The sequence below is a fragment of the Muntiacus reevesi genome, chromosome 5, assembly GCF_963930625.1.
Source record: "Muntiacus reevesi chromosome 5, mMunRee1.1, whole genome shotgun sequence".
Classification (NCBI taxonomy): domain Eukaryota; kingdom Metazoa; phylum Chordata; class Mammalia; order Artiodactyla; family Cervidae; genus Muntiacus; species Muntiacus reevesi.
In genome coordinates this window covers 40,867,209-40,934,638 of record NC_089253.1, presented here as the reverse complement: position 1 = coordinate 40,934,638, position 67,430 = coordinate 40,867,209, and the positions used below count along the sequence as shown (strand labels likewise).

General features: G+C 58.4%; 3 protein-coding genes across 10 annotated transcripts in view; all 3 read left to right on the top strand.

Annotated features, from left to right (window-relative positions):
- ATG2A (autophagy related 2A) overlaps nucleotides 1–5,566 on the top strand; it is a 20,705-nt gene extending 15,139 nt beyond the window's left edge. Inside the window, exons 31-41 of the mRNA XM_065937675.1 lie at nucleotides 229–364; nucleotides 1,806–2,006; nucleotides 2,221–2,322; nucleotides 2,410–2,494; nucleotides 2,591–2,726; nucleotides 2,812–2,884; nucleotides 3,035–3,117; nucleotides 3,355–3,476; nucleotides 3,610–3,764; nucleotides 4,697–4,849; nucleotides 4,939–5,566. Of these exons, the coding sequence (XP_065793747.1) occupies nucleotides 229–364; nucleotides 1,806–2,006; nucleotides 2,221–2,322; nucleotides 2,410–2,494; nucleotides 2,591–2,726; nucleotides 2,812–2,884; nucleotides 3,035–3,117; nucleotides 3,355–3,476; nucleotides 3,610–3,764; nucleotides 4,697–4,849; nucleotides 4,939–5,175 (1,483 nt within the window). The 3' untranslated portion in view covers nucleotides 5,176–5,566. The remainder of the gene's footprint in view (nucleotides 1–228; nucleotides 365–1,805; nucleotides 2,007–2,220; nucleotides 2,323–2,409; nucleotides 2,495–2,590; nucleotides 2,727–2,811; nucleotides 2,885–3,034; nucleotides 3,118–3,354; nucleotides 3,477–3,609; nucleotides 3,765–4,696; nucleotides 4,850–4,938) is intronic.
- Nucleotides 5,567–19,361: 13,795 nt separating this feature from the next.
- Nucleotides 19,362–41,740, top strand: EHD1 (EH domain containing 1). Its single transcript, XM_065937674.1, has 5 exons — nucleotides 19,362–19,986; nucleotides 23,531–23,628; nucleotides 34,569–34,981; nucleotides 40,396–40,560; nucleotides 41,012–41,740. Exons 1-5 carry the CDS (start codon nucleotides 19,583–19,585, stop codon nucleotides 41,534–41,536), a joined length of 1,605 nt encoding a protein of 534 aa, XP_065793746.1. The 5' UTR covers nucleotides 19,362–19,582; the 3' UTR covers nucleotides 41,537–41,740.
- A 6,922-nt stretch (nucleotides 41,741–48,662) lies between these two features.
- On the top strand, nucleotides 48,663–67,189 carry CDC42BPG (CDC42 binding protein kinase gamma). 8 transcript variants are annotated; one of them, XM_065937670.1, is made up of 38 exons: nucleotides 48,663–48,921; nucleotides 51,505–51,596; nucleotides 51,685–51,768; nucleotides 52,112–52,207; nucleotides 52,637–52,785; nucleotides 53,280–53,373; nucleotides 53,598–53,798; nucleotides 53,923–54,171; nucleotides 54,531–54,610; nucleotides 55,448–55,545; nucleotides 55,643–55,723; nucleotides 56,025–56,116; nucleotides 56,217–56,396; nucleotides 56,814–56,909; nucleotides 57,045–57,169; nucleotides 57,248–57,320; nucleotides 57,537–57,643; nucleotides 57,730–57,844; nucleotides 58,063–58,211; nucleotides 58,311–58,399; nucleotides 58,684–58,736; nucleotides 58,823–58,903; nucleotides 58,994–59,053; nucleotides 59,348–59,453; nucleotides 59,736–59,869; nucleotides 59,954–60,093; nucleotides 60,195–60,276; nucleotides 60,603–60,656; nucleotides 60,920–61,136; nucleotides 61,959–62,021; nucleotides 62,142–62,741; nucleotides 63,740–63,837; nucleotides 64,049–64,133; nucleotides 64,239–64,359; nucleotides 64,476–64,596; nucleotides 64,723–64,846; nucleotides 64,968–65,053; nucleotides 65,982–67,189. In XM_065937670.1, the coding sequence occupies exons 1-38, from the start codon at nucleotides 48,762–48,764 to the stop codon at nucleotides 66,036–66,038; spliced, it is 4,692 nt and encodes a 1,563-aa protein (XP_065793742.1). In that variant the 5' UTR covers nucleotides 48,663–48,761; the 3' UTR covers nucleotides 66,039–67,189. The 8 variants fall into 8 exon arrangements, with proteins under 8 accessions (XP_065793742.1, XP_065793744.1, XP_065793738.1 ...); XM_065937672.1 differs by lacking the exon at nucleotides 60,603–60,656 and having other exon boundaries at nucleotides 56,814–56,906; XM_065937666.1 differs by having other exon boundaries at nucleotides 56,814–56,906; nucleotides 64,723–65,053.
- Nucleotides 67,190–67,430: the final 241 nt, after the last annotated feature.

Sequence of the window (67,430 nt, the reverse complement as noted above, 5' to 3'; positions counted from 1 at the left end):
TGTGGGTGGCAGCAGGGCCCCCAGGAAATGGGGCCTGGGCTGGGGTCCAGTTCTGACCTTTGGCAGCTGGTGACCTTGAACCCAAGCCTCATCTTCTGACCTTCAGGCTTCCTCTTCCCATGCCCCGCCTACCTCCCCGGGGGAGGGTCTCTGGCCCCAACTCTGACCAGAGGGAGTGTGGGAAGGGGATTCTCCCTGAATCAACTCGTCCCTTGTTCCTCTGCCCAGGGCAAGGGTCGGCCTCTCAGGCCCCCGGAGTTCCCCTTCTCGCAGCTCCGGCCCCAACCGGCCCCAGAACTCCTGGCGTGCGCAGGGGGGCAGTGGGAGGCAGCACCACGTCCTTATGGAGATCCAGCTTAGCAAGGTGAGCGGGGAGCTCAGGCAGAGGAGGCAGGGGTGGGGGACCAGAACAGGCCCTCCCCTGCCTGCTGCCCAGCTAGCGCTTCACTCCCTGGAACCCGCGGGTCGTGCACTTGGTCAGCTGCTGTGCTGTTCTAAGTGCTGGATACAGCGATGAGCAAAACAGACAGAAACCTGCCTTCCTGCCCCTTGCGTCACAGTACAGGGAGCCTGATAGGACCAATGTGTGTGCTCAGTCACTTCAGTTCTGTCCAACTCTATGGACAGGCTCCTCTGTCCATCGGATTCTCCAGGTGACAATACTGGAGTGGGTTGCCATGCCCGCCTCCAAAGACTATATACACATATACTCAAATGTGATGAGTGCTTGGGGAACGTGAGCAGCGAGAGGCCTCAGGGAGCACGGGGAAGGGCTGGAAAGTCCTCGTGGAAATGTGCCGTTTTGCACAAAGTTGTGAGGAAAGGAGCCCAGAGGAGGTTTTCAGGCACAGGGCACGGCGTGAGGGCTACAAACCAGGAGCATCCCTTGCATGTTCTGGGACCAGCAAGGAGGCCAGCGAGACTGCCACTGAGAAGGAAGGAGAGCAGTAGGAGATGAGGCCAGTGATCCGACCCTGGGCAGGCTCCATAGGCCCTGAGGACCACGGGCGATTTTGGGTTTTACCAGAGGGACGGTGGAAAGAACCACAGGATGGGCTGCTGGACTGAGTGTCCGTGAGGGAGAGAGCGAGCCAGGCTGGCCTGAGAAATGGTGCAGGTCAAGGGCCGCTTACTGAGAGCAAGCCCGCACAGACCCACTCCCCGAGCTCACAAGGGCGCAGATGCTGAGAGAACTCCGGGGGAAGTGCTTCAGAGGGGTGGCGAGGGTGCCTTGGACTCCAGACAGGCCAGGGGGCTGGTGATAGCGCGGAGCGATGGGGAGAGAAGGCCGGGGCAAGGGCCTGCGGCTGAGGGAGGCTTTGACCTGTCAAGGGCAGAGAGGCCAGGGTGCCGCACATCAAGGGCAAGGGCCAAGGGCGGACTTGGAGGGAGAGCGCAACCTTTCCAGGCCATGGGGAGGAGTCTGCAGGCGTGGGGTGGGCAGGCGAACACTTTACAAAGGTGGACGGAGAAGGGGCTGGAGGGGATGAGCAGGGGGGTGTTCAGGGGAGGGGAAGCGGCAGCCCCGAGGCCAGGGGCGGCTGCAGAGGTGACAGACGTGCGGGGGGACTGGACGGATGTGTAGAGGAGGCAGGACTGACAGCCGTGGTGATGGAGAGATGCCAGGGAGGACCACACCCTCAAGAGTGACAGGGGCGCAAGTGCCACTCGGGGGATGGGAGGGCTGTGAGAACGGGGCCTGCGGGTTCACCAGAGGCTGTGCGGAGCGGGGCTGAGACTGGGGGGGCCGGGGGAGGGCTGAGAGTGCAAGGAGCTGCCCGCTCAAGCAGCTGTGTGCCCCACAGGTGAGCTTCCAACACGAGGTGTACCCGGCGGAGCCAGGCCCGGTCGCCCCCGGCCGGGAGCTGGAGGAGCAGCCGCTGTCCCGCCAGGTGTTCATCGTGCAGGAGCTGGAGGTCCGCGACCGGCTGGCCTCCTCCCAGATCAACAAGTTCCTGTACCTCCACACGAGCGAGCGCATGCCGCGGCGCACCCACTCCAACATGGTACGGGCTCCGCCTGGGGCCACACACATCCACGCACGAGCCCGCAGGCACACACACACACACACACACACACACAGAACTGTGAGTCCAGGAGGGTGGGGCCTCACAGGCGGGCTTCACTGAGGGAGCGGCCTCTGCAGGACCAGCTGGGTGAGCAGTGGGGGGGTGGGGGCCTGAGGCCCAGCAGGGCCCAGAGCTCACCTCCTGCCTTCAGCTCAAGGTCAAAGCGCTGCACGTGGCCCCCGTGACCAACCTGGGGGGCCCTGAGTGCTGCCTCCGCGTCTCGCTGTTGCCCCTGCGGCTCAACGTGGATCAGGTGAGCAGGCCACGTGGGGACGGAGCCTGAGCTGAGCCCGCTGCCCCCGCCCCCGGCCTCTGAATCTGACCCCCTCGCTCCCCGCAGGACGCCCTGCTCTTCCTCAGGGACTTCTTCACCACCTTGGCAGCCAGCATCAACCCCATGGTCTCAGCAGAGACCTCCGCCGAAGGTGAGCAACTGGGCCGGCAAGGGGAGGGTCCGGGCCTCCCGCCTCACCACCATGCCTGGGCCCACTCCTGGTCTGTCCCCACCATCTCCCCTCCAGCTTGCCCTGAGACCCCGGTCCCACCCAGCGGCCCCCAGGAAGGGCAGCCCGAGAGTGTGGAGACCACCAGCTCCCAGGAAGCCGCAGGCGGTAGGCACGGCGCCCCCTCTGCCGAGCAGCAGCCCATCTACTTCAGGTAGGGTGTTGGGCCGGGGACCCCGGGCCAGGCCGCAGGGGGCCAGGCCAGTGACCTCAGGATCCTCTCCCCACTCCCCATCCAGGGAGTTCCGCTTCACGTCTGAGGTGCCCATTTGGCTGGATTACCATGGCAAGCACGTCACCATGGACCAGGTGGTGAGTGGGCTTTCAGGTCCCCATCCTGCTGTGGCCTTGGGAGGCCAGGGGGCAGGCAGCACTGGCCGCTGTCAGCCTCTAGAGGCTCCAGGGGGCTGGGCCAGTCCCTGGGTCCCAGGGTGTAAACTCCAGCTCTTCTCCCCTCCCCAGGGCACTTTCGCAGGCCTCCTCATCGGCCTGGCCCAGCTCAACTGCTCCGAGCTGAAGCTAAAGCGGCTCTGCTGCCGGCATGGGTGAGCCTCTAGGTCTCTCACAGGGCCCTATCTCTGTTCCTGACTCGGGCCTTGGCCAAGACCTCACCCTTCTGGCGCCTCAGTTTTGTCCTCTGTGAAATGGGCTCAGTCAATCCCTCCATACAGGGCTGGGTGGAGCTGTGGGGCATGTTGGGGTGCTTTGGGTCCCTCTGGCCCTGTGACCCCTCAGTGAGTGGGTCTGCTTCGCCCTGCCCTCCTCTCCCCACCCCATCCCAGGCTCCTGGGCGTAGACAAGGTGCTGGGCTACGCACTCAATGAGTGGCTGCAGGACATCCGCAAGAACCAGCTGCCTGGCTTGCTGGGGGGCGTGGGCCCCATGCACTCAGTCGTCCAGCTCTGTGAGTATCTGGCTTTGGGGGCTCTGGAAACTGCCACACTCGGGCAGCCTAGAAGCCGCTCTGGGGAGTTAAGTTCCCGCAGCAGGGTAGGTGGGGGCAGCCTCGGGCATCTCTGACCACCCCGTCCCCCTAGTCCAAGGGTTCCGGGACCTGCTGTGGCTGCCCATCGAGCAGTACAGGAAGGACGGCCGCCTCATGCGGGGGCTGCAGCGGGGCGCTGCCTCCTTCGGCTCGTCCACAGCCTCGGCCGCCTTGGAACTCAGCAACCGGCTGGTGCAAGCTATCCAGGTGAGCGGACCCTCGGCGTCCAGGGCAGGGAGGCTTTGCTCCACGGTGCCTGGCTCCCTCCTCATAGCTCTGCCGAGCGTGGGCAGTCTGGACGTGTGAGATCTGGGAGGAGGAGTCACGGAGACAGCAGGCCAAGTGACCAGCCTGGAGCCCCCATGGCTGCCGTGTGGGGGCGTCAGGCCCCCAGCTCTAGAGCCCGCTAGGTGTCCATTCATGGCTCTGCCCTGACGGGGAGGGAAGGGGCTGGTTCCCTTGAATGAACCAGAGATTGACCGTCGCGCTTCACCAGGCCCGGGGGGGGGGACGTCCGGGGATTGCCCTGTGAGCAGCTGTAGATGAGTGCCCCGGGTTCTGGAGTAGAGGGGTGTTGTGTCCAATCTTAGAAGTGAGGGGGAGCGTGCAGATCCTCGGGGCAGTTGGGGAGGGGCAGGCAGGATCTCTCGAGAGGAGGCTGGAGGGATACGCAGGTATCTGAGGCCCTCCCAGGGCAATGAGCTGGGGTGTGGCCCGGCCAGGTGAGGAGGTTGGGTGAGGGGAATGACGCTGGGGGTGAGAGAACAGAGGAGCCAGCAGACAGTCACCTCGGTGATAGCTCGGTGATCTGTGGGGGTGGGAGAGGGGAACCCAGGTCTCTGTCAGGGCCGCCCCTGGAGCTCCCAAGGAGCAGGTGGGGAGGACAAGGTGCTGGACTCAGGCTGCATCTGTAGCACCCCAGACGGGCAGGAGGAGGGATATGGGTCCAGAGGACATTCGGGGAGTCCCCTCAGGAGGCATGAGGTCACCCGAAAGCCCCCTGACCTGGGGGTTGGGATCTTGGCAGGACTCCAGAAGCAGCACATACAGTGTGGCTGCTGGGGAGGCAGGGGTTGGGGGGGCGGTGGTGGGCTCCCTCCCGGCCCTGTGTCCTCATCTGGTGTCCCCCACGCACCCAGGCCACAGCTGAGACCGTGTATGACATCCTGTCCCCAGCGGCGCCCGTCTCGCGCTCCCTGCAGGACAAGCGCTCTGTGCGGAGGCTGCGGAAGGGCCAGCAGCCCGCCGACCTCCGGGAGGGCGTGGCCAAGGCCTACGACACGGTTCGAGAGGTAAGGAGGCCCAGCCCCGCTCCCAGTTGTCCCACGTCCACACCCACACCCCCACCACGGACCCCCGCGCTGACCGCCGGCCTCCACAGGGCATTCTGGACACAGCTCAGACCATCTGCGAGGTGGCGTCTCGGGGCCACGAACAGAAGGGGCTGACCGGCGCCGTGGGGGGCGTGATCCGCCAGCTGCCCCCGACCGTGGTGAAGCCCCTCATCCTGGCCACCGAGGCCACGTCCAACCTGCTGGGGGGGATGCGCAACCAGATCCTCCCCGATGCGCATAAGGACCACGCTCTGAAGTGGCGTCTGGACGAGGCCCGGGACTGAGCACGGGCCCGGGACCCCACCTCGCACGGCCAGCCCAGGGGCACCTACAGAGCGCTGCAGCCCCCTGCTGGTTGGGCCAGGCCTTCAGAAATGGACCAGGAAGGACCCTGATGGGCCTACCCGCTGCCAACCGCTGTGAGAGTGGACCTTCCCTGCCTGGGGCCTCAGCCCCGTCTCTGCACTTTTCCTCCCGGGAGAAAGGACACCGCGCCCCCCCACCACCTGGGCCCACACTGCTGCCTTGTTCCAGAATGGAGGCTCTCACTCAGCCAAGTGTCTTTCTGTGTCTCGGCGGGAGATGGGGGCACGGACACCGTGTGGCTCAATGTATTTTTAAGCTCCTTGAGCGTGTGGGTCAGTGTCTGCATGACGTGGAATAAACTGCCCACCGCCAGCCCCTCCTGTGTCCCTGCAGTGCCCCCGCCTCGACCTGCACCGCCCCGTCCCCAGCTCTGTACCCAGCACCGCCCAGCTCACCACCAAGGGTGCCACACCCTCTCCACCCACCGGGCAGGTGAACAGCCCACCGCCCCGGCCTCGAACCCAGCCACCTGCCCGCCTCTGTGCTCCTCCCCTCCGCTGCCCTTTGCTGCACTGGGCCCCTCGCCCCTCTCCTGGGGGACTGCCACCCTGGCACCACTTGTGACCTGGCAGGCACTGGGTGGAGAGGAGAGGAGGAATGGTCCTTGGAGCCCACCTCACCCAGACCACATTTCTTGGTGCCTCCCCCAGAAAGCCCAATACAGCCCTCCCTGGGGCGCTGGGAGGGCGCTAGACCAGAGCAAAGGGTAGGACTGTGCAGGACCCCAGGGGGGCTCAGGCCCCGACCCTGTGACCCGAGGCCTCGCCCTCCGTCTCCAAGCCTCAGGCCCCTCCCAGTCATCTCTGCCCAGCTGACCCAGAGGCCACGAGGGTCAGTCAAGGCCGTTCCTGGAAGGCTGGGCCCTCTGGGGCCGCGCCTGCTTTCCTTAGCAGGTGTTCAGGTGACTGGAACCTCTGCCCTGGGGTCCCAGCTGCACCCTGGAGGGGGAAGGGGGCCTGACAGTGAGTTTTGCAGAGAAACACTCGGGGTCGGGGAAGTGGCTGTCGCCTGCCCCCTCTCAACACCTCTCACCTTGTTTCTGGTGAACAAGGAAGAAGGGGCCGCTCTATTGGGCCCCTCCCCACCCGTTCTCCAGGAGCACTGCGCTGAGATGTGAGGGCCTGTGGGGAAACTGAGGCCCAGGTTAAGAGGCTCACCCTTCTGTGGCGTCAGTAAAGCCCCCCAGCCCGCTTTGTGCCCTGTGGCCCCTCCTCGGTGAGGGCCTGGGCACCTAGTGAGCAGGCAGAAGTTTTGTCCTAGGGGCACCCCTGGTCCTCGCTGCCCGCGGTCGCATGGGCCGGTGGGCCACACCATGACGGGAGTGGGGTTTTGATGGCTGGGATCCTGATGCCACCAGGAGAGGCAGGTGGGGCCCAGGCTGATGCTTCCTGGAACTGCCCCACCCTGCCCGAGCACAGTCCAGGGTTTGATGCCCTTCGAACTGCACTTGTGATCGGTATTGACAGGCGGCGGGGTAATCATTAACTGCGGCCAGGGGCTGGGCCAACGGCTCAAAAGGCGCTGGGCCCAGAGTGGCCCCACTTCCTCCTCATGCCCCGAGGGCCAGCCCAGCACCCAGGTAAGAGCCTTCCCTGAGGGATTAGGTCCCTGCAGCCCCTCTGCCCTCCCACCCCGGATGCTCCCGAGCCCAGCCCTTCTAAGAAGAAAAGAAGGGACCCGAGGCCACTCCTGGGTGACCCAAGCGAGTCCCTTCTGCCCCTGGGCCTCGGTTTCCACCAATGGGACAAGGGTCAGGACTCCTGAGTGCATGGTGGGCGGCATCTCTGCCGCTGTTCCTGCCTCTGCCAGACCAGGTACTTGGTCTTGCCTGTGGGTCGTCGAAAGAGCCTGCTCTGTGACCTTGGGTAGCCTCCTCTGCCCGCCAGGGCCGGTTTCCACTGCTGGGAAAGGGGTCCATGGCCTAGGTCCACTCTAAGAGCTCCAAGTCCCAGGTCCTCTTTCTCCCCAGAAGCTTTGGGGTCTCCAAAGAATGCCCTAGGCCTCACAGGACCGGCATTGTAAGGGGCCACAGCCTGTTTGATGGGGCTGAGAACACACTGCAGGAGGGAGGCTGTTCCCCGGGGCCCTGGGCCAGCTCAGGGACCCCAACCAATACCAGCTTCTCCCCACTGGGGGAGCAGACCCAAAGGTGGAAGGGAAGGTGGAGTCCCAATAGCGCCGGCCAGGGTGACCTCACACGCCCTGGTATGAGAACCAGCAGCGGCTCAGAGAGGTTAAGCCACTTGCTCAAGGTCACCCAGCTCCCAGGACCCTGCTGGCAGTCAGGCCACTGAGGTGCTGAGCACTCTCCCAGAAGGCAGCGGCTCATAGCCCTGTGCTTAGCACAGGGGGTGATGTCTCAAGCGCCTTCTCCGGTTCCCTGTGCTCCCCGCCCCCAGCTCTGTCCCTTTCCCGTTCTCTGCCTGCCCCTCTCTTCGCCCTCTCTTGGCCCCCGGCCTCACTCTCCCACTCTCTGTCTCCCCTTCTCTGTCCCCCCGCCCATTCTCTCTGTCTCATCTCCAGCTTCGTGTCTGGCGCCCTCCTCAGGGTGCTGGGCATTCAGAGGTCCCTGGAGATCGCAGATGCCCAGTGTTCCCTGACTGTTCCTCCGCCCTGTGGCTGCAGCAGGAAGGGTGGGCAAAGGGCAGAGAGAGGAGGCCACAGCGGCAAACCTGAACCTGGGGCCCAGCTCTCGTTGGGAAAGAAATGAGGAAACAAGGAACTTGGGGAGAGGGTGTGGGGGTGTCAGTGGGCAAAGGCTGCCCGGGAGCTGTAAACGGGAGCCACTCCCGGCTTTATGAGCAGATCTGGGGTTGAGCCTGGACTTCGCCCAGAAGGAGTGCTGGCATCAGACTCCAGGTGTGGGCCCCAGATGATAAGAAGCCTCCATAAAAAGACTGGACCAGGGGCCGTGAGGACAGGGCCCAGGCCTCCAACTGGCTCCCACCCCCTGTAACAGCAACTCCATGTGGAAGTACCACTAATTCCAGTGGGGCTGCTGTTATCTGGGGTGGGAGTCACACCCACGGAGGAGGCGAAGCGGCAACTGCCCAGCACACCAGCAGGGACCCCCACCCCATGGCCACACTCCCAGCACCAGGGTGGCGACAGGCGGTGGGCTGTCAGCAGGCTGCCGAGACCGAGTGCACAGGGCTCTGACCTATGAATTGACAGCCAGTGCTCTTGTGTCCCCTCTGGCTGCCAATTCCATAGGTCACAGGTATGTTCACCTCAGTGCCAGCCACCAGGACCTGCGGGGGAAGGGGCGGGCTGGGGGTGCCTGGTGGGCCGTGAAGCCTGTCGACCACAGTCCTGCCCCCTTCCGCCCTTTCCATTTTCCTTGTACGGGGAAGATGAATGAATGACTTTAGGGCTCCACCTCCACTGGCTATGCTGTGTCTGTGCTCAGTCCCTGCAGTTCCCTCTGAGCACCCTTCCCAGCCTTTTTGTCAGGCTTACTTACTATTAATAACTGTTCCAAGCTTTGCTGGATCATTTGCTGCCTCTAGGAAGCCTTCTTAAAGCCCACTTGACCAGAAGTGCCCAGCGAGCACCCCCAGCACCCCATGCTTCCTGCAAGCACTGCATTCTCCCCGTGTTTCTGTTCTCCCCACCACCTATGGCTCAGCCTCCAGCCCAAGCCAAGCCCAGGTGTGTGCCCAATAAACTTCTGGACCGACCCTGGGCCTCCACCTTGCACCCTGAGGAAGCACCACCAACGGTCCAATGTGGCCAAGAGGAGCCAAGGACTCTGGGTTGCAGTTTGGGCTGGAACCCCCCAGGAGCCAGGCCCCCGCTCCGCCCACCCCTTCTGCCCTCTTGGCTGCCCAGGCCCCGCCGTGGACAGAAGCACGGCCCCCACCCCTGCTCCGGCTCCCATAGTAGCCTCACTCCTGCCTGATTTTTATAACATGGGGTTCTGGGAACATTTTCATTTGAATAAAAAGGTTTCTGCTGCTAAAAAATTAGTATTTAAACATTGGAAACACAGACCAAGGGATAAAGTCCAAATTGCTTAGTAAGTGGAATGTTCTTAAGCCCTTTCTGTGTGCTGGGAGCTTGCCTACATCAATCATCTGGAATCACCCCAGCAGCCTTGTGAGGTAACTGCTGTAAGACTGGTCTGGGAGACGAGAAGATGGACTCAGAAAGGGTGAGCATCTTGCTAAAGTCACAGAGCAAGTCGACCTTCTCCCTCTAAGGACTTCGCGCGGCTGGGAAAGGATCGGCCCCCTTTCTCTCGCTCCTTCCCACATGCAGCTTTGCTCTCAGTGTCTGTCAGCTCCAGATCCCCGGGGCCCCATCCCCTCTACTGGGGGCCCTCCGGGATGACCCTCCTATGACTGAACAGTCTGCTCCCCCAACCTGTATCAGCTCCTTGGGCCCCTCTCTCTGCCTCCTTATCTCATTCTGTGTGGGGCTGAGCGCTCTAAGAGCTTATCTTATCCTTGTGTTGATCCCAGACTCCTCGAGGGCAAAGTCCGGGACTCATTCATCTTCCCTGGCCTGGCAGCCCAACACAGTAGGTGTTCAACATACTCTGACTGGGGTGAGGATCTGAACTCTGATCCTCTCGGGGCTGTCAGGCCCCAGGCCTAGAGTGCTGGCTTCTGGGGGAAGGGGTAGCAGGCAGCCTCCTGTTCTGGGTTTCCTCCTCCACCTGCCTCTACAGAGCCCTCTGAAGGCTCTCAGAGGCCAGAGGCAGACCCAGCTCCCTCTCCTGGGCTCCTCCATCACCACTGACTTATGGCCTTTCCCCAGCAGGCGCCGGCCCTGTGCACATCTCACCTAGCCTGGAGATCTCCAGGATGCCTCCCAGCTCACACTAGAACCAGCTTTGCCCTCTCCCCCACTCACTGGTCCCCAGGGTGCTCTGTGGCCTGTCTTAGATCTCCCCTTACCCCCCATCACCAACACTCAGCTGTTCTGCCTCCAGACTGAACCCCGAGGAGCAGCGGCCACTGACTTTGTTTCCTGAAGCCTCAGAGAGTGGCACAGAGTAGGTGTTTGAATAAATGTACACGCTGAAGGAGCAGGTCTGTGAATGAAGATGCTTGGGGGAGGGGCGGCAGAAGCCTGGAGCAGTCAGCACAGTGCCCGCGGGGAGGGGGCCCTCAGTAAATGCCAGTCAGCCGCTTCCTCACCATTTCCACACATCCATGGACCAAGGCGATGCTGACTAGGGTGGCTGAGAGTACACACAAATTAACTGTCCACCCTCAAAGAAAGGACGTCAGGGAAGGAGTGGTCAGAGTTGGGTGGCCTTGATCGGGACAGGTTCCCTGAGGAAGGTGAGTTGAGTTCAGCTTTTGTTGAGGTGAAGCCCAGCAAGAGGTCGTGAGCACTGGAGGGGCAGAAAGAGTGACAGGGGCAACGGTGGGTGCTGAAAGAGGAAGCCGGCATTCATGCGGTCGGCCCGGGAGCCCCTCTTCTGCAAGCCGTACTCCCAGCGGCCACCAGCAGGGGGCGCGCCGGACCGCCTCCCCGCCCAACCCTGGTCCCAGCGGCCATACCCCGGCCCCGCCCCGCCCGGACCCCTCCCGGTCCGCTGGACACAGCGCCCAGCACGCAGCGGCGGGTCCCAGGTGTTCAGCGCGCATCTCACACTAAGTGAGGTTTCTGGTGGGACGTTTATTGTTGCTTGTGTATAAAACAAATGCATAGTATATATTCAATGAGTATAAAATGAGTCCATGTGTAACACCATTGAAGATAAGAAAATCTGCCTTGCAGAGCTTCCTTGCAGGTGTCCTTGAAGGTGGCCCCTCCCCAGGTAAGCAGAATGCTGACCTTTACCATAACCATTTCCTTGCCTTTCTCTGCGGTCTATCACCCAGGTACCTAGCCCAGAAGAGTGTGTGTTGATTTGGCCTGGGGTCGTTTATTGAATCAGTGGAACCTTGCGGCTGGGTGGATGCCATGTGGTTCCTGGAGCCGTAGTTTGTTCCCATTCGTTCACTGCCCACAGTGCCCCATTGCATGAGTAGAGTCCAGTTGATTCATCCAGTGGACTGTAAAGGGACCTTGGTACTACTTGGTAATGAAGGAGCAGATACCGGAGAAGGCCACATGGTGCCTGAGAGAGGGGTACCTTGTTATAGCGCATCGTGGCTGGCTTTCGGGAGTTTTGGATCTTCGTTCTCCGACCAGGGATCAAACCTGTGCCTGACTTCCAGGGAATTTCCTTCTTTTTGTTTTTAACAGTCGAGAAACTTTCAGAAAAGCTGTGAGAGAAGTACAATGACCATCCATATACCCTTTGCTCAGATTCATGGTAATTATCATTTTGCCACATTTGCTTTCTGTCTCATACACATTATTTTTCTGAACCATTTGGCAGGAAGTTACGTAGGTCATGACCTTTCACTCAAGTATTTCAACATGTATCTCCTAAGAAAACTGACATGTCTTACACAACCACGGTAGTTACCAACTTGGGCCTGGCAACCGTGATGCAACACTGATGCAACCCTGGGATGTGATATGCCAGCCCCTCTCCGGAGTCTCTGATTGTCCCAGTGAACTGGGTTCACGCCTCACGTTTGGTTGTTAGGTCTCTTTAGTCTTTAATCTGGAACAATCCACAGCCTTACTTTGTTTTTCAAGACTTTAACGTTTGTGAAGAACAGAAGAGCTGTGGTCCACGGGGTCGTAAAGAGTCAGAAAAGACAGTGACCAAACAACAACAACATTTTTGAAGAGTACAGGGCAGTTGCTTTGTAGAATGTCCCTCGATTTTTTTTCCTCTTCTCCCCTCCCATTAAGAAAATCAAATTAAAACAAAAGAAGAAGAAAATCAAATATATCCGTCATATAAAATTTGGACAATATAGGGAAGTAAACTAAAAGAAATAAACCAAGGGGGTCAAACCAATTGATCCTAAAGGAAATTAACCCTGAATATTCATTAGAAAGACTGATGCTGAAGCTGAAGCTCCAATAGTTTGGCCACCTAATGCAAAGAGCTGTCTCATTAGAAAAGACCCTGAAGCTGGGAAAGACTGAAGGTGGGAGGAGAAGGAGACGACAGAGGATGAGATGATTAGATGGCATCACCGATTCAGTGGACAGGAGTTTAACTCCAGGAGATAGTGAAGGACAGAGGAGCCTGGTGTGCTGCAGTCCATGGGGTCACAAAGAGTTGGATGCGGCTTAGTGACTAAACAACAACGGCAACAACAAAACCAAAATTGCCCCAGCTCCTCTGACGCAAGAATAACCCTGTAGATATTTGCTGTGAGCACTCGGGTTAGTTGCCTTTGCGGTCCTGTGCACTCTGTACACTAACATTTACTTCTAAGAGGTGGGTGCTTTCCTTAGCTCTATTTTACAGCCTGTCCCAGAGACTCTGAGTCTTGCTAAAGATCAAGTTCAAGGTAGGACTCTAACCTGATGGTGCACTTAGCCCTTCAGTTCAGTTCAGTTCAGTAGCTCAGTTGTGTCCTACTCTTTGTGACCCCATGAATCGCAGCACGCCAAGCCTCCCTGTCCATCACCAACTCCCGGAGTTTACTCAAACTCATGTCCATCGAGTCAGTGATGCCATCCAGCCATCTCATCCTCTGTCGTCCCCTTCTCCTCCTGTCCCCAATCCCTCCCAGCATCAGGGTCTTTTCCAATGAGTCAACTCTTTGCGTGAGGTGGCCAAAGTATTGGAGTTTCAGCTTCGACATCAGTCCTTCCAATGAACACCCAGGACTGATCTCCTTTAGGATGGACTGGTTGGATCTCCTTGCAGTCCAAGGGACTCTCAAGAGTCTTCTGCAACACCACAGCTCAAAAGCATCAATTTTTTGGCGCTTATGGTGCACTATCTCTCCATATTGGCTGGTTTTGTGTATGTGTGTGTGTGAACCTCCACCCTACTGACATTTTGGGTCAGGACCAGGTATTTCTTGGCTGTGGGGGGCTATCCTGTGCCTTATAAGATCTTAGCAGCATCTCTAGACTCCACCCATTTGATGCCAGCAGATCCCTCAAATTGTGACATTCAAGAATGTCTCCAGACATTGCCAAGGGTGTCCCCAGGGGAGAAGAGTCACCTCCAGTTGAGAGTCCCTTTGTGTGTGTGTGTGTGTGTGTGTGTGTGTGTGTGTGTGTGTGAGAGAGAGAGAGAGAGAGTGAAACCAGGTGACTTTATATTCAGTTTGATATCTTCCTGAATGGCTACCCACTCCAGTACTCTTGCTTGGAAAATTCCATGGACAGGGGAGCCTGGCGGGCTAGAGTCCATGGGGTCACAGAGTCAGACACAACTGAGTGACTAACACTTTCACGTTTTCACTTTTCCCAGTTACCTGTACTCCACGATCACTCTAGGTTCCTTTCATTTTCTTCTCATGTCCTGTTGCCAGGAGTTAGTTGCCAGTCCAATAAACGGTTGACAAAAAAACAAATCCATCGCAGTAGGAGTCTTCTGTTGCCGCACAGCAAATAACCACAAACTAAGTGGCTTAAAACAGTAGTCACTTATTAGCTCACGAGTCTGTAGGTCAGAAGTCCAGTCTCGAAAGCTGACATCAGGTGTTGGCAGGGCTGAGTTCTCTGGGGGCTCTGGGAGGCATCCGCTTCCACGCCTGTTCTTGTTGGCTGGCAGGGATGGACAGGATTCTGTCCTTGTGACTCCAGAAGTAAGATCCCCGTTTCCTTGCTGGTTGTCAGCTGAGGGCTGCTCTAGACTCCTAGAGCACCAACGTTCTTCTCCAAGTGGTCCCCTCTAATGCAAGCCAACAAGGGCACATCCTTTGCCATTCTTCTTGCACTTTGAGTCTCTGGCTTCCTCTGCCATCAGCCAGAGCTCTGCTTCTAAAGAGTTCATGTGGACTTCCCTAGTGTTCCTGTGATTAAGACTCGGGGCTTCCTCTACACGGGGCACGGGTTCGATCCCTAATCAGGGAACTAAGGTCCTCCATGCTATGTGGTATGGCCAAAAACAACCAACCAAAACAACAAACCAAAAAATAAAGAGCTTGTGTGATGAGGTCAGGTCATTGGAATAACCTATCTGAAGTCCACTGTACCATGAAACATGACCAGCTGCAGGAATCATATTCATCATATTCACAGGCTTTATACGGGTGTGCGCACCAGGGCGGGGAGTCTTGGGAACATCTCAGAATTCTGCCTACCGAAATTACCAAAGGGCAAAGGGCTCTTGCAGGGGGAGGACTCGGGACCAAAGGGGAGGAGGCCAGGCTGGGTGAGCAGGAGATGGAGGCACCACCCCGACTGGATGGTGCCAGTTGGGGTACCATCTGGAAGTACCAGTTGGAGGCTCGACCCCAACTCCAGGAAGGGTCCTGCTGCATTCCTGCCCCTTGAGAAGCCCCAGCATGTACTTCTGGGACCGATCATGGATCCTGGGCAGACATGAGTCCTCTCTTCTCTCCCACTTTCGGTCCCTTTTCAGATGACCCTGATCTGTACTGAAGATCAGGATGAAGGCTAGGTCCGACGAATGTTCCAGCAAGGTCAAAAGGGAGGTGAGAATCCGACTGTTGGCAGGGAAGGTGAGCTGGGGTAACTGCGTGGACCACCCAGCTCTGAGCGACCTGGGTGGAGACCGACTTGGGGAAAGGAGAGAGGTGTTGGCTAGCAGAAAGGACTGGAGGTGCTCCGGGACACAATGTCTGCCCCCACCAAGGTGTGGGTGTGAGGGGCTGGGCCAGGGACCAGGGAGCCAGGCTTGTTAAAGATGAAGAGGTTTCTGTGCCATGGTGGCCGAGTCGGGCGCACGAGTAGAGACAGCATTACTCACCAGTCCCCAGCCTGGGGGGCCCACGGTGAGGCTCAGGGTAGCCCCCAGTCACCGGGGAACAGGGTAGAGAGGCTGTGGGGAGGGAAGGGGCAGCTGGAGCAGGAGAACATGCTTGGAGAAGACGTGGGAAAGGCAAGTGGTGGCACTCCCCCACGGAGGGCTAGGAGTGTGGTCACCCAGGCAGCAACATCCACAGGGCTCATGTGCATTCTCAGTCTTCTGAGACCACGGGGACATCGGAGTTACAACCACCATTTTCACCAATGTAGGGTAAAGGGACCCCAAGACCCTTACTTGAGAGCCCCTTAGACTGCAGGGATATCAAACTGGTCAATCCTAAAGGAAATCAGTCCTGAATATTCACTGGAGGGACTGATGCTGAAGCTGAAGTTCTAATACTTTGGCCACCCAATATGAAGAGTTGACTCACTGGAAAAGATCCTGATGCTGGGAAAGACTGAGGGCAGGAGAAGGGGGTGACAGAGGATGAAATAGTTGGATAGCATCATCAACTCAATGTACATGAGTTTCAGCAAAGTGTAGGAGTTGGTGAAGTACAGGGAAACATGCTGTACTGGCATGCTGCAGTCCGTAGGGTCGCAAAGAGCGGGACACGTCTAAGCGACTGAACAGCAAAGACGCTGCCAAGGGAACCCTGATGGTACCACTGCGGAAGGCAGACCTCTCATGTGAAAATGATAAACCACTTCCCCGGAAGTCCCCACACGTGATGTGTCCACAGCAAAGGCCTGGAGGGCAGGGCTGGGATGGCAGCCAAGCTCTCCGGGGAGTTTAGGTAAAAACTGCACCCCTGAGATCAGATGGGCAGCTCCTGCAAGATGAGGTCAGAGGCCACTAAGATTGGGACTGTTTGGAAGCCCAGCAGTGGGTGGCCTCCTCCAGCCTTGCAGTGTAGTTTCTATCAAAAGTGCTTGAGGCCTCTGCAGTTCAGCGTTGTAAAGCACCACGTGGCTAAACGTACACAGTACCCTGGCAGGGCCCCCCTGGCCGCAGAGCGAGAGCTGCTGCTTCAGGGCAGAGTTCACCCCAGCTGGTACCCGGGCAAAGGCTCTTCAGACCCACTTGATTTGCTCTGCTACCAGCCCGACCGTGCAACTTCAAATGGTTTGGGTGTGGAAAGAACACGGTGTTAAGATTCCAAAGGTCCAGCTTCTCATTCAACCTGGGTGACTTCAAGCAAGTCATTCAACATCCCTGAACCTCAGGGTTTTTCTCACTGGGATCTGAAGGCAGAGATCCTGAGCAGCCCTGACGCTCTGTCCCTCCAAGCTGGACCATGTCCTGACTGCTGCCGGATACCTGCAGGGGTCTTTGGAGCCCAGCAACCCTCCCAGAGCCCTAGCGCCTAGAGGAATGTCCTTGAGTCCTTTGGATGGCATGTCCTTCCAAAGAGGGGTCCCGTATAGGTGGAGAGGATACCCTCTGGCGGGTGCTGGACCCCCAGCCTGCAAAAGAACAGAATTCCCTGGTTCTTTTTTTTTTTGGCCACACCCAAAGCATGTGGAACTTCTCCAATCAGGAATTGAACCTGTGCCCCCTGCACTGGAAGCTTGGAGTCATAACCACTGGACCACCAGGGAAGTTCAGAATTCCCTGGTTCTTTGTTTTGGCAAAACTGACCTGTTGGCCAAATCTATTCCTCATGACTGAGAGAAAGAAAACTGTGCTTATATGCAAACTTTCAGTGGAAAAAATGAACCACTTCTGATCCCAGGGACAAACCTATGTGTTATTGGGTTTTTCCAGCCTGATGCTTCTGCCATATTTGGAGAAAAATTCTGTTTTTCTTTTTTTTTTTTTAAATTGTTTTTAGGAGTCATGTAGACACTGCTCTAGACCAGGCCAACATGGGGCTGAGCAGACTGGTTGGAGGGTAAGCAGGTGACCCGCTTCTGCTAGCTGGGAGCAGAGGAGACTTAGCATCACCCAAGACAGGGTTTGGCAGGCGGTGTATGTGAATTTGAAGGAAGAAAATCCTGGGAGTGGGGGAATGGTCATCATTTCTGAGCAAGGAAAACATTTAAATTCTTCTTTAGCCTTTTGTCAGGGAACCAGGTAAAAACAGAAAGTAAAAGGGGAGAAACCAAAAGTGAAATTGTTCATTCATGTTTGATGAAACCTTCCCACCAAATAGAAACTAGCCTACACAAAAATAAAGAAAGAAAGAAAGTTAGGACATTTTTACAGTCTGGGCCATCATTAGATACAGTGATCTAGATACACTAGAAGCCACCCAGGACCCAGGTGCCAACTCGGTGAAACTGGGGAAACTAATTTCCACACACTTGAGCCTCGTAAGGGAGAGAGCTCCCTTCTTCCAATCCTTTGAGTCCTTGGAGAAAGTCAAGTGGCCATACATAACCAACAGGGGCTGGTTTCATTTATAAATAGCCCAGGAACATTTTGTTGCTTTCAGTTTTTTAGGACTGGGTTTTCCCAGCATACAAGGCTCTAGGGAGACGTGAAAACCATGACTGGTCAGTGTGAGAGCTACTGGGACAAGCTTGGGCCCCCTCATTCAGGCCATTAGACAACCACCTCTTTCAGGTTCCTCAGCCTCAGGCCCTTCCCTGGAACACCCCAGAAGTTGTATCTCCGGGGCGGACCCCTCAAAGCACTATGGAGGAAGCAAGTCCTTTTGGCTTCTCAGGCTGGCCCCGGAAGTCTGGATGGGTGACAGCCCTGCCTAGAAGTCTCAATATCCTCTTTTGAGGAGAAAGCCAGAGTCTCGTGGTTTCTGTGTTTTACTGTGATTGATGAAAAGAATGCTAATGAGGTCCCAAATAAAAGCAGTTAAGTCAGAGAGCTAAGATTGCAGACAGGGCTGGAATTACTCAGCTGCTCTCTAATGGGGTGAGGTGGGGGGTGGAGGGCAGGCAATCAATTTCATGTGGTTTATTCCCTCAGAAGGCGCTGAGACCTGATCCTACAAGGGGTGGGGGATCAAACCTCCCATCTGGCCCCTCTGATTCCCACCTGACTCAGCGCCCTGATATTCTGCCGAGTCCCAGATCTGAGTTCCTGCATCTGTCCTTTTAGCCTGCCAGCCTGCTCTCTTCCCTGATAACAGGTACCCAGCCCTCCAGGTTCCCACATTTCCCAGAAGCCAGAAAGTTGGACGGGAGGCCTTCATGCTCCCAGGTACATTTTAGATCTGTCCAGGAGCACCCCCCCAACCCCCCGCCACTTTGGTGTCCTGATACCGGTTACATAACAATCACAGTCCTCAGAGTTCTGACCTCACCCACTGAAGATTCTCACCGGCCTGGACAGCCAAGGGGGCCTATGTGTGGCCCGGGATGATGGTGGGGGAATGAGCCTAACAGAAAAGCCAGGAACTGGTAAGGGCAGGAGGCACAGATCAGAGTAAAGCATGGTAACTGGTGGTGACCCAGAGAGGAAAGCGGAAGTATTTGGGTTTTTTAATTCCCCCAGAGTTCCCACAAGATTTCACTGTTGCCCCACATTTCCCCTCCACCCCACATAGGGAATTTCTGATGAACTTCCTCAAAACTCGAAGTGCCAGAGGGCCTAACTTCCTCTTCACCCCACTTCCCCACCCTCAGAGGCAGTCTCTTGAGGGAGGCGGTATCTTTTTCCTCGCGTGTTTTGTCATGTGTGTCCTCCACTGCAGTGTCCGGCTCCCAATTCCTGGCCTGTGGGGAGCTCAGGTCTCTTGCGACGGCTCAGACTTTCCCCACCAGCCTCCTCCCTTCCCATTTTTATTTCCCCAGTCACCACCCCGCCTTGGATAGTGTACTCCCTCAGCTTTCTCCACTACCTCATTCCTGTCTCTCCCTCTCCCAGAGCAGATAAAAGACGAGGGGATGAGAAGGAGTGTCAGGGAAGCAGGGGCGAGAGGACGAGGCAAGGAAGGGCAGTGCAGACAGGGGACGCAGGGCACCAGGGGTTCCCCCATGCTTCTGGGGATTCTGAGTGGGAGGAGGAGGGCCGTCCATTGAGCGAGCTGCGGTGGGGCGCGTATTCAGGGTACTGGGGTGTCCAACTGGGAATCTCGCGGGGAAGGAAGACGTGCAGACCCTAGGACCTCCGCGCGCCTCCCTCCTGCCAGCCGCCTTCGCGACCGCAGGACTTCCGCGAGTAGCCCCACGAGGGGCGGGGCGAAACAGGTGCGGTTGCCACGGCAGCCGGGCCCGGGGTGGGGTGGGGGGGCTCAGCGGAACTAGCGGCGCTCGCGAGATTTGGAATCGGCCAATGAGAGGCGGGGGAGGGGAGGACGTGGCGCGGAGCGCGCGGGCGGGGCTCCTCCTTCCCTCTCCCAGCTCCTCGCGGCCCCGAGTGGCGGCGGCGCGCGCGCTGGGACGCGCGGCCGGGCCTTATAAAGAGCGCACGGCTAGGCGCGCGTTCCACTGTACAGAAGGGCACTCGGCTGGCCTCGTCGTGCGCCTGCGCAGTGCGGACCGCTCCCCGCCCCCCTGCCCCACCGCCCCCTCAGCCGGCCGGCCCGGCCCAGCCTCGGCTCCGCGTCCTCGCCCGGCTCTCAGCCGCCCCTTCGCCCCGCAGCAGCCAACCCGGTGTCCGGCAGCATGTTCAGCTGGGTCAGCAAGGATGCCCGCCGCAAGAAGGAGCCGGAGCTCTTCCAGACGGTGTCCGAGGGGCTGCGGCAGCTGTACGCGCAGAAGCTGCTGCCCCTGGAGGAGCACTACCGCTTCCACGAGTTCCACTCGCCCGCGCTGGAGGACGCTGACTTCGACAACAAGCCCATGGTGCTCCTCGTGGGCCAGTACAGCACGGGCAAGACCACCTTCATCCGGCACCTGATTGAGCAGGACTTCCCGGGGATGCGCATTGGGCCCGAGCCCACCACCGACTCTTTCATCGCGGTCATGCACGGCCCCACCGAGGGCGTGGTGCCGGGCAACGCGCTCGTCGTCGACCCGCGGCGGCCCTTCCGCAAGCTCAACGCCTTCGGCAACGCCTTCCTCAACAGGTAGCCACCCCTCGACCCGGGGGAGGGGGCCGCCGGGGTCGCGACCGTCCAGTGACCACTGCCTCCGCTGGTCTTTGTCCGAAGCCCCCGCGAACCCCCCCCCCCCCAGCGACCACTCCCCGGAACTGGGTCCCCTGCCGCTTTCCAAAGAAAACCCTTACCGAGGGGGTCTGCGAATGGGCGTCGCCGGCTCCCGCGGCTCTGTCTCTCCGCCCCACCCCCCGAATTTCCCAGGTTATCGGTTTAACTCCCAACCCCCCCAACCTGGCAGATCCCAGACTCCTCACATCCCTCAGGTAATCTTGGTTTCCACCTCTTTCCCTAAGTCTGGGCGCACCTAATTCATTCAAACCAACCCCCTCACCCCCACGCTTCAAGGGTCTGTTTCTTAAGTGTCCTGGAAAAATACAGTGAAACTTTTAGATGTTCACTTTGCTGGTGTGGTGTGTCTCCCCGGGGACTGGTGGTTTGTGGAGGAGGGACCAGGGAGATCTGCTGTGGCCTGCTGAGTTTGGGGCGGCCTTCAGAGGCAGCAGACAGAGGGGAGCCCCAGCACTTCTTCCAGGGGCAGCTCTGAAGGGCCTGTGCTGCTTTAAAGGTTTCTGGGGTAAGGGTCTGTGCTTCCAGGCCGTGGCCCCCGGAGCCCTGGAATGAGATTCCAGCCCCTGTAAACTCCCTAGGATGTTCCCTAACCTACTTGGGCCTCCGTTTCCCAGTTAAATGGGTAAATGAGGATAACCCTGTAAAGGTCTAACCTTCAGGACGCTATGAATGAAATACGTCAGCCTGCTCTCTCAGGAGCGCTACAGCCTGGTTCAGTTTTCTCTAAAGGAACTCAAGGTCCCAGCTCAATGGGGATTCTAAAATCCCTCCCCCCACGCCCCCAGGGGACATACCAAAGGACTTCACAAATCTGTCCTCTCTGCCAAACTCCATTAGAGTGACTTTACATGCCTTTCAAAGTCCCTTCTGGGGAAGGGCCTAGGAAGGAATCCCTGACTCTTGCCTTCCAGAAGGTCCCCGCCCTGTGTGATCACATTCCTTTCCAGACACTGTCCAGTCCCACAGGGTAGACCAGCTCACCCTCGATCCCAGTCAGTGGCCAGGCTGACCTCCGTGTGCAAAGCTGACCTTTTAACCAAGAAGACAGGCAGGCTTCTGTTGTCTTTTTGCTTCTTCGGGGCATTTAAACCTGCCTTCCTGTTTCATGGCTTCTGGTGTTGATGAGTTAGGGCCAGAGTAAAGTCCTTGGAGTGAGACTCCTGAAGAGGCAGGGTCCTCCTGGCCAGGAGCCCGCCTCGGAGGGATACTGGGGTCTGAGACCTGTACCTGTAGATGGGCAGCTGGCTGACTGTCACCTGGTGGGCGCCGTACAGTCTTGTGGAAAGTTTCCCTGCCAGGCTGGAAATTCCGAGACTCTTAGGTCTGCTCTCCCGGAGAAATTTGGGAGGCTAGAAGGAAGGAGCTGTATCTCCTTCTGCTGGCCTTAGGTGTCCACTGTTGATTGTGAGAGCAGACCTTTTTTGTAAGGAGAAGTGGATGTATGACCTGTTTTCTGAATTTGGAGACCTAAAGTTTCAGAGCTGGAAGGGATCTTAGACATCATCTTGTTCAGGAAACCGCTGCTCAGGGAGCCCAGCCGTTGACGAGTTCACCACCGAGCAAGTTAATGCAGCGCCCTTGCAGGGCCGACTGTCTGCCTTTGTGCAGCCAGTTACCTCCTCCTGCTGCTTCTCCCTGGGAAAAAAAAAAAAAACAACAAAACAGCAGTTCAGGAATGCCGAGTCGAAGAGAGGCACCCTGACTATGCTGGTGCCGCAGGACCCCAGAGCCACGCTTTTATTTCCTCTGCCACTGCTTCATCGCCAGAGGGTCCCAGAATACTAACGACCTCAGCGGAAGGGGCCTCATCAGCCGAGGGTGGGGATGTGGCTTTGCGCTGGAGCCGAGGCCCGAGCTGTGTCAGCCCGTGTAGTACACCAGCGCCGCCGGCCAGCCGGGGCACACAAAGGGGGCTCTTCACTGGCTGACACAGCCTCTCCCGCACCCTTAAAGAGACTCGTTGAGTCATGGACTTGACTTTCTGGCCTCTTCCCCCTGAGTGGCTGCTCTAAGACTCAAATCAGAGGCAGGGCGCAGCCTGGGTACTTGTAACTGGTACTTGTAGCTCGAGATGAAATTAGCACGTCCTTGTTGGTGAGAAAACAGGATGGGACGCATCTACACTGCCCGCTCCCTTTCGTGTTTGCAGCCTCACTCCCCGGGTTTTGCAGAGCACCTGATCTGAACAGATGTCAACTTACTGGCTACGCTCTTGACAAGACCATTTTACGTATGTTACGTCTCAGAGCTGGCTGAAAATCCTCCCGTTTTGGTTTTCTCTCCGCTGACTCCTTCCCTGGCAGGAGCGCCAGGTCGTGCGGTTTATTTACAGCATATGTGCTCTGCTGCTGGCACAGTGAGGATGAGGCCCAAGCTTTCTTCATCCTCGGGGTCAGCAGCTTCTGCTAGGCTGTGTTTGCAGGCAGCACCTCTCGCCCCCGGCCAGCGGCCCCTGGCCTGTGGGCTGCCGTCACTTAGGGGGGTGGGGCCACAGGGAGAAGCTCATCTCCTCAGATTCCTAGACAATGGGCCAGTATTTTCTTGGCTTGCAGTACCTTTTCTAGAGAAGTGTTTAAAGGACTTCTCTGTGTCCAGTCGAGAATCTCTGGTATCAGATGGGACAGTCCTTCTGGGATGTTTTGAGCTCGGTGGGAACTCACGCACGCAGAGCTGAGCCCTCGCCCGTGACTCTGTGGCTTCCTTCCTCCCCACTTTGCTTTGACTTTCAGAGAATCTGGTGTCTGTGCTTCCCTGCCCCACCATCCACCAGCTTGTGTGGTCCCCTGACTGTCGCTGGCCACTGCAGTACTTTCACCTGAGCAGCTGGGTGGGAGGGAGGGCTCCCTCCCACCATACCAGCCAGCCATACCAGCTGACTCCAGCAGGTATAGGAAAGGCCATCTCTCTTGGTGTGTGGAAATGTAGCCAGGTGGTTGAAAATCTGAATATGGAATTCCAAGGTCCCCGTTGTCACTTTTCTCCCTTCCTTCTGGATTTGAATGGTGACTGAGGCTTGTGCGTGCAGTTTTTGCTAACATGTCAGCAACTTGGAAGTTGAACTCTCGAACTCTGGGGGGAAGAGCTCAGTAAGGGAAATGCTGATGTCTGTCAGTTGGAGCTTGCTGGTTGGATTCCCAGTTAAGACAATACGAGCAATCTGCTGGCCACCCCGGAAACCTTTTTTTTTTCTGGCCACACGGTATGCAGGATCTTAGTTCCCCCACCAGGGATCAAACCTGTGCCTCCTGCATTGGAAGTGCAGCATCCTCAACACTGACCCGCCAGGGAGTTCCCACCCCTGGAAACTTAAGACAGTAGAGAAACCACCTTTAGGTTCCTTGCTTCTTAAAGGGAAGCCATAGGCAGAGATGAGGGAGTACAGAGATCACTGCAATGATACCCTAATCTTGACCTTGCTCTTCGGGCTCTTGCTCTTGTGCAGGTTCATGTGCGCCCAGCTGCCCAACCCGGTCCTGGACAGCATAAGCATCATTGACACCCCGGGGATCCTGTCTGGAGAGAAGCAGCGCATCAGCAGAGGTAAACAGGCTCTGACACAGCCCAGTGTCATCAGACGACTTCGGTCTGACGTCAGGGACATGGCCCAGAGGCTGCTCGAGTCTCTCCCAGCCCGAGTGAGAACCCTTTTCCCATCAGCCTTGCTAGCTGCATGACGGCTTCCTTTGCTGAGGATACAGGAGCTGTCAGAGTGGGACAACAGCCAGCTATATGCGGTTTTCAAGCTTCCCAGTCCCTGGGGCCTTCTGGAAAGGAGGACAGGATCCTGGTTGGCTGTGAGGTCCAGGTACCCCCGTCAGCATTGCTGCTCTGAATGAGCCTCTGGTTCCCCTGAGGCTCATTCACCTTAGTTTGAAAACTTTGCCTCCCAGAGGTGTATAAATTCCCAGCGAGTCCAGCAGGACTGTGAGAGAACAGTTTGCCTTGAAAGAGCAAGCCAAAAGGAGAAGCTGGCAGGGATCTGTTAAACATTTTGGGCTGTGGAAACATGTTTAAATTTGCTTAAATGCTGTTCATCAGCAGCCTCCCTGGGTGCCGTGCGTGGTGGTAAGTTTTACATGCTGAATATTAGTGCACCAGGCCCATTCTAGTTGTGTAAACCCCTGTCCCTACTTCACCAAGCTTTTCTAAAGATCTGGTTCAGGATGCGCCTGAACTGGGTTATATTTCTGCTGCTGCTTCTTTCTGTAGAGGGAGGGGAGCCTCGGGGTTTGAATGCTTTCTGGGAGGAGCATGGGGGCCAGCTCGGTGCAGAGTCTGCAGCTGCAAATGTAAAAGTGAAACAGGATCAGCCTCAGAGGGGGTTGAGGACAAGTGGCCAGATTTGTTTATCATTAACTCGCAGGCCTCTCCTGTCTCTCTCTCCCCCTTCCCCAGCGGGCTGCCCGGCATTAGTGAGCTTCGCAGCAGAAGCCAGCAGTCTGAGATTTGGGAGGCAGTATATCTGTGAGGGGGTGGGGGCCCTGTTTTTGGTGGTGAGAAAGCCTGCTGCTCCTTTTTTTTTCCTGGCTTGTGGGCCCCTGTTGATATGGGATTGCATCAGAACATGCTGAAACTGCTCTCTTATCTCTCCATCTGGTTTCAACTTTTAGGTTTTCCACCCTGATGATAGTTACACTGTAAGGGCTCAAGAGAGCAGATTTGGGGGCCTCTTTGAAAGTGGCGGGGACAGTTTTTTCTTTCTTATTGCTGTTATTGTTCCAACCTGGTTTTAAGAAAATGCCTGATAAACAAGGCTCTTGTCTTGTCATTTGCCAAAACAAGCCTTGAATATCTGATTAAGTTACTCTTAAAGAGAGAGACCCACAAAAGGGAATTTCTTCTCCATCTCCCTCCAGGACTGAGCTACCCTGGGGGAACTTTCTTTGAGGCTCTGTAGAGTTCTGTCTTTAATGGCCTCGGGGAGTAGGCGGGGAGAGGGTTCTCCTGACTCCGGGACGTCAGATCAGATTGGTCAGTTGATGTGAATGCATCTTTGAATGAGGGATAATAGGCTTCATAAAAAGGGCTTCCCCAGTGGCTCTACGGTAAAGAATCCGCCTGCAGTGCAGGTAGCAACAGGAGACACAGGTTTGATCCCTGGGTCGAGAAGATCCCCTGGAGGAGGGCATGACAACCCACTTCAGTATTCTGGCCTGGAGAATCCCATGGACAGAGGAGGCTGGCAGGCTACAGTCCATAGCGTGGCTCAAAGTTGGACATGACTAAGGTGACTTGGCACGCACGCACACATCCTCCCCAAATGCCACCCTCTTACAGCCTTCAGAGCTGGCAGTTAAGGTATTTAGGGAAAAGCATTTAGGCTTCTTGTGGTCCCTGTTGTCTCCTAAAAGGGAACTCGGAAATAGCAGTTTTCCACCAGTGCTGTGAAGTTCCCCTGCTGGGCAGTTTTTGAAATTTCAGGCAGGGGGCTTAGAGCTCAGGGGACTGAGCAGTTGGGCGTATCTGCCTCTTTCTTTGTTTTTTTCCCAGTATTTATTTACTTGGCTATACCGGATCCCCAGTTGCAGTACGCAGGCTCTTCAGTCTTCGCTGGGGCATGCAAAGTCTTCTTGTGGCATGTGAACTCTAGTTGCCTGACCAGGGATCGAACCCAGGCCCCCTGTATTAGGAGCACAGAGTCTTAGCTGCTGGACCACGGAGGAAGTCCCATGAGTGTCGGTCTTGCTGCACAGGTTACCCTGGCCCTTCCTGCAGGGGTGTTTCCCTCCCCTGCTCCCCTTCCGTCTGCTTCCTCACCCCATCCGTAGAAAGGCAGGCAGTGGTGTCTGGACTTGCTGCCTGCAGGTCAGGCACCGAGCAGGGCCTCAGCGTGCTCTGCAGTCAGGCCGTATGCATGTTACTGGGGACCAGGCCGTCCCGGCCCACTTGGTACCCATGCACATGGCAGATACTTGGAGGAAGAAGCTAGCAGGAGACTGCTGTATTTCCCCATCATGGGCAGGAGGAAGGAGGTTGGCTTACAGATAAGTGCATCACTTTGATTGAAGGCGGGCTGTTCTCCTGTGAGGGATCCAGCTGATTTTATCCACTGTTTCTTTCCCTCTATAACTCTAGTGGTCTTAAAAGTATTCTACTAAAAGTTTTGGGCTTCCCATGTGACACTAGTGGTAAAGAACCCGTCTGCCAATACAGGAGACTTAAGAAATGTGGGTTCGATCCTTGGGTCGGGAAGATCCCCTGGAGTAGGGCACGGCAACCGACTCTAGTATTCTTGCCTGGAGACTCCCATGGACAGAGGAGGCTGCGGGGCTATAGTCCATGGGGTCGCACGAAGTCGGACACGACTAAAGCGACTTAGCGCGCACTAAAAGTTACCAAGTTGGGATTTACTGTGGGCTATGTTTGTGGTCAACGTTTTATCAGTGGAGAAAGGCCATCGGACTGGACCTCTTAGATGTGCTGGGTGTGGCCTCCGGGGTGGTGTCCTCCAGGTGGACACAAAAGCGGTTGGCTTCTCCTTGGAGACCCCATTCATCTGTCGCCGCAAAGGTCCCACGTGCCCCGGCAGAGGAAGTCGGGAGGGTAGTGCGTCCCAGGCTCCCTGGTGGCCGCCCCTCGCTCCCGGGGCCGACAGGGTGGAAAGCAGGTGTTTCCCTCTCAGAAAGATCGGGTCCACAGCACACGTGGGTCCCAGGCAGGCAGCAGGCATTTCTGCGGTCTGCTGACCTCATTCTCTGGAAGTCGAGCAGCCTTCTGGAGGCTAAAATTGGCGTCACTTATTGCATTTACCTCCAGTTCCCACCCCGTTGGCCTGGCCCCTCCTGACTTTTCCCCTTTCTGAACGGGGCCTAGCTTGTGCAGGAAGTACTGGGTGGGAGATAAGAGGTGGGGCTCGAGCAGGCCCAAAGCAGTCAGGACCCAGCCCAGGCCCCGCAGGAGACACCTGAGAAGTGCTGCAGGGAAGAGTAGGGGCCTCAGGGGCCTTGAGCTGCCCCCCCACCCTCTTGTGCTAAATCCTGAGTGCCTCTGAAGATAAAGTGCTCTCGTGTCAGCGGACAAAGGTGACCTGCGGGGCCGGCATTCATTCTTGGGTGCTGCCCGTGTGACTGATACAGGGCATTCCAGAGGGCACATGGGGCCCGTGGGGCTGACGCCTGGGGCTCCCAGGCTGCTGGCTGCCGGCACGGCCTGGGCAGGAGTGGGTCTTCCCACACCGGTCCTCCGTGGGCAGCGGAGGGAGGCGCTCGGTGGAAGCAGGGGCCAGGCCAGGGCACCCCCGCCACTGTCATGGCGAGGCTGTGAGCTGAGCCGCAACTTTTGTGCCTCATTTTCCCCTTCCCCGTGGGAGTGGAGTCAGCAGGGGCCAGTCGTTTCGAGTTGCATTAGGGGATGGAGCTCGGCTGGCCAGTGCCTGCTTTCTGCTTGACCTCTGCGCTGGGACCCAGCGCCACTCGCTGGCTGCAGCAGCTGCCTCTGTCAGGAAGCCGCTGCTCTTCAGATGAGGAAGCAGAGGCTTAGCACCGTTAAGCAGACTAAGAGGACACAGGCCAGCACGTGCTGGCGCTGGGATTCAAACCCAGCAGAGGCTTCAGTGTGCCGGAGGACGGCGCTCTGGGCCGAGGAGCGCTAAGAGCGTGGCTCTGACAAGCCCTGGGCCCTGCTGTGCCGGGCTCAGCTCCCCGGAATGCGCAGGGTCTACCCTCTTTCTCTCTCCACCTGAGAACAGATTCCAAGTCCAGAAATGGGCCAGAGGTTCAGGGCTTTGAACAGCAATGCTGAGATTTCTTTCTGCTTTTTTTCCCTCCCTATTCTCTGCCTCCAGCTAGAAATCTGTCCCCGTCGTCCATGGACAGGACCTGGGAGCCCTGGCTAAGGCTGGATTCTTACTTGCTCCCTGCTAACTGTCCCTGGATCTCAGGCTCCATCTAAGCTCAGGAGCCATCCCTGGTCCAACCCTGGAGCCCTCTGACCACAGGTGGCCCTTCCTGCTGCCTTCTCCTGAGAGGCCCTGGCCCCGAAAGCTCACTAGGTTTTCTGTAGCCCATTGAACGACTCCATGAGGCTGCCTTGAAGCCTCGTGAGAGGCTGAGTACTGCATCCCTTCTGGGTTCCCAGCACAGATGATGGCAGAAGGTTCGAGTCCCAGGTCAGTGCTTAGGAGCTGGGGCTCTCGGGGGTTGCTGCGCCCCGGGGAGCCGCGTCAATAGAACAGGGAGAGCCGCCCAGCCTCCGGGTCCCATCGATGGCCACAGGAATTTGCGTGTGTTAAGCTTTTGCCCTAGTGCCTGCTGCCCAGTTCAGTGTTCCACAAATGTCAGCTGAAGAAAAATACACTGAAAAACCCAGGGATTCCCAGACTGTGATGAGGAAGGCCTTTCTCTGAAGAACATCCCGAGGAGGCTGGAGGAGGGGCAGCACTGACTCAGCAGGCATTTCCCTTCCGACTCCAGGACCTCCTCTGGGGGCCTGGCTTCATTCAGCACAGCTACCCTCCTCAGGGCCTCCCTCACACTACCTCCCCCCAAACCCCCACCCCCCGCCCCTGTCCAGCTTTTGGCTGCTCTGCCCGCGGGGGTGTAGGACCAGCCCATGCTGGATCCCCACCTGTTCTTGGGCAGCTGCCTGCAAACGCTCAGTTTATATTTGGGGTACAAGGCATTCTTCACATATTAGAAGTCGTTGCCCACACAGCCGTTGGAATTTGAGCTTCTTGGGCCCAAAATACAAATCCTGTGAGTAAGAGATTGCAAACATTTACGGAGCGCTTAGGGCGGGTCAGGCACTCACTCGGTCACAGTGAAACTTCCACCTTCACATTGCAGATGAAGAAACAGAAGCTCAGAGAGTAGAAGGTCCAGGCCTGACTCCAGAGTCCATCCACCCTTCCCCCCCCCAACCTGTTCTTTGTTGCTTATTTCTAGGCCAGATTTATTGAGGTCTGTTACATACGATAAAAGTTCAGCCAAGGCAGCAGTTGTATAACCACTACCACCATGACCGAGATACAGCTTTCATCACCCCCAGAAAGTTCCCCACACCCCTTTGTAGTCCCTCATCTACATCCCTCATCAGGCAACCGCTGAGCTTTGCCCCAAGGTCGTGCCTTTCCAGAAAGTCATAGACAGAATCGTGCAGAATGAAGCCTTTAGTGTCTATATTCTTGCACTTAGCATGTGCTTTTGAGGCTCATCCATCTCTGAGAGCCTGCAGTTTATTCCTTTTTGTAGCTGTTGTATCCTGGGGTATGGATGTACCGTAACTTATCATCCATCCTCCTGTCGAGTGACATCTGGGTTTCTGGTTTGGAGCAGTTTTGAATAAAGCTTCTGTAAACGTTCGTGCAGGGTGCTAATTTTAATTTCTCAGCTCTCGAGGCATACGGGGTCTTAGTACCCTGACCAGGGATCACACCGGTGCCCCCGCAGTGGAAGTGCCGAGTCTTAACCACTGGACCAGGGAAGTCCCAATTTCTGTTTCTTTGGGTAAATGCCTAGACTGGGGAGGCCGCATTCTGCCACCTCTGTGCCCTTCCCGTAAGAACTGTAGCCCAGGGAAGCTCTGAACAAGTCCTCACGGTGTGTATTCTTCGCTCTTTAATCTCTCTTGTCCTCCTGCACCCCTTCCTCCTGGCCCCGGTGCAGGCTAAGCATATGTGATGGGAGCTGTGGCAAGAAACGCCAAGGCCCACGCAGCTTGAATGGCAGGAAACAAAAGTTGACTGGAGACAAACCCTCTATTTGCATTCTAGAAACTTCTGGAATATCTGAAGCAGCTTTCCCCCCAGCTACTGGAACTAACCTGCGTTTGGAGGGTGCTGGGCAGGGGCAAGGCTGAATCCCAACTCTTCCCTCTTCACCTCTGTGCCAGAGGTGGAGAGCGAGACTCTTGACTGGAAGGCAGACCCCGTCTGGAGGGAGCCAGAGCCACAGGGGCAGAACCCCTGCAGCAGCTGGGACCTGCAGGAGGCTCGGTGGGGACGGGGCCAAGGCGAGGGGCAGGCTGGGGCCTCCTGTCTACACGCCCATGTAAAGTATGCATGAAAGTGTCAGTCACTCAGTCGTGTCTGACTCTTTGCGACCCGATGGTCTGTCAATGGATTTCTCCAGCCAAGAATACTGGAGTGGGTTGCCATTCCCTTCTCCAGAGGATCTTCCTGACCCAGGGATCAAACCCTGATCTCCTGCACTGCAGGCACATTCTTTACTGTCTGAACTACAGGAAGTCTGAAATATGCACAGCATGCGGTTTACCATTTCAACCATATTTTAAGTGCACAGCTTTAAGTACGTTCTCATTGTTGTACAAACACCACCACCAATCTCCTCCCTAACTTTCTTCCCCTTCCCAAGAGAAAACTCTCCCCATTAAAGTACAGCTTCCCTCCCCGTCTCCAGCCCCTGGCCCCCACCATTCCACCTTCTGTCTGTGGGTTTGACTCAAGGCACTTCATACCGGTAGAATCATCCTCCGTGACTGACTTGTTTCATCATTTCATAATGTCTTCAAGGTCCCAGAACTTCTGAGCCAAGCTTGTCTCTTATCAGCGCTGGCTTTTACTCACACTGCAGGCTCAGCCCTTTCTTTCCAGCTCATGCCCCCGACTGTGTGGCCTGTGGCCTTTGTGGGTGTCAGCACCCTCATGACCGCCCCTCCTGAGATGCCCGAGGCCGCAGCACAGTGTCTGCACTGGTGTGTGGGGCGTGGTGTCCTCCTCACTGGGTGCACGTGCCTTCCTGCTTCTGCGTGGGTTGCTGTGTGTGAGGCCTGATCCCGCTGCCAAGGCTGACCTCTAGGATGTCCCAGAGCCTGGAGGCTCAGTGCCTGGGGCAGTGTTGGGGTCGGAGAGTTCCTTTCTAGACGTGTCCTTGGTCCCAGGACTTGGCACCTCCCACTGAGCCCCTTGGGACAGAGCGCAGACTCAGTCGCTGCTCTCAGCACCCCTGATGTGGGTCGGTCCAGCCCTTTGGTGCCCATGGAGACACACAGGCTGAGGTGTTGGGGGGCCCTGCGTGGCTGTAGCCACGTGGTAGGACATGGTCCTCCACCTGAGACCCTGTGCATGACCTGTGAGCGTGCTTGGCCAGCCACCCGGTCTCTCTTACCAAAAGTGTGAGCACTTTCCATATAAACAGGAAATTTCATTCACCTGCAAAAAAATGGGCTTCGCTCTGTTGGCTCCAGCTTGAGATGGCGGCGAGTAGCTGGGTTTGCAGGCAGGGTCGCGGTCACTCTGGGCAGGGCTGGTGGACCTGGTGCCTCATTCAGAGGCGATTCCTCCTCCTCTTTCTCTCGTCTTCCTGCTCCTTTCTCTCTTCTCTTCCTCTCCCCCCATCAGCTCCCCCCACCCCCTCCATGCTGGGTGGAGTTCGGAGGTGACCTCAGCTCCCCACATGCCGTGCTGAGTCCCAGGCCAAAGCTAACTGGGCCTCAAGCCCAGCCCATCAGGGCGCCCCTCTCCCAGCAGCTTGGTTTTGGCATCGCCGCCTCCCCAGCTGTGGGACTCGGGTCGTTTGGACTTGTGGCGGTCTGAGGATGAACAGCGTGCCGAGGGGAGAAGGGGGGCCTCATTTTTTGCCGAGAGGGAGCAGCCCTTCAGTCCTGAGTCATTGCCTTCTCAGCACTGACCTGCCGTTCCCAGAGCCAGCCATAAAAGGCGCTGGCAGCGAGGCTGGGGCCAGCCTGCTCCCGGCTCCTCCAGGGCCCTGGGGACCTTGTACTTTGGAGCCTGCAGCCTGGCGGTGGCGGGCGGGGAAGTGACCCAGCCCTTACCCACTGCCTTCATACACCCTCTGAGTGCAGGGAATCTGGTAGCCCGGCTGTTCCTTCGTCTGCACAGCCCCTGGAAGGCTGATGGCTCCCCTGCCCAGGCTCAAGGTCACAATCACAGGGGCTTTGCTGCCCCCGACTCCACCTCTCTCCCACCCTGTTCAAAAACTGGAGTGGGGGGGCGGGCGGAGCCTCCTGTCAGAGCGTCCTGGTTCCCCGCCCCCCCCCCGTCCTGTGGTGGGAACGGGTTGCCCTGGCCAGGCTGTGTGCTAAGTTGACGGAAGTTATACTTTTGGGGTTTTCCTGAAGTTTCGGTGTCTTCCCACAAGGGTCAGCGCTGGCCTCTGGCCTTAGAGCCAGGCGGTGATGCACCCGGTGACCCGGAGCCTCGCTGCAGGGGCCCTGCCCCCTCTCCCCGGCCTGAGCCTGCCCGACCCGCATGCAGTGTCGTGCGGTGCCGGGGCCTGTGCTGGGAGCCCATTTAGTCCTCCCTGTGAACTTAGGAGGAGGAATTGTAATTTGACTTTTACAGAGGAAAAAAAGTGTAACTCAGAAGTTAAGAACTTCAGGTCACAGAGTCAGTGGCCTGAGCCGGGAATGGACTCCAGGGCTTTCCTACTAAGGGCCTGCGTTGCCTCTGCGTGTCCGGGTGCGGGCAGGTGCCTGCATGGCTGTGGCCTCAGGCGGGCAGGCAACCCTGGAGCCCATATGAACCAGGGGCCGGGCAGCCGGAATGTTTGTCTAACCAGGCATAGCCTCACCGCCGGCACGCCCCACACGGCCTGGTTTATCTTAAAGCACCCCCCGCCCCCGGGGAGTGTTCTGGCTGGAGGGGAGGCGGCCCACGAGGCTGGACTCACGTTCAGCCCGGGAGGCTTGGCGGGACGGCTCAGCCCCCGCCTTACAAGAAAGCAGGGAGGACAGCCCTGTCTGTGGCACCGTGAGTCACTCTGGGCCTTGTGTTGACACTTGGTCCTTTTCTTTGGTCTCCCCCTACCTGCTACTTTGCTGTTTCCTGCCGTCTAGAGAAGGCCTGTTTAAATCCCAGCCTGGTTGGAGTGGGGAGTGGGGGTGCAGCTCTGCAGTGGAAGGGGCTGGTTTTTGGTCTGTTTCTGGGCAGTGTCCCAGGCCCTTCTGTGCAGGAGTGCTTTCTCTGGCACCTTCTCAGGGGCGTGACTATACTCTGGGAAGGACACAGTGGTTCCTAGGAGGGCCGGCCTGCATTTGGGGTAGCCTCTGGCCAGCAGGTAAGGAACAAGGGGACTTGCCCAGAGTCATGCAGAGAGTGGTGGCTTGAGGGCTGGGACCCAAGCCTCCCAAAGACTCTTGAGGCCTTGTTTCCATGGCCTTCCTACCACTCCTTAGTATTCCTAAAAGATAAGCAGAAGTTTTACTTCTGGGGACAGTACAGGGAGAAGCATTTTGAGGTGGCATAATTGTAAAAGGGGTTACAAATTAAACCAGTATTGCAGAGACTCACAGATCCTTTGACTTCAATGAGGCATCTGATAGTTTGTGTGAAATACAATAGTTCTGAACCCAGAGTAGGTATTCAGCTCCTGTCCTCACACCTGCATTCCAGTCCCTGGGGAGGGAGACAGGACACAGGGTTGGTGCGCCTTTTCATGGTTTGTTCGTTTCTGCAGCAGAGAGGCTGGGAAATTCAGTCTGAAGCTGGGGGACTGGGAATTCAGCTGAAACCAGACAGTTCTGTCAGCAGTGCAGCCACAGACCAACAGCCTTAATTGTTGTTGGGAAACAGCACAGAATAGAGTTGGGAACCGGGGCTTAGTCTAGCCGATTCATTTTAGAGGGGGAAGTGGTTTGTAGCACTTTATAGGTTTATAGAGCAAGGGTCAGCAAGTATTTTCTCTTAGGGTCAGAGTGTTCAAAATGATTGGCTTTCCAGGCCTCGTGATCTCTGCCACAGCCGAGCTCTGCTGTCGTTAGCATAGAAACAGCCGGAGACAGTGCAGGTGAGCAGGCTGTGTTCCAGTAAAACTTTTATGAGACAGGTGGCGGGCCACATCCGGCCCCTGAGCTGTGGCTTGCCAACCCCTGTTATAGAGGGTGGATGCCATTCCCGCAGAGCACGGAGCCCTGGACAAGCGGCAGCTGCAGGTCTTCCTGCTCCTAGCGGTGGCTGCCATGCAGGGGCACCCAGCCGGTGGCGCCCAAGTCTGTTCTCATCACCTGGTGCTGAACTCTGCCGCTCGGCCTCCGCCTTGCTCTTGCCATAGTTGTACCCACTTTAGGACTTGGACTTCATGAGTTTCTTTCCATTGTTTGGGCTTTATTTTTCTCTATTTTTTTTTTTCCATTTCCATTATTACGGGCTTCCCTTGTGGCTCAGCGAATCCACCTGCAATGTGGGGGAGCTGGGTTCAATCCCTGGGTTGGGAAGATCCCCTGGAGAAGGGAAAGGCTGCCCCATCCAGTATTCTGGCCTGGAGAATTCCATGGACTGTATAGTCGCTGGGGTCGCAAAGAGTTGGACATGACTGAGTGACTTTGACTTTCACTTTCCATTATTTGTTTGTAAAGCACCTCTTAGTGCCAGGTGCTACATGGGTGAGGGCGTTACCATGGTGGGTACGGAGGTAGGGGGTGCCTGACTGACCCGCTGCCCTAAGGGTGCTGCGCTGTCCACAGGAGTCCCTTCTGGAAACTTAGGCTGAGAAGTGCCAGGCCAAGTCAGAGATGGGAGCCATCAGACCCCCAGGGCCCCTGACCCACCCTTTCTCTTCCGGCAGGGTATGACTTCGCAGCCGTCCTCGAGTGGTTCGCCGAGCGGGTGGACCGTATCATCCTGCTCTTCGACGCCCACAAGCTGGACATCTCCGATGAGTTCTCAGAGGTCATCAAGGCCCTCAAGAACCACGAGGACAAGATCCGTGTGGTGCTGAACAAGGCTGACCAGATCGAGACGCAGCAGCTGATGCGGGTCTACGGGGCCCTCATGTGGTCCCTGGGGAAGATCATCAACACCCCCGAGGTGGTCCGGGTGTACATCGGCTCCTTCTGGTCCCACCCACTCCTCATCCCTGACAACCGCAAGCTCTTCGAGGCCGAGGAGCAGGACCTCTTCAAAGACATCCAGTCTCTACCCCGAAACGCCGCCCTCAGGAAGCTCAACGACCTCATCAAGCGGGCGCGACTAGCCAAGGTAGACATGGGGGGAGCGGCTGTGGGCCAGGGCGCTCTGGGGCAGCTGCTCAGGGCCCTGGGACTGGATACCCCAGACTCGGCCCTGCACTCATTGCCCACACTGTGCCATGCCTCGTCTGAATCTGTCCTCTTGTGCACCCGTGGGTGCAACCTCTTCCTCACTGAGATTCTTTTTAACACATAAACATCAAAACAAGAAGATGCCACTCTACCGAGAGGCAGCCTAGGGAGTAGAGAGTGGGTGGGGGAGCTGCTCAAGGCCTCATCAGCTGCCCCCCCAGGCCAGCCGAGCGCTGAGTGCCTGCAGCACATGCCGGGTGTCGGGGATGCAGTGGGAACTGCCAGGTTCCCACTCTCCCAGCATTTGTCCGCCGCACGGGGGAGAGCAGAGGGCGAAAAGAAAGCACAGTTTATTTGTATTGTCTTAGTTGCTACGGAAGCGGGTGGCTGGGGAGCTGTCCTGAGGAGGGTGGACCAGACTGGGGGGACCTGGGCGGGAAGTGATGCTTCAGCTGGAACAGGAGGTAGTTCGTGGAGAATCAGGGCAACGGCCTGCGGGCCCAGGGAGACCACTGGCTGGCCTCCGCCCCAGAGGCCTTGTAAACCATCCCTACCCTCCATGGAAGCTCAGGGCCTGCTGGCATCTGCACACAGCTTCTGAATTGCTCGAGTTCAGAGCCTCAGTGCCTTGCTGACCACTTCACAAGACTCCGGGGTCTGGGAAGGGAAGGTTAATGCTGCCAGTGGACCCTTCAGACATCGAGGAGCAGAGCATGTTCCCTTGTGTGTCTGAGCTCACACACTCAGTCGCGTCCAACTCTTTGCGACCCTGTGGACTATTGCCCACTATGCTCGTCTGTCTGTGGAATTTCCTAGGCAAGAAGACTAGAGTAGGTTGTCATTTTCTTCTCCAGGGGATCTTCCCACCCCAGGGATGGAAACCATGTCTCTTGAGTCTCTTGCTTTGGCAGGTGGACTCTTTACCACGGGATCAATGGCATGTTCCCTTAGGACATATGATTTATTTTGGATAATGCCACATCGTGAGCATCTCCAGGGGTAGGCCCTGTCCTGGGAGAGCCGGGCAGCCCCCAGGCCGTGCTCCTGCCCCCACGGAGCTGACTGCCTGTGTGTAGCCGAGAGGCTTTGGGGCTCTGTTGTGGGCCAAACACAGTGACTCAGGGCACCCACTGTCTGAGGCCTGAATTCAGGTAGCTCTGGGTACTCCCTGTCCCAAATAATGGGCAGTGACTCTTCATCCTTCACCCCTTGGTGTGTCTCCATCCTGGTTACCCAGAGTGCCCCAGGACCAGTAGACTGGAGCTTGCTAGAAGCACAGGTTTCTAGGTCCTACCTCTGCCCCACTGAACCGGAATCTGCACTTGGACATGGTCTCCTGTGACCTACTGTATGCTTAGTAAAGAGGGAGAACCCTGCCCTGGAGGACTTGGGCTGGACTAGAAGAACCCTGCCCTAGAGGACTTGGGGCTGCTCGGTTCTCTAGCTGTCTCACTTCTGGAACCTTCCTGATGAGTGAGCTGGTTCTGAGAAAGGAACCCATTAGAACATCCACGTAAGTGGCTCCTGGCCTCAAGGGACAAGTGGCGTCCTGAGCTGAGGAAGAGAGTGGTGAATGGAGGGGAGTGCTAGCCTCCTGTTTCCGGTCCAACTTCTGCTTGGTCACAGGAAAGGACCACGCCACCGCCGCCCCGCCCTCCCCAGCCTCCAGTCCAGCCAGGGCAGGGTTCTGTCCCAGCCTCTCAGGACAGAACGAGGGGCAGGCTTCGGGCCCCTGCCCGTTCTTCTGCAGAGATGGCGTGTAGTGGCGTGGCCCTCGGGCACATTGAGTCAGCATGCCTGGAAAGCCCCAGCCTCTCCAGTTTTGTCCTGCACCTGCTGTTGTGAGACTGTTTCCTTTTCCTGAACTGAGTTGCTCAGTCTCTGCCGGCCTGTAACGAGCAAAGCTGTGACTGTGACCCTGTGACCAACCTGCTTCCCTCGGCACTTCTCAGCCAGGTTTCGACCCTGCGGGGAAGACAGGGTCAGGCCAGTGGAGGGGTTTTTCAGGGTGGAGTTGGCAGGTCTGGGAGAAGAGGGCGTGAGGCTGGCTGGCCACAGCCCTCCTTGCTGGACACTGCTTGGCAAGGTGACAGGATTAGAGGGCTGTGCTCTGGCCAGGTTGCCAGTGTTACTGCCCACTATAGGGAAGGGAAGGGTGTGCCACCCTAATTGGCAGGATGTATGTTAGGTATTGGCAGTATGAAAAGGCAAAATGATGCGATACTGAAAGAGGAACTCCCCAGGTCGGTAGGTGCCCAATATGCTACTGGAGATCAGTGGAGAAATAACTCCAGAAAGAATGAAGGGATGGAGCCAAAGCAAAAACAACACCCAGTTGTGGATGTGACTGGTGATAGGAGCAAGGTCCAATGTTGTAAAGAGCAATATTGCATAGGAACCTGGAATGTTAGGTCCATGAATCAAGGCAAATCGGAAGTGGTCAAACAGGAGATGGCAAGAGTGAATGTTGACATTCTAGGAATCAGCAAACTAAAATGGACTGGAATGGGTGAATTTAACTCAGATGACCATCATATCTACTACTGTGGGCAGGAATCCCTTAGAAGAAATGGAATAGTCATCATGGTCAACAAAAGAGTCTGAAATGCAGTACTTGGATGCAATCTCAAAAACGACAGAATGATTTCGTTCGTTTCCAAGGCAAACCATTCAATATCATGGTAATCCAAGCCTATGCCCCGACTAGTAGCGCTGAAGAAGCTGAAGTTGAACGGTTCTATCAAGACCTATGAGACCTTTTAGAACTAACACCCAAAAAAAGATGTCCTTTTCACTATAGGGGACTGGAGTGCAAAAGTAGGAACTCAAGAAACACCTGGAGTTAACAGGCAAATTTGGCCTTGGAGTACGGAATGAAGCAGGGCAAAGGCTAATAGAGTTTTGCCAAGAGAATGCACTGGTCATAGCAAACACCCTCTTCCAACAACACAAGAGGAGACTCTACACATGGACATCACCAGATGGTCAATACCAAAATCAGATTGATTATATTCTTTGCAGCCAAAGATGGAGAAGCTCTATACAGTCAGCAAAAACAAGACCGGGCGCTGACTGGCTCAGATCATGAACTCCTTATTGCCAAATTCAGACTTAAATTGAAGAAAGTGGGGAAAACCACTAGACCATCCAGGTATGACCTAAATCAAATCCCTTATGACTATACAGTGGAAGTGAGAAATAGATTTAAGGGACTAGATCTGATAGAGTGCCTGATGAACTATGGACGGAGGTTCGTGACATTGTACAGGAGACAGGTATCAAGACCATCCCCATGGAAAAGAAATGCAAAAAGGCAAAATGGTTGAGGAGGCCTTATAAATAGCTGTGCAAAGAAGAGAAACGAAAAGCAAAGGAGAAAAGGAGAGATATTCCCCTTTGAATGCAGAGTTCCAAAAAACAGCAAGGAGAGATAAGAAAGATCAGTGCAAAGAAATAGAGGAAAACAACAGAATGGGAAAGACTAGAGATCTCTTCAAGAAAATGGGTTCGATAAAGGACAGAAATGGTATGGACCTAACAGAAGCAGAAGATATTGAGAAGAGGTGGCAAGAATACACAGAAGAACAGTACAAAAAAGATCTTCACGACCCAGATAATCAGGATGGTGTGATCACTCACCTAGAGCCAGACATCCTGGAATGTGAAATCAGGTGGGCCTTAGAAAGCATTACTACAAACAAAACTAGTGGAGGTGATGGAATTCCAGTTGAGCTATTTCAAATCCTGAAGGATGCTGCTGTGAAAGTGCTGCACTCAATAAGCCAGCAAATTTTGAAAACTCAGCAGTGGCCACAGGACTGGAAAAGGTCAGTTTTCATTCCAATCCCAAAGAAAAGCAATCCCAAAGAATGCTCAAACTACCACAGAACTGCACTCATCTCACACGCTAGTAAAGTAATGCTCAAAATTCTCCAAGCCAGGCTTCAGCAATACGTGAACCATGAACTTCATTTGTTCAAGCTGGTTTTAGAAAAGGCAGAGGAACCAGAGATCAAATTGCCAACATCCGCTGGATCATGGAAAAAGCAAGAGAATTCCAGAAAAACATCTATTTCTGCTTTATTGACTATGCCAAAGCCTTTGACTGTGTAGATCACAGTAAACTGTGGAAAATTCTGAAAGAGATGGGAATACCAGACCATCTGACCTGCCTCTTGAGAAACCTATATGCAAGTCAGGAAGCAACAGTTAGAACTGGACATGGACCAACAGACTGGTTCCAAATAGGAAAAGAAGTACGTCAAGGCTGTATATTGTCACCCTGCTTATTTAACTTATATGTGGAGTACATCATGAGAAAAGCTGGGCTGGAAGAAGCACAAGCTAGAATCTAGATTGCTGGGAGAAATATCAATAACCTCAGATATGCAGATGACACCACCCTTATAGCAGAAGGTGAAGAGGAACTAAAAGGCCTCTTGATGAAAGTGAAAGAGGAGAGTGAAAAAGTTGGCTTAAAGTTCAACATTCAGAAAACTAAAATCATGGCATCTGGTCCCATCACTTCATGGCAAATAGATGGGGAAACAGTGGAAGCAGTAGCAGACTTTATATTTTTGGGCTGCAAAATCACTGCAGATGGTGATTGCAGCCATGAAATTAAAAGACGCTTACTCCTTGGAAGGAAAGTTATGACCAACCTAGATAGCATATTAAAAAGCAGAGACATTACTTTGCCAACAAAGGTCCATCTAGTCTAGGCTATGGTTTTTCCAGTGGTCATGTATGGATGTGAGAGAGTTGGACTATAAAGAAAGCTGAGCATCGAAGAATTGATGCTTTTGAACTGTGGTGTTGGAGAAGACTCTTGAGAGTCCCTTGAACTCCATGGAGATCCAACCAGTCCATCCTAAAGGAGATCAGTCCTGGGTGTTCATTGGAAGGACTGATGTCGAAACTGAAACTCCGATACTTTGGCCACCTCATGCGAAGAGTTGACTCATTGGAAAAGACCCTGATGCTGGGAGGGATTGGGGGCAAGAGGAGGAGGGGACGACAGAGGATGAGATGGCTAGATGGCATCACTGACTCGATGGACATGAGTTTGAGTAAACTCTGGTAGTTGGTGATGGACAGGGAGGCCTGGCGTGCTGCGATTCATGGGGTCGCAAGGAGTCAGACACGACTGAGCAACTGAACTAATGTTAGAAATACCTAACTAAGGTACTGAGTTTAGATAAAGCCTGAAACATCTAGGAATAGCCTTGTGGGAGTTTTCTAATCCTTAGTCATCCCTTGGGCTGTCCTGATGATCATGCATAACTTAATCAGGCCACACCCTGAGAAGGTGTCCGGGAAGCTCCTGACTCTGCCCCTTCCCTGTCTTCACAGGTCCACGCCTACATCATCAGCTCCCTCAAGAAGGAGATGCCCAATGTCTTTGGGAAGGAGAGCAAGAAGAAAGAGCTGGTGAACAACCTGGGCGAGATCTACCAGAAGATTGAGCGGGAGCATCAGATCTCCCCCGGCGACTTCCCCAACCTCCGCAAGATGCAGGTACGGCCACCCCCTTGTGCCCTGGGAGTGGGCTGGTGGGGATCGGAATGTGGAAGGCTCGGGGCACTGGGGCAGTGATTCTGGAGGGAACCCCAGCTCCAAGGGTGGGGCCTCCCAAAGTGGAAGCAGCACCCCACCCAATCGGAAGCTGACCCGGGGAGAGGTGGACCCGGGCCGTGACACCTTGCAGGGGAATGTGGTGACTCACCAGAGGGGTAGGGAGAGGGCAGGGCCGTGCCAGGCACCCCAGCCTCCTCCCAATTAATTCTTGCCTCAGTCCTGCTAGGAAGAGACTGTTTTTACTTCCGATTTAAGAGATGGGGGAGCCAAGATTGAAGTGGTTGGGGCCATGGAGCCAGCTCTTTTTGCTTGGGGACCCTTTGCTGCACCTGCAGCGCCAGAGCCCGGGAGGGCCTGACCCAGGCCTGTCTGCTCTTCCCTGCCGTGACAGGAGCTCCTGCAGACCCAGGACTTCAGCAAATTCCAGGCCCTGAAGCCCAAGCTGCTGGACACAGTGGACGACATGCTGGCCAATGACATCGCCCGGCTAATGGTGATGGTGCGCCAGGAGGAGTCCCTGATGCCCGCCCAGGTCGTGAAGGGCGGTGCCTTCGACGGCACCATGAACGGGCCCTTCGGGCACGGCTACGGCGAGGGGGCCGGTGAGGGCATCGACGACGTCGAGTGGGTGGTGGGCAAGGACAAGCCCACCTACGACGAGATCTTCTACACGCTGTCACCAGTCAACGGCAAGATCACGGGCGCCAACGCCAAGAAGGAGATGGTAAAGTCCAAGCTCCCCAACACGGTGCTGGGGAAGATCTGGAAGCTGGCCGACGTGGACCGGGACGGGCTGCTGGACGACGAGGAGTTTGCCCTGGCCAACCACCTCATCAAGGTCAAGCTGGAGGGCCACGAGCTGCCCGCCGACCTGCCGCCGCACCTGGTCCCGCCCTCCAAGCGGAGGCACGAGTGAGCACCCGGCCAGGCGGAGGCTGGGGGGAGGGCCCGCAGCCCCCAAGACCATAAAGACTGAGTGCTGTTTGCTCAGCTCGCAAAGGAGAACCACCATCTTTCTCTTAAGGCTGCTCCTGGGGAGGCAGGGGTGATACTCGTATGTGAATGATGGAATTTTGTGCATAAGAACTATGGATATTTTTAATATATAACGTTAGAGGCAGCCCTCTTTCTCGCATCCTCCGTCTGGCAGCCCCACGCACGCAGGGCCTCTGTCCTCCCGTCCTCACCTCCCGAGGAGGGGGGGTCGCCCTGGCTCGCCCCTCCTGCAGCTGCGGCCTCTGTAGACAGGGACGCAGGGTCCCTGTTTGTTTCAGGCTGAGTCGCTCCGTCAGGCCAGTGGCTCCTTTCCCTGCCCAGCCCGGCCTCCGCCCGCGGTTCAGTTGGTTCTGTGCCTTCCTCCTTACCTTCCCGAGGTCCCCTGTCCACAGGCCCTGCCCTTGCTCACACGTCCCTCTGACTTGGCATCACAGAAGCCAGGCCCAGCTGCCCTTTTTGCAGGGAGTCTGGGGGCACAGGGTGGATGGGGTAGAGAATGTCTTCCAGAGAAATACGTAAGCTAGTTTTTCTTCTATAAAGTAACCCCTTTCATACTTGACTGAATTTTCCGGTAACTTCCGGCCACTTGTTGAGAAGCTGTGACTTGTGTCCCTTCCCCACACTCCACTCAGGAGCCATGGGAGGTGGGGTGCATGCGGCGCACACCCCGCCAGAGACCCCAGAGGCGGCGTCCCCTGCTTCACCCTCTCACTTCCCTGGAACATTCTGGCACACCTCCGTGCCCCACTTTGGTGAGCAGCGGGTCCTCAGGAGCATTGTGTGGCTTGGTGCTCCAGCCCAGGCCTGGCGGCCAGACAGACCAGGGATGGCCCAGCCCCTACCCTCTCCCACCTGCCTTCCTCCTAAGGAGGGCTCCACTTGGACGCTCTTAGAAAGGCGCGCCTAGGCTGAGTAGCCCGAGCCCACCGGGGCCAGTGAACATTCCCGTGGGCCAGCGGTTGGCCTCCAGGGCTGTCATCACAGAGCCCCTGTGGCAAGGGCAGCCGGCTTCCCACCGGCACACCCTCAGGGGTCTCAGGGACTCCTTCACTCTGACATCTGACCTGGCCCACCCTCCCAAGGCTGCTCTCTAGGCCTCCACTGGGTCCGCGTCCCCAGGAACCGGCCTCCTTACCTGTAGCGGGCCTCGACCCGCACCCCACACAGTGTCAGGAGGATGGAGGTGGCTGCCTCGTTGGGAATTCACTATCGGAAGTTTCAGAGACTTAACCACACTTGCCCGTGGGGAGATAAAGCAACTGAAGACATGACTTTTTCTTGCATTAAAAAAAGTTAAATTGTGCTGAAGCTGGCTTCTGGCTCTGAGATGTCTCTTCCCAGGGCCTGCTCCCCACAGTGCCTGTCGGGGAGCTGGCAGAACAGCCAGGGGGTGGGGGCCAAGATACTAGCAGAGACAGATTGGCAACCCAGCCGGGTCAGGCCTGCAGTGGGGCCAACAGCCCCCTTTCCTTGTGCTCGGTGGGGGCTGAGCAGGAATTATTTGGGGGAAAGATGGGGTGAAGAGGTTGGGAGAGCCTCTGATGCCTGGGGACTAGGCTTCCCTCGCCCCCAGGGGTTGGGGGAGCAGGTGCCCCCCCCCCCCATGATCTTCAGCACATCACCTCCAACCTGGGCTCCGCCCCAGCCGTGGACAGACAGGTGGGCGCCCACGGGCACCTGGAGGGGGCAGGCAGACATAGAATACTGGTCTCTGTGCTGGCCCCAGGGTGGTTTAGAGACAGGAAAGGCGGTACTTTGAAGGCAGACCAAGCAGATAACACCAGCAACAAAACTACAAAGGGTGGAGCCAGCCAACGTCACAGATGGGGGACTGTTTGTACCCGCAGAGCAGAGGGTGACAAATTGGAGCCGATGCCGAGGAAGTGCAGATTTGAGGTGCAATTGGGGTGGAATCCGCTCCAGGCACGTTTGTGGCAAGAGGCAGGATGTGAGCAGGTGCCTGTGGGTTTTGAGGGCCAGGCTGAATGCACCACTCAGAGGGTTGACCCTGATCCTCCTGACCTGGAAGGTCAGCATTCTCTGCATTTGACAGCCAAGAACCTGAGACTCAGGAGAGCTTGAAGAGCAAGTGTGGCGGGTCTGCCCAGCTCCAAGAGCACGCACACCACCGAGTTTCCAATAGAAATTATTCTTTGAGAGGAAAAGCAAAGCTGACAGGTCACTGCATCCCCCAAAGCCTGCAGCAGTAGATGCAGGCTTGAGAAACCCACCTTGAAGACTAAACGTTGTCACTCAGTCCTGGGATCCTGAAAGCTTGGGGCAGCCCCTTGATTTCTAGTCACTTGAGAGGCGGAGATGCCCGTCCAAGCTATTAAAAAACAGGACTGACAGGTTCCCTTGTACCTTGAGTGTGAGAAGTGCTGTCTGGCCACCCGGGGGCTTCCACCCCTGCATGTCCCAGCCTGGGAATGCTGCTCTGAGGCTCGACCAGGGGCCGAGGGCAGCCCCAGAATTCATGCCTTGGTTTGGGTTTTACAGGTTGTGGGGGAGTGGGGGAGTCCTCTCCCAGCCATGATGGGGTTTAGGAGGGCCAACAGGTGTGGCCACCCTCCAGGGGAGGGCCAGCCTCCACCCTTTGCCTCCTCCTCAGCTCCCCACCTGGCCAGGATCCTGGGTGAAAGGCTACCTCTTCAGAGGCTGGACTGGGGTCAGGTCAGGGTTCCAGCTGCCTCCTAGCACTCCTGGAGTCAGAGACATTTGGGGCAGTCTGCCCACATGGTGCCTCAGATCCCAGGGCGCCTGGAGGGGAAGGGGGTCCACTCACTGCCTCAGGGACCCACACAGCAGCTCTGTCTTAAACCTGGAGGTTCCACGTGAGAGCAATAAACAGCTCTGCTCTTTAATAAAAAGATGAACCATGAATCCCATCCTGTTAGCTCGCTGGTCTGAGGATATGCCCAAGGCCACCCGACAGTGAGAGGATTAGGCAACCCACCCATTCAAATCCCAGCTCTGCCACTTGCTGGGGCTCATCTGTCCTCTCCTCTCCCAGGTCTGTTTCTTCAGGCACTGAAGGCAGACAGTGACCCCTGCTTCCCAGAGGCAGGGCCCATGGACACCTAACAAGTGGCCGCCTTTCCTGAGCACCTCGGGGAGGCTGATGAGGGTGGGAGTGAGGGTGCAAGGAGCCCAACACCCCACCCAATTCCCAGAACAAAGCAGGCAGGACCCACCCTTCCCTGAAGCAGCTCCCAGACTTGGTGGCGTCCAAGGGCCAGAGGGGGTGGTGGCCGAGGGGGCTTGGGCCTGGCTTCCTGTGCGCCCAGAAGGATTGATAATTAGAAAACCACATGGGGCTGCAGCCGCTGTGGCTGTGGGGCGTGGGAGCCCCTATGGCGTGCAGGAGCAGCACAGAGAAGGTTTTTGGAAGAAAAGCCAGGATGATGAAATCACCATATGTCCACCCATTTGGAGCGTGGATGTTTCAAAGGATACACCCCTGTTGTGCTGGGGTGGGTGGGGGAATGGGCCTGTGAGGCTGCCAAGGACTTGCTTGGGGAATGGGGACCCTCAATCCCACCATCTGCATCAGCCCCTCCCTCCAAGCCACCTTAGCAAACACACTATTTTGGGGGGGGGGGGGCGGGCGGGCGGGTGTGTGTGGAGGCTTGTGGGATCTTAGTTCCACGACCAGGGATTGAACTCGTGCCATCGGCAGTGAAAGCCCAGAGTCCTAACCACTGGACCACCAGGAATACACACATTTAAGGAAAACCCAGAGTTCTGAGCCATTGTGAAACTCTACATGAGTTCCCAACCCTCCAACCACGTGTTCGTCCTAGAGAGACAAGCTCCAGCCGCCACTGGAGGGCGCTCCCAGTACCACGGACCGCCCATACCTGAGCTGGAGCCCTTCTCAGCAGCGCACAGAGACGGAGACTCAGAGAGATGGAAATCACTCAACACTAGGCAGGGCTATAGGATCCCAAGGCTGCCCCTCCTTGTTCTCCGGCTCCTGGGCCAGGAGGGGGCGCTGCACTCCCGGCGCGGCCAAGGGCAGGGTTAGCTTGCCATTCTAGTTACCTGCGGGGCCCCTGCTGAGAGGCGCGTCTGGGGGCAGGGCTGGGAGAGGCTCATCTCAGTCACCAAGCTGGACCTTGGCCTTGGGGAAAAGGGTGCCACAGATCAGGGTCGGGAGGCCTAAGAAGTGGGTGCGGCTGTGAGCCGGGAGCCTGCCTTGTGTCTGGGCCCCTCCCAGACCCAGAGGGCTATCCTCTGTGGGGGTCAGAAAACCGGGGTTCCCTGCCACTCATTTGCCTTCGTCCTCTTTGGGTCCCTCCCTTATCTGAACCGTCCCTTCTGCCAGGCCTGGGTCATTAAATTGACCGTTTCTAACCATCTAAGACCCTTCTCAGAAGCCTACACGCATCAAGTCCAGGGCAGGCTGGCCTTTCCTTGTCCCTCCCCAGAGTCTGAGTGCCACACACCGCTCTTCTGCTGCCAGGCACTGGCCTAGGCCTGGAACCCGGGTAAGGAGCTCCAGCCGCCACCCACCTCCCCAGCCTCAAGGCAGCAATCTGTTAATGCGGGAGGGCATTGCTAACTCCCTCTTTCTGGCAGGACCCTAGTGAAGATAACAGATCTACATTCACTTTGAAATGCTAAGAAGCACCATAGGAATGCAAGGTCTGCTGCCCCCAGGGCTGAGTGAGAGCTAGTGCCAGCAACCCCATGCCAAGGGCACTCAGAGGGGAGAGAAGTTATTCGGGGAACAGGTGGCCCTGCAGGAGGCAGTGACCAGAGTGTCGGAGATGGCAGAGGTCTCATGCTCAGACTCCCTCCTCCGTGGAGTACCCACGTGCTGGTCCAGGGTCCTTGCTACACACAGGGTCAGAGAACAGATCTGCTGGGCAAAGTGGGCCCACGTGCCAAAGCTGTTTCTGACAGCAAGGGAGGATGCTGCTTGTTGAGGCCAGAAGAGGGGTTCAGAAACAGAATGAGTCCTGAGGGGCATTCTGGCCTTACAGCTGCAAAGGAATGGGCAGGGTCAGACACGACCCCCTTTCATGGACAAGGAAACTGAAGCTTGAAACAAGAATGTGACAAAAAAGCGAATACAGGACCAAATAGAATCACATACCTGATGGGTGGGGAGTCCCCAGTGCCAGTCCCTGCTCTGCCCCCGAGAAGACCCCAGCAGAACTCAGTTTTTGGTGTCAGGGGCTCAGTTTTTCCCTCTGCTGTACTGTGGGGATGGAGTCTGACGTGCTGAGGGATGGTCTTGTTTGAGAACTTGGCTTTCAGAGAGGCTAAAGGTCACAGAGGGAGTGAGCTAGACCCAGAGGCCTCACCTCACGCTGGCCCTAGAGTGCTGACCCCTGGGGCCATAGTGGGGGTGCAGGGATCAAGGTGTCCCTACGGGGCAGAGGAGGAACAGCCCATCTTCCACCAGGACCCTCGCCCTGTGTCTTCAGTTCAGTTCAGTCGCTCAGTCGTGTCCGACTCTCTGCGACCCCATGGACTGCAGCACGCCAGGCTTCCTTGTCCATCACCAACTCCAGGAGCATACTCAAACTCATGTCCATCGAGTTGATGATGCCATCGTCCCCTTCTCCTCCCGCCTTCAATCTTTCCCAGCATCAGGTCTTACTCCCCAGGGAATGGAACTTGGTCCTGTCCTGAGCACCGGGCCGTCCTCTGGTCTCTGGCTCCCCCCTGTGGCTACAGAGGGTGAGAACCCTTCCCGGGAGCCCTTCCTCGGCCCTGGCCTTTAAGGAAGCCTAGCCTGGCTCAGGTGAGAGCCAGGAGTGCTCAACACGGCCTCCGATCCTTGTCCCCTGCCCCCTCCCAGGAGACACAGAGGCAATGACAGCATCCCCAGATTTGGGTTTGAATCCTGGCTTCCCTTCCCCCACCTGACTGACTTGGGAAAGGCAGGCCATTGCACAGACCCTGGCCCTGACTCAGGGCAGGTCTCTGAGCAGAGCAAATGGGAGACTGCGAAGGAAGCCCCCTGTGTGCTACCAGGGATGTTCAGTCCAGCTCCACAGACCTTCACAGAGCGGCTTCCTGCTCAACACGGACAAACCAAGGAGGCAGGCAAATCTCCAAAGAGATCTTTTAAAGGAAGAATTTGTTGTCTGAAGCCACTAAAATGCCCCACCCCTTGATCCCTCCTCTTGGACAGCCCCATGTCCCCATGGCGTCTAGCCCAGCCCAGCTGGAGACAGCTGGGCAGAAGTCAGAAATATCCCTGGACAGTCCCACCCTCCCCTCTCCCACCTCCTCCGGCCCAGCCTCGACCTCTCCTTGGCCCTCGTCCTTACGTTCCAGGCGGGCCGCCCAAGATTAAAAAGGCCAGCCCCCTCCAGGATCTAGCTTCGGAGCTTCCTCACCCCTTGGTCCCTCAATTCACCTTCGTACTTCCCAAGCCTGTGCGTCATCTGCCACATGGGTAGAAGCATCCTTGCCTCACCTACCCGTCTCCCAGGTCGGCCGTAACGATGCAAACAAAATTTTGAAATCAGAAACTAGCCAGGGGGCTGGGGGGCGGGGGGTGTGCCAAGAGGCCGGCATCCCAGGGAGGGAGCGGACTACAACTCCCATCCGGCTTCGGGGCCGCAGGCGTCCCCAGCCCCTCTCCCCACGCTGAGAGGGCAGGCTCTCCGGAGAGGCTGCCCCTGCCCCAGGGGGCGAGGGGAGTTGCAGTGCCCTGGGCATCCCCCACCTAGGACAGGCGTCGGCGAGGGCCCCGGTGGGGCTGGGGCTGGGGCTGGGGCCGCGAGAGGACCCGGTTCCCGTCCGGGGTGCGATGGGACCCCCGCCCGCCCCGACCTCTCCTGGCTCCGCCCCGCCCAGGAGTTACTCTTCGGGGCCCGCCCCCCCACTTCCTGGCCGGGAGCTGGCCCCGCCCCCGCGCGCCTCCGCCCTCCCACCTTCACCTCCAGTCCCGTCTCCCATTGGCCGGGGCACACCTGCCCGTCCGTCGGGGGGCGGGGCGGAGGGTGGGGAGCGGCGTCCAGGTGAGGGCGCGCGGGCGGCAGCGGAGGACGGTGACAGCGGGGAGGGCGGGAGGGTGGGGGGAGGACTCGCGGACCGACCCGCGCACTGATCGACGGACGGACCGACGGGCGGGCATGCGAGCGGCCCGACTCTAGCCCGGGCTCGGGGCTCCGGCCGCAGCCATGGAGCGGCGGCTGCGCGCGCTGGAGCGGCTGGCGCGGGGCGAGGCCGGCGGCGGCCCGGGGCTCGACGGCCTCCTGGATCTGCTGCTGGGGCTGCACCACGAGCTCAGCAGCGCCCCCCTGCGGCGGGAGCGCAATGTGGCGCAGTTCCTGAGCTGGGGTGAGTGGCCCGGGCGGGACCGTGGCGGGCGCGGGGGGTGGGTGGACAGAGGGACTCCGCGCAGGGAGCCTCTGCCTCCGTGCTCCCCGCTCGCAGGCCCTCCTGTGAGGAGCCGCACTCCCTCAGGTTCCCCCACCCCATCCCACGGGAGCTGCATTGGCCCTGATAAGTGCCACCGAACCCCCATCCCCCGGCCCTCTCCTTCACCTGCGTTCTTCACCGTCATTCAGATTCACTCACACACTTAATCCCACTCCCAGAACCTGGCACGTGGGCCCCATACACATCACACACTCAGAAACTTGGTGCCAGGTTTCTCCAGACACATGTACACAGCACACGCTCATACAGTCACTTCCCGACCCGTGAGGACACGTTCTCACATGGAGCCCCTTGTGCATGGGACCCACTGACACATAGGTTTTCTCTGGCTCCCACCTTCCACGGACACGCTGAAACACCCACGGTCAGTTCCTGGAGGGACCCAGGGAGCCCTGCTGACCACCCCACCCACGCTGGCTCTGATACACACTTGTCTATGTCCACTCACAGCTCCGTAGCATCCCCCACTCCCACCACACACACACACACACACACACACACACACACACACACACACACACACACACACACACACACACACACACACACACACACTTACCCACACACACACACACACACACACACACACACTTACCCACACACAGGACCACCCAAGACCGGGCACAGTCACTGGCCTCAGACCCTCTGTGGGTAAGCGGCTGACCAGGCCTCCTGAGGGCTGTGCCCCAGGGCTGGGGAAGGGGGCCAGACTGGAGGTGGGTCTGCACCCTTCCTGGGGTTGACTCACCTGAGTCACCAAGCGTGGCTGGCCCCGGATGACCCTGAAGCCAGTGCCAGCCCCCAGGGTTCTCTGGATACACCTGGCGGGGCCACAGGGGAAGGCCACGGGGACCTGGCTTGGAGGGTGGGGTGAGGTGAGTGTTTGCCCAGTGGGCGACTAGCATTCCTGGTATGCCTGAGCTCTGGGCAGGCGTGGGGCCCGGCCTGGCACAGCTGGGGGCCTGTGAGACATGCCCCTGGCCTTCCTCTAGGCTGAGGGCGGTCAGAGGGCCCGCGGCTCTGCTGCCCACCTCTCTCCCCGGGACTCCCGCATCTTGTGTGTGTGTGTCTGACTGTGTTGTCATCACCCCCATGATGCCCACGTGCTCCTCCCTGCCCGCCTCTGGCACCTCCGCCGTGGACCCCGGCATGGGGGCCTGTCTGTTGACATCTTCTGAGGTAACTCGCAGGGCGGTGACTCACTCTGCTCCTGCCTCAACTTGTCCCTGCTCCCGCCCAGAGCCCCCATCCCTGCAGCGTGGCGAGGGGACTGGGCAGCCTGTCCTGGGGGCCTGGGTCCTCCTGGCTCTGGGCAGGCTTCAACTCCCGTCTGGTCAATGGGGTGGCTGCCCCCACCTCAGTGCCCCCTTGGAGGCCTGCAGCTGCTCCTTCCCAGCTATACACACAGACCCAGGAAAGAGACAATTTATTTTGGTAATGAGGTTTCCACACCACCCCTGCTGTGGGGGTTCTGCTTGATAAACCTGTGGAGCAGCTCTCTGTCCCACCCACAGACCTGCCCAGCTGGCAGGGAGTGTACCTGCTGGCAGGGGGAACTGAGGCAGGGAGCCCAGACTTAGTGCCCTTGACCCCAGCTGCTCCCCCTCACCTCCCTAGGTCTCCAGGCCCCAATTTCCTCCCCCAGGCATGGGGCTCCTCCAGGCCTGGGAAGGGCCAGGGAGTGGCTGGAGATGTCCTTTCGGGGAGTGTCTGGGGCGGTAAGGAGGAGGTGCTTGGCCAGGTACAGGCCGCGTCCAGAGAGGGAGGCAGGGCTCAGAGTTATAGGGCTTCTCAGGCCTGGAGGAGATCCCGAGTGCTCACGCCCTCAGGTGCCAGCATCAGGTGCCAGGAAAGGTGTCTTGGCCTTGTTATTGAGTCTTGTGCGAAGCCGGGCAGACCTCTCTGTGCCTCCGGACCAAGGAGGCCCCACTCGGGGAGCACAGAGCCTGCCCTCCCAGAGCCCCGCAGAACCGTGCCCTACCTGCCCTCCAGGGCAGCCCCAGGCCTCACTCCACCCATGTATCTCTGTGCCTACGAGGGACCCACAGCTCCTCGGTGGCATAGAAGCCTCTCTGGGGACAAGGAATGTTGCCAGTCCAGTTTCCCAAGACAGGCTCTGGCCTGGTCCTGCTCAGGGGCCAAGAACTGCAGGCTGGGGGTGGGAATGGTATCCCCATCATTCCAGGGTGACCTGGCCCTCCAGGGTCAGCCCCCAGGCAGGGGAGGACTACAAATCCCATCAGCCCCTGGGACAGATGCCACCTGGGAACCGTGGATTCAGGGAGATCCAGGGGCCAGGTGGTCAGCAGAGCGAGCATGCCATCTTCCTTGCTTGATGGTTGAATGGACTGCAGCTCCTGTCAACCCCTTGGCCAGAGACCATCGCTGGGGAGGTCGTCCCTGCCCTGGCCTCGCGGGAGGGCAGGTGAGAGGGAGCCGGGCCTCCACACAGGCTCTCTGAGCCCCCCTCTATGCCCTCAGTCAGTCCCTTCGTAGCAAAGGTGAAAGAGCTGCGGCTGCAGAGAGATGACTTTGAGATCTTGAAGGTGATCGGCCGAGGGGCCTTCGGGGAGGTGAGCGGATGTCCCTGGAGTCGGTGGGGGGAGGAAAAAGGTGTTTGCCCGCAGACCAGCGTGACCCCAGTGCTCTCTGTGGCCTCAGGTTGCTGTGGTGAGGCAGAGGGACAGTGGGCAGATTTTTGCCATGAAAATGCTGCACAAATGGGAGATGCTGAAGCGGGCTGAGGTCAGTGCTGGGTTCCGGGGGAACTTGGGGTCCCTGCAGAGGGGAGTCTACAGGCCTCTGAGACCTGCAGGGGAAGTGGCCGGGCATGGCTGCCAAACAGGCAGAGGATCCACCCCCAGCAGTGCAGGTTCCTCCCATCCCTTCCGCACAAGAAGCCTTTCTTAGTAAAAGCAGAGTTGTTTTATTTTTCTTATGATAACACCAAGACTCAGGCTAACAAAGGCGACCTTGATCCCCGTTCCTAGCCTTACTGAGTCTTCCTCCATCCCCTGAACTGGCAAGGTGGGGTTCGTGGGCTCTGATTCCAACCCCACCCACCCCCTATTTCCCCAAACTGTTACAGACGGCCTGTTTCCGGGAGGAGCGGGATGTTCTGGTGAAGGGGGACAGCCGCTGGGTGACCGCTCTGCATTATGCTTTCCAAGATGAGGAATATCTGGTGAGGATGCTCAGAAAGCTGGAGAGGGGGGTGGTGGTTGTTCCCTCACTCAGTTGTGTCCGACTCTTTGCGACCCCATGGACTGCAGCACACCAGGCTTTCCTGTACTTCACTAGCTCCCGGGGTTTGCTCAGACTCATGTCCTTTGAGTCAGTGATGCCATCCCTGGGGACAAAGGAGAAGACCTTTGGGGGCCAGAAGCCTTGATTCAAGGAGAGAAAGACCCCTCCTCCTGGGTCTGAGAAGTTTCTACTCCCCACCAACTCAGGCCTGGAGCCTCTCGCCTGAGCCTTGGCTGGGAGCTGGCCACCCCAGAGCTGCTGGGAGACATGGCCCTGCCTTTACAGAGCCCTGCAGGACCCCTGTGAGGTGCGAGGGAGACAGGTACCCCCCCCATCTGATTCTTGCCCCCCACCCACCACCGTCTAGTACCTGGTGATGGATTACTACGCTGGAGGGGACCTCCTTACTCTGCTGAGCCGCTTTGAAGACCGCCTCCCGCCCGAGCTGGCGCAGTTCTACCTGGCTGAGATGGTGCTGGCCATCCACTCGCTGCATCAGTTGGGCTATGTCCACAGGTGGGGCCCCCAAAGCCCCTGCTGTCTTTGCCAGCCCCTTTTGACAGCTCTGGGGAAAGCTGAGCACATATATGCCAAATCCTGTGCTGGGTGCTTCATATGCAGAGAACCTGTGACTCTTCCCACCCCAAACGTTGTGTCATGGGAGCTACCCTCATCCCATTTTATAGATGAGGAAGTCAGGACTTAGCATAGGTAAGCACGCAAATTGCGGTGACTCAGCCACTCGGGCATTGGGGGAGTCTAGCTCCTGTGTCCCCCACAGCACACTCAGCTGCCTCCAAGGGTCCTCTCCCCAGCTTAACCACCGTCTTCCTTCTTGGGAGCCAGGAAGCCCGACCACCATCCTTCCCCCCTTCACACGCCAGCACAGGCAGGAACACAAAGTGTGTGCATACACACACTGGTGTGTGCACATGCACGCACTCACACACCCAGGACCGTGCCTAAATGCATATCCACACTCACAGCTTACTCTCCCTGCCCTCCCCCAGGGATGTCAAGCCAGACAATATCCTGCTGGACATGAATGGGCACATCCGCTTGGCCGACTTTGGCTCCTGCCTACGTCTCAACAACAGTGGCATGGTAAGAACCCCGCCCCATGTGGGACAGAGGACACCGGCTGGGAGAGCTCCTGGGGGAATGGGAGCCACCAGGCCTGGTGCGGGCGGCATGAGACGCCCAGGGGAAGGAAGGGCTAAGCCCAGGACCTGGGTGGGGGCACTGGGCCAGCCCAGCCCTAGGGAATGGGGGAGCTGGACCCAGACGCGAGGCCGTCTTTGTGGCGCCATCAATATCACCACCCACAGGTGGACTCATCGGTGGCAGTGGGGACACCCGACTACATCTCCCCTGAGATCCTGCAGGCCATGGAGGAGGGCAAGGGCCACTACGGCCCACAGTGCGACTGGTGGTCCCTGGGGGTCTGTGCCTATGAGCTGCTCTTCGGGGAGACCCCCTTCTATGCTGAATCTCTGGTGGAAACCTACGGCAAGATCATGAACCACGAGGTCTGGCCGCCAGGCCCTGGAATTCTGGGAGGGCCGTGGGACTCCTGAGGCTGTGAGGTTGGAGATGCCCTGGGTGGGGGTAGCATTCTGGACACTCACCTGCACCCGTCCCCTGGGACCCCAGGACCACCTGCAGTTCCCCCCAGACGTGCCCGACGTGCCGGCCAGTGCCCGAGACCTGATCCGCCAGCTGCTGTGCCGCCAGGAGGAGCGTCTGGGCCGCGGAGGGCTGGACGACTTCCGGAACCACCCCTTCTTTGAAGGCGTGGACTGGGAGAGGCTGGCGACCAGCACTGCCCCCTACATCCCTGAGCTGCGTGGACCCATGGACACCTCCAACTTCGATGTGGACGATGACACCCTCAACCATCCAGTGAGTGGAGGGACACACAGCAGCAGGACAACTGCCTGGAGTCTGAGTGGCTGCGGGACCCTCCCCTGCCCTGCAAAGTTCCCCAAAGCAATTGCTGGGCTGGGGATGGAGGCCCATGGGAGTTACGGTTCACCTGGGCTGGTTCATCTGCACTGAAGTGGGTTGTGCCAAGTGAAGGATCGTTGACCACAAGTGTCATCCTGTCAACCAGACATCCTATAAGAAGACTCCCAGCAGCACCTGTGTGGCCAGAACCTCAAAGACTTGTGGGAGTTGTAGTCTTTTGAGGGCTCCTGGGTCTCGAGTCTCCACCTGGAGCTGTATTTCTTACTCTGACTCTCCTTCCCCACTTTCTGCAGGGAACCCTGCCGCCACCCTCCCACGGGACTTTCTTAGGCCACCACCTGCCATTCGTTGGCTTCACCTACACCTCAGGCAGGTGAGTAGTCCTCACACACCTGGTGAGAAGCTGAGGGCTGCCTGGCCTGGAGAACACTTGGAGCACAGCTCATTAGGACCCCGGGAAAGTGACTGAATGGCTCACCTGTATCCACATGAGACAGATGCTTGGGAAGTTTGCTCTGAACCCCCAGTAGGACAACCCTTCATGTCCTCAAGGTCCTGCTGAGGCCATGACCCCTACCCTATGGGTTCTGCCCCCAATATTTATTCCTTATGGGACCCTTCATGACAGGCTGGGTGTGTAGTGGACTCAGAGCCAGAGATCTAGTACTGCCCCCCGAGCCTCACTTTGTACCTCTGTAAAATGGGTAGATGCTCCCAGCCCAGTTCTGCTTGTAGGGCTGGCCTGAGACTGCAGCGAGGCCCTGGGGGAGTGGGAACTGTGAAGTATAAGCAGATGCCTCTTACCTTTATTCATGAAGTGCTCCCTATGTCCTGGGCCCATATCACTGAGTCCTCTTGACAGCCCTTGCGAGAACCCCTAGCATCACCTCTCTTTTCCTCTGGGGAAACTGAGACCCTGATATATTAGGTTATTGTTCAAGGTCACACAAACAATAAGGGTCAGGGCTGTGGAACCAGCGCCCAGGGGACTCTGGAATCATTGTCCTGGCCGCCACCCATGGTACCTGCCTGGGGCCTCTTAAGGGCAAGATGTGGTCTCATCTGTCTCTCTTCCCAGCCCAAAGCCCAGACTTGGGTACAGAGCTGGTGCGCAGTGGGCGTTTCTTAGATGAATGAATGCTGGATGCCGAAGGATGGAGGAGGCTGGGGGGTGGTTCTCTGCCAATTTGTGTTGCCCTGCTCTCCCCAGTCCCGGCCCCGAGAGCAGCTCTGAGCAGTTGGCTCCCCTGGAGCGGAAGCTTCGCTGTCTGGAGCAGGAGAAGCTAGAACTGAGCCGGAAGCTCCAAGGTATGGGTACCATCAGGGCCAGGGCAGGGTGGGTCTGCCCCTGGGGCTGCTGCCGCAGGACAAGCTCCTCAACATTATGGGTATCCCCACACTGCAGAGGCTCTACAGAACCCCTCGGACCATCGGGAGCTGGAGCAGCTGCGGAGGGAAGTGCAGACTCTGCAGGACAGGCTGTCAGGTACCCCACCCCCAGCACCTCGTCTCTTCCCCTCCCCTCATCTTGGGGGCTGAGCTGGTTTCCCAGCACACCTGAGTCCACTGGGTTCCAGTTGTGTCCCTGGGTCTGTACGTGCTGTGTGATCTTAAGGAAATATCTTAAACTCTCTGACTCTGCGTGTAGAAAATGGACCAAGGAAATCCACACCCCACCCCCTCAACCCCAGCTCCTAACCAAGCTAGGGTAAGGGTTCCATGAGACACTGCAGGTAGAGCTCCTGGCTGAGGCTGTATGTGCAGGTCTCAGTGACAATTCCTGGCAGAGACGCTGGGGGACAGCAAGGCGGACGGGTGTCCGACTGGCAGCCCAGGCCAGGACAGTGACCTGCGGCAGGAGAGAGATCAGCTCCTCCAGGTGGGGCATGGTGAGATGGGTGAGTGGCCCAGGGCTGGGTGCTAAGGAGGACCATGCCCTGACTTCTGGCTGGCCTTCCCCTCGCCCACCTGGACCTCAGGAGCTGGCTGAGGCTCGGGCGGGGCAGCAGGCACAGGCGCGGGAGCTTCGCGAGGCCAAGGGGCGGCAGGAGGAGCTGCTCCAGAAGCTGCAGGAGGCCCAGGAGAGAGAGGCAGCCATGGCCAGCCAGACCCAAGCCCTGAACTCCCAGCTGGAGGAAGCCCGTGATGCCCAGAGCCAGGTGAGTGATGGGGTGGGTGGGGACCGCAATAGTGCCCTGCGCTCGAGACACCTGGTGTGGCGGGAGGAAGCTTGGGGAGTGAGGTTTGAGCTGCTGGGAACACCAAATGCCTTGCACGCCCACTGAGGCTGGCTGAGGCCTGAGCAAGGGAGCAGGTGGGGTGGGCAGGGGTCCACCACTTCCACTCCTGCTGCAGCCAGCAAAGCCCGAGAATCTGGAGCAAGATCAAGAGTTAGGGTGGACAGGGACTTCCCTGGTGGTCTAGTGCTTATGACCACGCTTCCAATGCAGGGGGCACAGGTTCAATCCCTGGTCAGGGAACTAAGATCCCACATGCCGTGAGGAGCTGCCACACACAAAAAAAACAGAGTTGGGGTGGACAAGGTCAGCACTGGCTGACTCTGCACCCCATCCCAGCTGCAAGCTCAGGTGGCCGCCCTGAAGCGAGATGTGACTCAGCTCCAGAGACAGCGGGAACAAAGCCCGGAGAAGGCGTCTCCCCAGGTCAAGGTGGTGAGGCCTTACCCTCTGCCCAGTGGCATTTCTCTTAGACTGACCCCATTCAGGGTCTATCAGGGCCAGGCCCCAGGGGTAGGGTAGGTCACGGCGTCTTGGACCCCTGCCCTGACCCCTCTCTGCGTCCTCTAGACCATCCACACCACCTCTGAGACCAATGGCATGGGATTGCCTGAGGGTGGCGGGCCCCAGGAGACACAGCTGAAGCAGGAGGTGGCCGCGCTGCGTGCACAACTGGAGCAGGCCCGTGGCCAGGGGTGAGCTGGGCAGCCGGGGCAGGGGACAGGGTGGGGGCCTGAGCCAGGGGGTCACCCAGTCCTCTTTCTCCCTTGCAGGCCGAGCGGCAAGGAGGAGGCGCTGTGCCGGCTGCAGGAGGAGAACCGGCGACTGAGCCAAGAGCAGGAGCGGGTGAGCGGGGCAGACAGAGGGTTGGGGAGACCCGCAAGTGGCGGGACAGGCGGGGAGCCGGCTGGGCGGGTGAGCAGAGCTGCCAGGGACGTGGGCCAGATGGGGTGGGTGAGCCAGGCTGGACATGGGCAGACTCAGGGCTGCTGGGCCCCCTGGGGGCTGATCCCCGCTTCCCACGTGATGCGTCTGTGTCTCTTGAATCTCCTTCCCTCCCAGCTCATGGAAGAGCTGGAGCGGGAACAGCAGAGCAAGCAGAGGCTGGAAGGTGAGCGGCGGGAGACGGAAAGCAACTGGGAGGCCCAGATCGCCGACATCCTCAGCTGGTGGGTGCCTGGGGCCTGGGGGCAGGGGCTGAGCCCGGGCAGCGCTGAGGGCATAGCCTCTGACCCTGAGCCCCCTTCCCGATCAGGGTGAATGATGAGAAGGTGTCAAGAGGCTACCTGCAGGCACTGGCCACCAAGATGGCCGAGGAACTGGAGTCCTTGCGGAACGTGGGCACCCAGACTCTCCCTTCCCGGTCGCTGGTGAGCCCCAGGGACACCCGGAGGGAGGGGTGCCGGGAGCCGCACTCCTCAGGTAGGGACACTGAGCTCATGGAAAGTCAGGGACTTGCCTGAGCTCCCGCCGGGCATGCAGCAGAGGCGGGGCTTTGAGCCTGGCCAGGTGGTGTGGTGGGAGGTGGGGGGCCTGGACGGCAACCTGGCCCTGGGGGCATTGCATGTTGATGCCCTCTGGCCACCAGGACCACCAGTGGAAGGCACGGAGGCTGCAGAAGATGGAGGCGTCAGCCAGGCTGGAGCTGCAGTCAGCTCTGGAGGCCGAGATCCGGGCCAAGCAAGGCCTGCAGGAGCAGCTGACGCAGGCACAGGAGGCCCAGCTGCGGGCTGAGAGGTGAGGGCAGGGGCCGGCGCGGCGAGGGGCCCAGGACGCAGGTGGTGGCCTGTGGCGAGCCCTCAGGCCTGTGGTGAGCACCCACGTGGTTCTCCCCAGCCGTCTGCAGGAGGCCGAGAAGCGGCACCAGGCCTTGCAGCAGGAGCTCGCGGTGCTGCGGGAGGAGCTGCGGGCGCGTGGGCCAGCGGGTGAGTAGCCATGCGCAGGCCTGTCTGTCCTGGAGCAAGACCTCCTCTCCAGGTCACCAGGGGGATCAGCCGGGCTGAGGAGACAAGACTTTGTTCCAGACTCTGCTGCCTAATCTGCTGTTAGCTAGTGCTCACTGAGCCCCCACTTTAGGCCACCATCCCCTCCTCCCCCGCCTGCCGTGAGGTGGAAACTGAGGCCCCCACCCTGGCCCCTGCTTTCTAAGGAACACGTGTTAAGGGCGGGGGGCTCCCTGGTCCCCGTGACACATGCTCTCTGTTTGCAGACACCAAGCCTTCAAACTCCCTGATTCCCTTCCTGTCCTTCCGGAGCTCAGAGGTAAGAACGGGTGTGGGGCTGGCCGGGGAGGACCCCCGGGAAGGACACAGGCGTGGCCTTGATGCTGCCCCTGTGCCGTTCCCCAGAAGGATTCCGCCAAAGATGCGGGCACCTCCGGAGAGGCGCCGGAGCTGAGGCCGGAGGGCCGCCGCAGCCTGCGGCTAGGGGTGAGCACAGACAGGAGGCCCCGGCGGGTGGGGGCGCTGGGCCCACCCTCCCCCTGTGCTCAGCTCGCCTCTTTGCTCCCTCCCCTGCAGGCCGTGTTCCCCAGGACGCCTGCTGCCACCACACCCCCTGCAGAAAGTCCCCCTGCAAAGGTCAGTGCCCAGCGGGGCGGGGCGGGGGCACCAAGCCACTCTGCCAGGTTTACGAGCTCCCGCTTGGGGTTCCCCGCACCCCCCACCCCGTGCCGGCAGACCACGATGGGAATGGTGACGGTGGCACTGAGTTTTGAGTACGACCAGATCCCCTCGGAGCGCAGCATTCACACTGCCACCTAGCTCATTCGGTGGTCTTGCCTGAACCTCGGGGTGGCCTGGGGGGCCAGGCGGGGGGCTTGGGGGCCTTGGGTTAAGGTCAGGCCTGGGTAATGGGCCTGTCCCCCTCGCCAGCCCGGCTCACACACGCTGCGTCCCCGGAGCTTCCCATCCCCCACCAAGTGCCTCCGCTGCACCTCGCTGATGCTGGGGCTGGGCCGCCAGGGCCTGGGCTGTGACGGTGAGACCCTCGGCGCCCCCTGCTCACTGGCCTCCCCTGTGCCAGCCACAGCCCCCGGGTGCGGGGAGGGGGAGCGGCCCCCATCCTGCCGCACCAGGCGCCCCCCCGCCTCATCAACATTTCCCACTGCTGCTCAGCTTTCTTTTTCTTTTCTCCCTTCCCGGGGAACTGGCAACGGCTCGGAGCCGTGACAGCCTGAGGGGCGCTGGGCTGGGGCTGCCGGGGTCCCCGCGCCCCGGCGGTCCCCCACCCGCCTCACGCCGCCTCCTGCTCTCCCCACAGTCTGCGGCTACTTCTGTCACCCGACTTGCGCCCCACAGGCCCCCCCCTGCCCTGTGCCCCCTGACCTCCTCCACGCGGCCCTGGGAGTGCACCCCGAGACGGGCACGGGCACCGCCTACGAGGGCTTCCTGTCGGTGAGCCGGCGCTGGGGGAGGGGCGGGCGGGCAGCAGCGGGCCGGGGCCCGGTGGGACCTCCGTGCCTGCCTGCCTTCCCCTAGGTGCCACGGCCCTCGGGTGTCCGGCGGGGCTGGCAGCGAGTGTTCGCCGCCCTCAGCGACTCGCGCCTGCTGCTCTTTGATGCCCCAGACCCGAAGCTCAGCCCAGCCAGCGGGGCCCTCCTGCAGGCTCTGGATCTGAGGTGGGTGCCAGGCTGTAGTTGGGGGCAGGGGTCGGGGGGCGAGTGGGTCGAGGGGGCGGCTGGGGCCGGCAGACCTCTGACCTGCTCTGTGAACCTCCCAGGGACCCCCAGTTCTCAGCCGCCCCTGTCCTGGCCCCGGATGTTATCCACGCCCAATCCAAGGACCTGCCTCGCATCTTTAGGGTGAGTTCAGGGATGGGATGGGCCAGACCTCTGTCTGCCTCTGTGCTGGGCCCACTCCAGCTGCTCTTCTCCATCGCCACGGCTGCCCCCTTCATCCTGCACCCCCTGCCTCCATTCCTGCCTGTGTGGCTACACTTCGCCCTGCAGTGCAGAATTTTCCACATATGAAGCTGACTGTGCCCGGCCTTGTTTAGGGCCCTTTGCTGGCTCCCCATCGCCCTCAGGGTGCTCCTAACTGTAGCCTTGCAGCCCCACATTTCGGACCCTGCCGGCTCCCTGCCCCTCCCTGACTCTGAACACTCCTGGTTACTCCACTCGTCCCCCAGGCTCCAGCAGAAACGTCTCTTCCCCTGGGAGTTCGTCTCTCACGCTTAGCCTGGGTGAGCGGGCCCCACCCTGTGTTCCCGCAAGGCCCTGTCCTGCCCTCTCGGTGGCCCTGGTCCCAGGGCTCTGGAGTTGTCCCCGTGCTTGTGTGACCACCCCGCCTGGCTTATCACCTGCTGCCAGACAGCGCCCGACACTGCACTGGGCAGGCCCAGCTGGTGCTACAGGGCATCAGCGATGGACAGAGGGATGGGAGGAAGGAGAGCTGGCTCCCGGCGCTCTGCCCTCCAGCCTGGGTTCCCCCCCGACCCACCCATAGGTGACGGCCTCCCAGCTGACCGTGCCGCCTGCCACGTGCACCGTGCTGCTGCTGGCGGACAGCGAGGGCGAGCGGGAGCGCTGGCTGCAGGTGCTGGGCGAGCTGCAGCGGCTGCTGCTGGACGCGCGGCCCCGGCCCCGGCCTGTGTACACCCTGAAGGAGGCCTACGACAACGGGCTGCCGCTGCTGCCCCACGCGCTCTGCGCCGCCGTTGTCGGTGAGCCTCACGCGGAGGGGGCACCGACCTGCCGCGGTCACTGCCCAGCCCCTGCAGCCCTGGGCTGTGGACCCTCTTGCACACGTGTCCTCCTCGCCACTCCTCTGGGCATGGCTGTGAGGGACCTGGGCTGGGATGGGGCGCCTAGCTTCTGCCACTTTTTGTGCCTCCCTTTCTGCTTAAGAATCTCGAGTGTAAAGAGCCAAGGCTTTAGTAAGAGATAAAGGAGGTTCCCCTCCAGGCTCTCAGCTGCCGCCAGGTGACAGGGCAGCCTCACACTGTCCACTGTGGGGCCTCTGCACCAGACCACTGGGGAACAGGAGAAGAGGCTCCCTGGCTGCCCCCGGCAGCTGGGGTTGGGGCTTCTCCCTGCCGTCACACAGGACGGAGCCATGGGAGACAGGTCCTGCGTCCTCCAAGTCCCCTGTGTCAGCCTGGAGCCAGGGGACAAGGGCATTTATTGAGCAGAGATGGCTGTGAGCTTAATGCTCACCCTGCGATGCTTCATCTCTTTGCAGCCTCATAGCAGCTCTGTGAGAAAGGTACCATTATCAGCCCCATTTTACCAAGGCTGAGAGAGATGACGTGACTTACCCCCAGATTCCACAGCTCAGGGTGGGAGAGGCCTCTCATCCTGACTCCTGGCCCCGGGGCACTTCCCCATTAGCACCAGCCTGGACTCGGGGACAGAAGGGTCCAGGACGGTGGGATTGTCGGTGGGATTGTCCTCTCCGAGTCCTCGGCAGGGACAGGCAGACTGCCCAATCTCCTGCCTCTTTGGATGGGCCTTCTGATCCCTGACCCTCTCCCTCCCTCCACCAGACCAGGAACGCCTTGCTCTGGGCACCGAGGAAGGGCTGTTTGTGATCCATCTGCACAGTAACGGTACCCACCAGGCGGGCCAGGGTGGGCGTGGGCGGGGTCAGCCCTCAGGGACAGAGGAGGCTGGGCCCCGGGTGCCCCTCACCCACCTGCTGGTGACACTCTCCCTCGCCAACCCCGCAGACATCTTCCAGGTGGGCGAGTGCCGGCGGGTGCAGCGGCTGGCCGTGAGCCCTGCTGCGGGCCTTCTGGTCGCACTGTGTGGCCGAGGCCCCAGCGTGCGCCTCTTTGCCCTGGCAGAGCTGGAGAACGTGGAGGCGGCTGGCGCCAAGATCCCCGAGTCTCGAGGCTGCCAGGCCCTGGCGGCCGGGCGTATCCTGCAGGCCCGCACCCCCGTGCTCTGCGTTGCGGTCAAGCGCCAGGTGCTCTGCTACCAGCTGGGCCCAGGCCCGGGGCCCTGGCAGCACCGCATCCGTGAGCTGCAGGCTCCAGCCCCCGTGCAGAGCCTGGGGCTGCTGGGCGATCGGCTGTGCGTGGGCGCAGCTGGCACCTTCGCCCTCTACCCGCTGCTCAACGAGGCAGCGCCCTTAGCGCTGGGGGCCGGTCTTGTGCCTGAGGAGCTGCCCCCGTCCCGCGGGGGCCTGGGCGAGGCCCTGGGCGCCGTGGAGCTCAGCCTCAGTGAGTTCCTGCTGCTCTTCACCACCGCCGGGGTCTACGTGGACAGCGCTGGCCGCAAGTCTCGCATGCAAGAGCTGCTGTGGCCAGCAGCACCCACGGGCTGGGGTGAGGCCTGTGGAGGGGCAGGCTGGGTGGGGCTTGGTATCGGAGGAAGATAGGGTCCTGCCCAAATTCCTGAGCTTGGATTTGGAGGCCAGTATGTGCCCTCCTGCCTGACACACCTTGGTGGTTTGTACGGGATCTTCCTTCCTTCATCTTCTTGCACGAGACCTTGCTTTCATTCAAGCTCTTCCCCTGCCTGAACTACTGTCCTTTTTGTAACGGGCCACCTCTTCAGTTTGCAAGTCCAGCCCCAGGGTCGAGAGCTAGTGGGCCCTCCATAAATGACCCCCGTAATTGCTGTCAGTTTCGTTACCGATTTTACACTCCTCCCCCCCCCCACATTGGTCCTTTGCTCCTTTTTGCTCCCCCACCTCCATTCAGATCTCTGCACTGACTCCCAGCACCTTCTTATTACAATGACTGGTTTGGTACATGGGGGGCCTGCAGTGCTTCATCACATCCAGCACGCAGCCCAGGCAAGCATCCCCCAGGAGCTATCATGTTTGGAGGAATGAATGAGTGAACAGGGCAGCAGGGGAGACTCAAACGTCCACAGGTAGCTGATGTGTTGGGCCACAGGCTAGAAGAGAGGGACAATGCTCCTTTCACAGTCGCCCTTCTGGGGTGGGGCCTGTGGGTTGGGTGTAGCACAGACACTGTGTGTAGGCGTTGGATCCAGACTGCCCGGGGCCAGTTCCCAGCTCTCACTCACCACAAAGTGAGACTTAGCTCTGGGGTTTCCGTCATCTGTAAGTTAGGGGCGATAACATTACCTGCCTAGAGTTGTTTGAGAATTAAAGGAGGAAAAATACGCTGCATGGTTACAGGCGGGCCTGACGTGGCTTAGAGTCAGTGCTCCCTGTTGGTTCTATCTGAGCATGGGTGGGGCAACCCAGAAGTTACAGCGATGTGAATGCACAGGTGAGCCCTAGGATCCAGCCCAGAGAGGTGCCTGACTTGCCTGGGGCCGCACAGCACAGTGTCCCACCCTGGTTATGCAGGTTATGCAGCCCCCTACCTGACAGTGTTCAGCGAGAATGCCATCGACGTGTTCGATGTGAGGAGGGCAGAATGGGTCCAGACCGTGCCACTCAAGAAGGTGAGTGCGGGGACTTCCCTGATAGTCCAGTAGCTAAGACTCTGCGCTCCCAATGCAGGAAGTGTGGGTTCAATCCCTAGTCAGGGAACTAAGATCCAATGCAGTGAAATAAATTAATTAAAATTTTAAAAGTGAGGCCTGCCCAGGCCCCTGGGGCTGGACTGGGGTGCGGTTGGCTAACATGGTGTGACCTCTGTGCCTGCTGCCTCAGGTGCGACCCCTGAACCCAGAGGGCTCCCTGTTCCTCTTTGGTACCGAGAAGGTCCGCCTGACCTACCTCCGGAACCCGCTGGCAGGTGAGGGAGTGTGGGGGTGGGAGGAAGGGGTTGTGACCCTGAGCACCAGCTGACTGGGGCCGTGGGGCCTTGGGAGCACCGCCCAGCTCTCTGCTTCTCTGGCAGAGAAGGACGAGTTCGACATCCCCAACCTCACGGACAACAGCCGGCGCCAGCTCTTCCGCACCAAGAGCAAGCGACGCTTCTTCTTCCGCGTGTCGGAGGAGCTGCTGCAGCAGCAGCGCAGGTGCGCGTGCGGCGGGTGGGCGGGGTCTCCCGCTTTGGGGGCGGGGCGAACCCAAGCCTCGCCTTCTTGGAGAGGCGTTACCTTTGCCGCTCACCTCCCTTCCCCCACCCCCGTAGGGAGATGCTGAAGGACCCTTTCGTGCGCTCCAAGCTCATCTCAACGCCCACCAACTTCAACCACCTGGTGCACGTGGGCCCTGCAGACGGGAGACCCAGCGCCAGGGACCTGCCCCCGGTGGTGAGTTATGAGTCTTCTGGAATCGATCACCAGCCTCTCCTGACCTGGGCCCCCGGACCTCAGCACGTCAGGGCCACGTGCATTTCGTGTGACGTGATCCCAGCCCTTCGCGCTGTCCCCTCACAGGCTGCGGAGGAGAAGGGACGAGGTGCCCGCGGCTCTGGCCCGCAGCGGCCCCACAGCTTCTCCGAGGCCTCGCGGCGCCCAGCCTCCATGGGCAGTGACAGCCTCGCTAAAGACGCAGACCCCAGTAAGGACAGCCTCACCGCCTCCGCTACCTCTGCGTCCCTCCCCCATGTTTTCACCCCCTTTGGACGCTTCAAATCTGACCCTGGATTTTCGTCCCCTCGCTCATCCTGCTCCTGGAGCAGTGAAGAGGAAGCCTTGGACTTCTCTATCCAGCGAATCTGTGTCCTGCCCCCAGGGATCTCTGAGCCCTGCGGTCTCCCTGATACAGGTGAGCCTACCCGCTTCTGTCTTGTGCTGGGACCTGAGGCCAGAGAACAAGCTGAGGCTACTCCTGCCTTGGAATTCTAAGAGATGCTGCCTCCCCCTGTCTGACCCCTTAGTGGGTCCCACCTGCCTGGAAGCAGGTCAGCCTAGGCCTGACTGTCTTGGCTCTGACTGTCTCAGCAGTGTGGCCCCAGGTGACATGCCCAGGCTCCCTGAGCTTGTCTCACCTGTAAACTGCGGTTATCGTTATGAGACCTGTGTCAGGGGAAGAATCCTGAGCACAGTGCCTGGCACAAAGGGAGAGCACCGCAGAAGGGGAGCTCTTGGAATTCTGAGCACAGGCCCAGCCCTCGGGCAAGAGGTCAGAGGAGGGAGCAGTCCACTCTGGCTGGGGACCCAGAAGATCTAAGGCTTTGGGAAGTCATCCGCTCACCCTCCAGCCCTGTCTCCATCTGCCACCCCCATTGCAACCATAGCAGGTCACTCAAAGCCCTGCGGCCGCCGTGTTCTCTCACCTCCAAGCCCTTACCCCTGCCATCCCCGCTGCTCCTCTTGGAATGCCCTTTCAGGTCCTCTACCTGATTAAGGCTCAGGCCATGCTCAAGGCTCTGCACCAATATCACCTTCTCCAAAGACCACTTGGCTACCTGGTCAGGTGGTCACTGCCCCCCTGGGGCCGGTGCCACCTCTGACACCCTCCTCCCTCCACCCTGTCCTCGTCCATCCTGCTGTGCTCTCGTTTTCCTCTGAGGTCCTTGATCGCGAGGGTCAAGTTTATCTTCTGCCTGGAGTAAAGCCTATTTGTTGATTGAATGTAGAATGAGCGAATGAACAGATGGGTCTTGGGAAAGCCTCTGAGAGGTGCTGACCTGGTGAGAGAGGAGTCCTGCTTTCCTCTTTCAACCCTGACTTCCGTTTCTTTCCCCCTCCAGGTCTCAGAACGACCCCGGAGCCTCCCCCCAGCCCCTGAATCTGAGAGCTCCCCTTGACGTCCTCTGGCAGGGCCCAACTCCCTATCCCAGGACCCAGAGAGACATGAGGGAGCAAAGAGCTTGAGGAATGCCAAACTCCGGCTGGTCCGGGACATGTGGAAATTGGACTCAGGGAGGGTCTGGGCTGGGCATCCATGGCCTGGGTTTCCAGGCCCCTGCGGGCGGGATAGGGGTGGGGGTCTAACTCCCAGCCCTCATCCTGCCCTTCCCTCTGCTTGCAACCCCAACCTGTGCTAGCCACGAGGAATAGGATGACCCCCTCCATTCTGGGGGCCCCTCTGCCCCATCATCCAGGGGTAATTGTGCCGAAGCTCTCATCTCCAGGGCCAAGCCCCAGGAGGCCTATGAGAGTCCAGATGAGGGACAGAGAAGGGCTGGACCCCTGGGAGCAAGTCGGGGTCTTGGCTGTGGACTAACGCCCAGCAAGGCCGAGTAGGGGCATATCCCAGTCTCCACTCAGGGGCAGGGCAGGGAAGATAGACTCTGATCCAGAGTCCGAGGTAGAGAAGGAGAGAGGATGTCGGTGAAGGTAGTGAGAGGGGCAGGGGAGGAAAGGAAGTGCAGTAGGAGAGGATAGTGATCGGAAGGAAGTGAGAGCCAGCCAGAGGAGAAGGCGAAGAAGAGAAGGATAAAGGAGGAGCAGTGGAGAAGAGAGAGGCCAGAGGAGAGGGCTGGAGGGAGTGGGAGCTGGGAGACCACAGACCCAGGCCCCTTCTCTCTACAGGGAGCCGGTGGGGGCCGGAAGAGGGAGGGGCCCCAAGGGCCAGCTAGCATCCATCAGCCATCTAATCCGTCCAGGAGGAAGCAAACGCCAGCCAGGGATGGGATGGGGGGTATTTATAAGGGCTACTTGGTGGGAGGTGGGCACCCTATGGGTCTCCAGGCACACTCTGGCCCTTCCCAGAAAGGGGACGGGTCCTTTTTCTCAAAGCTTCAACCACCTGTGTATTAGGGGATCATAGGAGTATTTTATTATTGATCACAGTCATTATTATTTTATTATAATACTATTTTTATTAAACGTCCCCCTATGGTTGAGTAGGGGGCAAAATAAGTATTTATCTTCTCAAATGCCATATGCCCGGGAGGGATCAACCCTGACGCTCTGTGAGGCAGTAAGAAACCAATAAAAACAGCTTTGTAAGCTGCTGGCCTGCCCGCCTGGATCTGTCTTCCTGGGGTTCAGAAAACAGAGGGATCAGGGAGGAGGGAGGGGATCAGGGACAGTTAAAGACCAGGTTGTCTTCCTGTGTCTTCACAAATCAGATGATGTTCACATGGGGGGGGGGGGGGGGAATGAGAGTTTAAAAGTGAAGGGACAGGGACTTCCCTGGTGGCCTCGTGGCTAAGACTGTGAACTCCCAATGCAGGGGACCTGGATTCTATCCC

Bases quoted from the DNA above. Each gene is read 5' to 3' on its own strand.
- EHD1 (XM_065937674.1), top strand. From the start codon at position 19,583: ATGTTCAGCTGGGTCAGCAAGGATGCCCGCCGCAAGAAGGAGCCGGAG. The intron at 19,987-23,530 runs GTAGCCACCCCT...GCTCTTGTGCAG, and splicing joins GGCAACGCCTTCCTCAACAG to GTTCATGTGCGCCCAGCTGC. The intron at 40,561-41,011 runs GTACGGCCACCC...CTGCCGTGACAG, and splicing joins CCAACCTCCGCAAGATGCAG to GAGCTCCTGCAGACCCAGGA.
- CDC42BPG (XM_065937665.1), top strand. From the start codon at position 48,762: ATGGAGCGGCGGCTGCGCGCGCTGGAGCGGCTGGCGCGGGGCGAGGCC. The intron at 58,212-58,310 runs GTGAGGGCAGGG...GGTTCTCCCCAG, and splicing joins GCCCAGCTGCGGGCTGAGAG to CCGTCTGCAGGAGGCCGAGA. The intron at 58,904-58,993 runs GTGAGCACAGAC...CCTCCCCTGCAG, and splicing joins GCCGCAGCCTGCGGCTAGGG to GCCGTGTTCCCCAGGACGCC.